This window comes from Amphiura filiformis, chromosome 18 (assembly GCF_039555335.1).
Source record: "Amphiura filiformis chromosome 18, Afil_fr2py, whole genome shotgun sequence".
NCBI lineage: Eukaryota > Metazoa > Echinodermata > Ophiuroidea > Amphilepidida > Amphiuridae > Amphiura > Amphiura filiformis.
Window position 1 is genome coordinate 5,076,112 of NC_092645.1, and position 72,089 is coordinate 5,148,200.

The 72,089-nt window shown below is 37.4% G+C and overlaps 2 protein-coding genes and 1 long non-coding RNA gene across 3 annotated transcripts in view; 1 reads left to right on the plus strand and 2 right to left on the minus strand.

The window, feature by feature from the left end:
* Window positions 1–3,905: 3,905 nt before the first annotated feature.
* LOC140139695 (2-Hydroxyacid oxidase 1-like) lies at window positions 3,906–22,222 on the minus strand. The gene is made up of 12 exons (XM_072161397.1): window positions 21,847–22,222; window positions 19,046–19,168; window positions 18,716–18,867; window positions 15,438–15,496; window positions 15,078–15,207; window positions 12,525–12,783; window positions 10,341–10,356; window positions 10,060–10,273; window positions 9,152–9,243; window positions 7,563–7,724; window positions 5,440–5,509; window positions 3,906–5,056 (listed from the first exon to the last, which is right to left on the minus strand). Exons 1-12 carry the CDS (start codon window positions 21,855–21,857, stop codon window positions 4,986–4,988), a joined length of 1,359 nt encoding a protein of 452 aa, XP_072017498.1. The 5' UTR covers window positions 21,858–22,222; the 3' UTR covers window positions 3,906–4,985.
* Window positions 13,925–14,946, minus strand: LOC140139781 (uncharacterized). The gene is made up of 2 exons (XR_011857180.1): window positions 14,799–14,946; window positions 13,925–14,191 (listed from the first exon to the last, which is right to left on the minus strand). It is a non-coding gene; the product is annotated as an uncharacterized lncRNA (long non-coding RNA).
* Window positions 22,223–71,084: 48,862 nt separating the features above from the next.
* Window positions 71,085–72,089, plus strand: part of LOC140139783 (2-Hydroxyacid oxidase 1-like) — a 7,321-nt gene continuing 6,316 nt past the window's right edge. Inside the window, exon 1 of the mRNA XM_072161495.1 lies at window positions 71,085–71,230. Coding sequence (XP_072017596.1) covers window positions 71,155–71,230 — 76 coding nt within the window. The 5' untranslated portion in view covers window positions 71,085–71,154. The remainder of the gene's footprint in view (window positions 71,231–72,089) is intronic.

A 72,089-nucleotide genomic window follows, 5' to 3' on the forward strand; every position in this document is an offset into this window, starting at 1 on the left:
CAACATTGACCAACATTGGCCGCGATTTACGGCCATATATTCAGTCTCATATAGACCATGGAAGAAAGAGATAAGGAACCACAACGAACACATTCACTTTGTCCACTCCCTTTACCGACATTTAATTGACATTGTTATTCATGAGGATTTACTTTGATCAATACCCCGCGTTAAATAGGTGATTGGTATTGTACTCTATGTATTTGCATGTCTTCTGGAGCGTGTCTGAAGGATGATTTGAACTAATGACCTTCCGTGCAAGCACTCTATAGGATTTTCTCTGGTGACGTGATCATCGGTCATTGATGGCCTACATCTTTTCTTCCATTTCGCCCAATTTTCCCGAACTTTGATGACTTTTTTCTCAGAGTTGGCAGTCTTTGGCACTGAAACGAGTTAGCTAGTTACGATTATACACATATAAACTATTAAATTAAACAGGTTTCATGTACCGGACTCAACCGGAACATTGTGCATTATTTAAGAACATTTTGCATCTATTTTTCATCGAAAAAGTCACCAAAATCTTACCTTATTTGCTAAAGATGAAACTCAGCAAATAAACGGCCGATTTTGATGACCTTTTCGATGTGTTAAAGGACATTTTCTACACAACACGATCAAGAAAACAGTTTGACTGTAGATCCGAAAACAAAGCTACTATACATGTTCAGAGCATCAGTGAAATTCCATAATCTTACTTCTGGGTAGCGTTTGTTTGTTCTTGGATGGGTTTGTTATAGTTTTTTTCCAGTAATGATATCGCCAAGCATCGATCGCGGTAAATGGATCATACATGAAAGTAAGTACCATTGATAGCTTTTCTTTTCATGCGTCAATGGATAAGCGGATTAAAACTTGGCCGATCGAAGTCGTTGTGGTTCCTTCTCATCTCTTTCTTCCATGTATAGACTGATTACCAGTATGTGTTCAGTCGCATAAAGTCTGAATATTAGAGAGACCAGGTTGTTTGATTGGCAGGTGACGTCAGAAGCAAACTAGTATTTGTAATTCAGTCTCCGAAATAACTATCTGTATTGTCCCACCTACAGGGCCGTCGCTAGACCATTTCCCTAGGGGGGGGGTGTCGAGAATTTTTTTTTTTTTCTGGTATATGCCGGATTTACCTTTGCTGGCCCCTTCTCAACATGATTGCCACCCCTAGCTCTTCGGATTTCAATGCTAAAATTTAAAGGGGATGTACCGGAGTCACCGAGCGAGGGGCAAAATTTCCAAATCGTCCCACTGATCTACCACTAAAAGAACATTACCGGGGCAAATCCGCGCAAAGCTCGCGAAAAAAATGCAATTTTGATGGTAAAATGAACACAATTGAGGACAACTGGATCCTAAAATCTTGCCAAAGGAAGATGCGTATATAGGCCTGTTACAATTTTTGGTTAATTTATTCCCGGCATTTTGATCCAAAATTTTGCTATATTGAAGCTAAAATGATGAAATATGGTGCAAAAGTGGTTCGCGCGAAGCACGCAAACCTTGGCACTTTTGGGGCTATAATGGCCAAATATGAGGTTAATTTAGTCAGAAACCCACATACAGGCATCAATATTGGGAGGGGATGATTGTATGGACCATCCCCCTTGGCAAAATATTGGGGGGATTTATCCCCCCATCTCCCGGGATCTACGCCTATGGTTTAGGTTTGTATGGCCAAATATGAATTTAATTTGGTCAGATACAGGTGTCAACATGGAGGTGATTGTATGGACCATCCGAATTTATCCCCCATACCCCTGGGATCTACGCATATGCCCAAGGCTAATCTCGATCCATTGGTGCTGATGAAGGGCGCGGTACGGAGGGGTGATGGGATGCGTACATATTTTGTCGATCTTGTAAAATCATTAGTTCTTTGTCCACATCATCACGCGCTTGACCAACATCATTATAGGCCCCATATACAGGCCCTATATGGCCTATATTACGAATTGGTAAAATTACCGAATAGGGTGCAACATGCTAGACTTGAGTCCAGTGCAACATGCTAGACTTGAGTCCAGTCCTCGTTTACGGGGTTAGGGGTTAGTGGTTAGGGGTGGGGTAGGGCAGTCTTGTAATAAGACTAGTAGAGTTGCACCCATTCGGCAATCGCTCCGAATGTAATTTTTATCCCCTCCCCCTCCCCCTCCCCTCTCTCTCTCTCTCTCTTCCCCTCCCCTCCCCCCTCTCTCTCTCTCCCTCTCTCCCTCCCTCTCTCCTCTCTCTTCCCCTTCTCTCTCCCTTTCTTTCTTCCTTTCTCTCTCTTTTTTCCCTTTTTTAGGGATCGCCAGGAGGGGTCGCACCCCCTACACCCCCCATGGCGACGGCCCTGCCCACCTATTTAACTCAGTATCATTTGAGGTTACATACTGCAGTTACTGTCCGTTTTCCTATACACAATACACAGTGCTCTTTCCCATTGACGCGTGACCTTTACAAATAGCCCTACGTTAACAGTATGGGGATATGACTAGTTAACGTCGCTGTGTGAAAAATAACCGGCCAATATTAAAAGTACTCTTCTAAAGTTCTAGAAAATATAGTTTTTTAACATGTCCTAAATTTTTAGCTAATTTAGATGTTTGGAAATATTCGTACTTTGGTGTTTTAGTTAATGTTATAGGTAATAGTACATTGCCTAGTTAACGTCGCTGTGTGAAAAATAACCGGCCAATATTAAAAGTACTCTTCTAAAATTCTAGACAATATAGTTTTGTAACATGTCCTAAATTTTTAGCTAATTTAGGTGTTTGGAGAGGGTCGTACTTTTGTGTTTTAGGAAGGACATGTAAACGACAGATAACACCAAAAATATGAAGAAATTATTTCCAAACCGTGTTAAGTCAAAAATCATTATGTTGCTCATTTTCAAGAATGCTGGTTTACAAAAAGCACGACATTGTCTGATTTCGTGAACAAAGCCACACATAACATTGTTTCCTTTCGTTTCCTTTATAATCGGTTACTCAACTGAAGCTATGAATACCAGCTTTATTGCGATATCGCACATGAAAACAGTCACTTGTGCACAACCAGAGAAGATCCGATTTAATCAGTTGAGCTGTTTCAATGAGTGTTATCTTGGTTTAATAGCTTTTAATGGGGTTAAGTCCTGCAAAGGTCGAGATGAATTCTACTGCAGACATGACTGCATCATGATAATTTCCAATTTGTATTTTTCTTCCAGATTAGTAGCATAATAGGCTTTACCTGGTTGCTTGGCTACGTAGCAGGATTTACGAATGTTGTGGCGATATGGTGGATATTCATCATTGTTAACGCTATGCAAGGAGTGTTCATTCTCTTGGCATTTGGGATGAATAAACGTATTAGATCTATGCTTCTAAATAGGTTTGGATTCAAATAATAATGTCGCTTGTTACGGCAGTGTAAATCGGTAGAGGATTGTGGTAATCTTGTATAATTTGTATAATGTATAATTTGTGTAGCACATTGTTAAATAGAAAGAACACGTCGACACTGAACGGAAAAGAAAATAATAAAAAAGAAAACAAAACAAATAAATATAAAACAAAGTAAAAGGAGAGAAAGAGAAAGAAGGAAAGAAAAGTGCCGAGAATAATGTACATTATCCTGTGACCGGTTTTGTTGAGTGTCATAAACAGTATATTCATGTCAATTTGTAAATCATTCATTGTTGTTTTTGGTCTTAAAGGTAAATTATCACTGTTGGATATCGGGTTTCTTTAATGAAGTTGTGAACCTGTTCACTGATTCACAACACTCTGGAAACTACACGTGTTTTGGAATGCAAAATGGACGCTAAAAGGTTTTGACATAAATTTCGTTGCATGAGCCAAATCGGCATTCGAAGTTTGCAATGCATTGTGGGACAGACTTTGCAGTTTTGGGACACTTTGCCCTCTGACATATCGTGAAATTTCAGAAAAATTGTGTTTTGTGTATTATTGTAGAGATGTAGCCTAAGATTATCTCCGTTTAGTATCAATAAAATGTCTCAAATAAAAACACATCAACGCAGTTATTATGCTTGTTTTGTTCTTATTGACACCGTGAGTAACTTGGGTCAAAAGGTTAGCTATAAGGCTAACATACCTTCATGGATTTACCAATGTTTACTATAAGGTTGACATACTGAAGAACTGGTATGAAATTTGAGAGAAAAGAGCCCACAGGGTAGAAGCGAGAATCCAAATTATCTCTAAAATGAAACAAAAACAAATATGATTGTTGGTATGGTATGAGAGATCATAGTCATCATAATCATTATGAAAGATTGTTTTACGGCCGGCAAAATTCAGAGCGTCAGAAAAAACCCCCGAATAAACGCATGATCAGATACAGTGCCCCCTCGATGGATTTTGAGCCCCTTTCAAGCAGTAAAAATCTAAATTTTCGAGCGCTTCGCGAGAATTTCAACGAAACTAATTATTTGGCTTTAATCATTAAAACTAAGGGAATATCATTGGTTGAAGTTTGTTACGCATTATATGATTGGTTGTTTGTGATTTCTGATTCTTTGATTCGTCAGTTTAAAAATCTCGCTTCCTTCTTACACGTATAAGATGAAATCTTACGCGTATAAGATGCAACCTTACACGTGTAAGATGCAATCTTACACGTGTAAGATGCAATCTTACACGTGTAACCTTACACGTTTATCTTACGCGTTTTTTGGACCACTTGGCCATTCATATATACATGTACATGCATTGCCAACGTGTAACATTACGAACGAAAATGACGAACGAAACGTTTTGTGTTTGTTGGGATATTACGTCATAATCCACTAAAGACTTGACACACCATGGTGCAATGCAGGTAGACTGAACTCCAGTGGGTATTATTTGACAGTGCACTTCCTTTTTACTCTAAGAAGAAAGCACAAGCATCAAGATCCCAATTCTTTCTTTCAATCGATCACATCACTTCTATGTCATTCACACTCTTAGGTGTTCACTTGGCCTCAATATGACCCTATTCCTGTCTCTTTGTGTGGCACGTCACAGTTTAGAGAGATACTGTGATTCATGAACGACCATGGACGCTTTGATATCATCCAATTTGGAACATCCTGTAAAAATGAAATAAATAAACGATAACATGAAGTTACGTGTCAGTATCATCATGTATACCATATGTCTAAGCTTACATTATGAGAACTACCTGCCGATTGGCCAAAAAGAAGTGTTTATTATCAATTGGACCAATCAGCAACATTGTTAGAATAATTTCACCACACAAAAAATTGGGGTGAATTATTTGCAAAGCTCCATTCTGATTGGTGATTAAAGTGAAGATATCATGTAATTGACCAATCAGTGGCAATGTTAGATCGGCAGGTAGTGCTCAGGGGTTAATAATTGAATTATGGTCATTCTGCTTAACTCATTCCCCTATATAGCCTGTTAACTGCATGCCCCTAGTACTAGTATATGATATGAGGTCTTGACATACCTGCAAGAGCCATTGTTAAACTGAATTCATCCCGGACAAGTTCCAACACCTTCTTTACCCCATTTTCACCCTGATAGGTAAAACGAAAATAATGGAATGATGCATGATTATCAATGGAAAGTTTATCAAATAAATTCATGTGTATGAACATTTCACTTTGATTAGCAATCTTATACCGAATACCTGCATTACATATGGAATCATTAGCAGCTCAGTATAAGCAAAACCCAGGGTGCATGGTGGCTGAGCGGAACGGGACCCGAATCATAATCGGAAGGTTGCGGGTTCGAGCCATAACCATTAAGGTATAGGACATTTCTTGTTTTTACTATAGCCCCCGAATGAAACGTAATTAATTATGTTTGTACTCACTTAAGTAGCATTGTGTGTGAATTTTACATCCGAACTAGGTGCTATTCTATTTTTATGGTCATTTTAGTGTCTAAAATGGCCCAAAATGAGGGTTTTTCAATATTGCCGTCCATTTCTGATCATCACCCTCATAGACTTTACATGTAAAATATAAAGGCCCATAATTGAATAGCACTTAGTTCGGATGTAAAATTCACACAAAATGCTTTTTGAGTGATTACAAAGTTAATTAAATACTTTTCATTCGGGGGCTATGTTGATTTTTTTTATTGTATTGCTTGTATGTACAATGACATGTAGGTCCTTTCAAAATAAAATGTCCATCTGAAACAGAGGTGATCATGGTGTGCCCTTGAGTACGGCACTTTATCTCGATTACTCCTCTCCACCCAGGTGTTTAAATGGGTACCGGCATTCTTAAGACCTGAGCGCAAGAAGACCGTGAGTCCACTTGGCCCCTCAACATGTATACACTATAGTTGCGTATAGTTTCGTAAAGTTTAGTAATCTTTTATACATGTTCAGGGGATAAAACAAATCTTTCACAACCTTTCATTATGTTTTCACCCTGGAACATGTATTAAACATTATAAAACCCTAAGAAACTATGCGTAACTTTAGTGTATACATGTTGAGGGGCCAAGTGGACTTACGGTCTTCTTGCGCTCAGGTCAAGCTAATTAACACACGTATGTTTGACCTTGCAATAAAACCTCATTTGACCCCTTCCTCTTTATATCAATGAGCGTTACCGATACAATAAGCAGTGAAAGCACAAAGGCATAGCAAATCAACAATCAACCTCCCAGTTCTCACCACATGTTCCTAGGTTAAACAAAATGTTACGGTTAAAGGGAGTCTCCGGCAATCATAACATTATGCCTGAAATGTTAGACAAATAATTATCAAGCACGAATCACACGGTTATACTTAAATTAAACTCATATTGACCATAAAAACGAATAAAAACAGTCGGCTCTCAACACGTGATATTCAAAATTCCCGCGCCGAAATGGTTATTTGTGCTCGATTGTCGTCAGCCTTCATTGTATTACTGAGAAGTCATTGCACTCGACAATTTCGGCACACGGGAACTTTGAATATCGCGTGTTGAGAGACGGATGTTTTTATTCGTTTTTATGGTCACTATGAGTTTGTTTTAAATAAAACCACGTGATTCGTGCTTGATAATTATTTTTCTTACATATAAGGCATAATGTTGTGATTGTCGGAGACTCCCTTTAAGGCATATACAGACTTTTTAGTCAATGTAGAATATTTGAAGTAACACGTCTTCGTTATTTAATCGACTCCCATCTAATTTTCAGCAATGTGTACGTTCTAACGAATGTTTGATGCCGTAAAATCGATAATATATTTCCACCAGACATTCTATATAACGTACGGTTTTTCGTTATCAAACATTCGTTAGAAATTGAATACTGAAAACAGAATGGGAAAAGATTAAATAACGCAGATATGTAACCTCGAATATTCTATATACATGTACCTAATTAGTATACCTTTCGTTTTCAATCGATTAAAACCCCAGTTGTAAAATTAACGGACACTCCATGTTCATCTAGACATACACACCAAGCATTAAACACGTGAGTGATATTTTGATAGGCCTAATATTGGTAAATGCAGGTTCGACTCCTTTACCGTTACCTTAGCCAAACCGGAGTCTACTGCTCTGACTCCTAATTTAAGGAACACACAATATCTACATGTGCCTGTACAGTACTTACATCAATAGCCAAACCCCATAGTACCGGTCTCCCTAAGAATACAGCTCTGGCTCCTAATGCGAGAGCTTTAAACACATCTGTTCCTTGCCTGACACCACCATCCATATAAACCTCTACTCCTGAGCCCTTTACTGCTTTAACTACTTCTGGAAGAGCATCAATCTAAAGCAAAATTAACAAGAAAAGCAACTTATGAGCTTAAATATTTAAAATGGAAAGTGGGAATTTGCTTTCGTCTTTGCCCCCAAAATTATTATTTTGCCCCGTACTAAGAAAGCTGGCTACACCCCTGTTTTGCATGGTCAGTAAACCCAAAAAAACAGGTTAAGATGTTCAGACAAACAATAATCCCCAATCGGCATTGGAAGTTTGCAATGCATTGACAGTTTTTGCAGTTTTGGGACACTTTGTCCTTTGACCTTTCAGAAAATTCAGAAATATTGGGTTTTTGTACGTACAAAAAATATAATCTAAAATGTTTTACAATAATTAAAACAAATATAAAAAATATTAGTATTTCATAAATTAATTATTTAGTATTTTTAATGATCAACATTATGACAATAATATTAAAGAAAATTAATAATAATTATGTCAATTTCCCCGAAATGTCAGAGGTCAAAGTGTCCCAAAACTGCTCTCAAAAACCGGAAGTTAGAATGGCGATTGGGCTTATTTGTAGTAGTAGTGACTTTTATTGGTTTTGTAAAGTAAGAAGACGATAAGGATAGTTTATCCTATGCAAGTTTGTGCAAAAAGATCTCATATGCAGTAGCTGCTTTATAGCCATTGGGCTATTCCAGTCGAAATCCACACTACCCTTGTGTCATTAATCATTTTGAAACTCATACTTCCCTTGTATTATAGCTTTATCTATATCTTCCAAGCTGGAGTGAGTATTTCAAATGGAAATTTCTATTCAATTTGAAACTCATACTCCCTCCCTGGAGGACTTAAGCTAAATCTTCCACAGGGGTAGTGTGGATTTTAAATGGAATAGCCCACTTGACTCTTTTTCGCTTAATATATTATATACATCTCAACATATAATAATAATAATTATTATTATTATAAAACGGCATTTATCCACGCTTTCTGAATACTTAAGATTCCTCAAAGCGCGCCACGGGTCGATCATGCTGCCAAGCCCCAAAGGGCAGCGCAAGTTGACCACAATGCTGAGTGTGACAACAACAGGCCCGGGCTGATCCCCTGCTCTTTACGAAAAGGCCTGCAACTTGAACATGTCCAGATATTGCTCTTCTGGTACATGGGCATGCTATGCACTCACTGTGGTGTCTGCACGTTTAGGGCCACAATGAGTGGGATAGAGGATAAATGAGAAAGCTCATGATCTTACAACCTTCCAACCGATAGCCTAGCACACCCAACTACATGACCACCCTCTACCTCTAGGCTAATAATGAGACCTGGCAGCTATTACATATACATAGAGGTAACAAAGCAAGTAGTATCACTGGAGAAAAAAACAGATAGCAGTGATGAAGACGACTCAAGAGACAAAAACACACAGACAGTCACCCACACATACAGACAGACACCCACACATACAGACAGACAGAACTCACAGTAGCAGGGACTCCATCAAGTTGTCTGCCACCATGTGCGGATACAAGAATGGCATCAACCCCAGCTTGAACGGCTTCAATTGAACTGTCACCTACATACAAGCAAAGAAATATTGAAAATAAAAACCATAATATAAACCCTTCATGGTGTGTTCTTCAAAATTGTTATATAAAGTTTCTTCTTGACCCAATGTCAGAACCACTTGTTCACGTGATTTATCTATGTGGTCGTCTTCATTGTACTCTGATATATTCTTTATACGTTTCTGTTCCTCTTAAGTTCATTACAAGGCAACAATATTGTGTTTTAAACTTAAAGAAAGAAAAGAATAAGCAACATCCGGCATTGTTGGACGGGTTTTGACAATTTTGGTATAACTATGTTTTTCTGTTCTTGTTTTTTTTGCTAGTAAAATATGTTTAACTAAATTTTGTACACAAAAAAACAGTTTTCCCTTGAACCAAAACTGGAAACACTGTCCCACAATTCCCACATTCAGTTGTCCCACAATTCACTGCGAGTTTTGATGCGGATTTTGCTTATTCTTACATTACAAATTGTTTTGCAGTTGGTGTACAAATGGTGTATCAAAAAATATTATATTTTTTGTCAATTTTCAAAAATAAGTTCTACACTAATGAGCAACAGTTGCTGCGGCTTAAGAGGTCTTAACTGTTGCCAAGCTTCAATAACGTTAATTTGAATTATTATAAAATGATATTCAGACATGTGTTACTGCTTTAGAAAATGGAAAGTGTTAAGATCCACCAACTTATGAAGTTAAACGATTTTCTTTCGTGACTTTTTTTTGAAAAATAGTCCTAAATACAAAAAAATTGTCTCTAATTAAATTGAATGCGTAATGACACATTTATTTTTCATATTTATTTTGTGTACAAACACTCACCCGTGAGCACACCCTTCACAACAATCGGTAGCTTAGTAATACCTCTCAGCCATTTTATACCTTCCCATGTTTCTGCGGTGACTATCTGCTCTATCGAATAACGCGACAAGGCTACATCACCATTTGCTATGGCACTTCTTACTTCAGGGTTGTTTGGGTCATAAAATTTACCATTCTGAAAAATAAGATGGCGGGAAGCACACAATGAATGTTTCTGCTAATAAGGAGGAGCATTTTCTATAGTATTCAAAACATCTTAGAAGTTGGGGAAAAGCTAATACCAACGGCATAATGAGTCTAGGAATTCAAAATCATGAGTATAGACTAAACGTTAGTCTTCATTTAACTATATCATCTTCTTTTTCACTGATGGTTATTTGGTTACCAAATGGGGAAAAAACACACTTATAATTAAAGACAGAGATAATAAAAATTCCTTTTAAAAGGAATAGGGCGGGCAAATAAAAATTGTCAAGAGAAATTAAAGAATTAGTAAGTCTTCACAATTAAAAACAGGGAAAATATGACACAACATCGATTTCCAATGGGAATAACACAAAACGTATAAACAAAGTTAAAAGAGTTTTTAACTTTATACGTTTATACGTTTATTATTCCCCCATTTGAAAGGTTGTGTCATATTTTCCTGATTCTAATCTTATCTATTGCTTATCCTTTATTCTCTGCTGGTCAGTTGGAACAGATTTTCCCTGTTTTATATTAACCCTTCACATCATAACAGAAGACGTTTTATGTTAACATTTTATATAAAACATTGTTATAAAATAGTTATTTAAAACATTTTCGTAATCATACCTAGAGGTTTTTTTTATCATCAGATAGAAAGACTTCTGCTCATCTTCTCTGGTGAGACAACAGGGCTGGGGTATCTTTCCATATCAAAGTTTAAAAATCTGTCATATCAATTTCCTCAATACGTTGTTTTGATACAACTTACGAGGAGGGGAAAACTTTGATTTTACAATATTTCGATATTATTTTTTAACTTTGTAACTTTATTATGATTAACATAACTGTATTTCAAAGCGTTAAACTATATCATTATTTTGTCCCAACAAAAATAATCCAGGGAATAAAATATTCATTCATATGTTTATTTATTTTATTCAACCTGGGCCATTTCCCTGGTGCACATGCATTCTAATAATTTGTCTATAATACCTTATACAAACATCATCAAGCACAATTTGTCACAAGATTTGAAAAGTAAATAGCCTATGTACACACACTGAACACAATGTACATACAAGCTGTATTTAAGTCCATACATAAGCTGTCAGTATAAAATGATATATATGACCTTCACGATGCTGTTAATTTAGCCCAAAGATTATGAAAACTAGCAAAACTGGTGAACTGGTACTGTTCAAATAAAAACATCTGCAAATCTTGCTGCAATTTCCAAATAGTATTTCTATTACTTAAATAATTATTTTTGTTATTTCTTTTAATGCCAACACATTACTGCCTATGACGACTTTATCGTATAACTTACATATCAAAAGCAAGTAATAATTACAAAACTTGCCGTAAACTATCATCTCTGTGGGTGTTTGGGATATAACCGGCACGAATATTTTCTCAACACTGCGGCATGTGAAAAAGTAGGTCAATAGTCAGAGAATACAGGGCGGGTGCGGCACGCCGCACCCGCCCAAAAAGAATTTATCGCTTCTGATGTCACTGTCAATTACGATCTTTGATTGGTTAACACGTAAATAGCGCGTAAAAGGAAGACCGATCTATCTGGTGCTGACCGGAGAAAAGGAACAGCAGCAAATGGCGAAAAATTACGTACTTTTACAAGGCAAAAAGCAGCTTTTCTAGGCATTGTTGACATCATGGTGCCTTCGCCAAAGAAAGTTTCCTACTATAAAGACCTAACTTTTGAGATGGTTTGCATGTTTGAAAGTGCAAAATTAACAATAAGGCGACCGGTTATACCGCCGCGTTCAGCAAGTCATCATCACGACACTTGTAAACAAACCGTGATCGAGTTTGATTGACAGATGACGTCAGACGCGATAAATTCTTTTTATCTCTGTCTTTAATTATACCAAAAATCGGAATACAAAATCCTCGAATTAGTCAAACACTTTGAACTTGATAATTTCTACCTATGTAGGGAAACGCACATTTTCAACTTCAGAAATTGGATTCTTCATCTGGCCACAACAGAACGCTTTTGATTTTAATCCAAATATTAGTGCTTTATTTTTCTGATTTCATGAATATATTCTTAGACTAAAATTCACTACATGCTCATCTATCGGGCACAGTTCTTTAACCCTAATACATTGGTACATTCATTGAATGACCTTTGAAAATTTAATTTACAAAACCTCATACTCTGCAACTTGAGGTCAAAATTTGTGATGTGATTGTTTTATTGAGGTTATTGAACCGTGCCATTGGGATGAGGCCATTGTGGTTTATAGTGTTACCTATATTGCTCCCTGGGAGCGTTTCTTGTCCTTCGTTTCATACTACGGCTACTTCCAATTACAGGTGTATCGATTGTCACTACAACCGCCGTGAATCCTGCTCTTTCTGCTTGCCTTACACAAAATCTAGTCATTTGCCTGTCTTTAAACAGGTGTATTTGGAACCAAAGCATGGCATTAGGGGCAGCTAATGCGATGTCTTCACATGTGAAAATGGCACCCGTACTGACAATCATAATGGTGTCGAGACTTTTTGCAGCTGTAGGAAGAGAACGCAAAGGTATATATATTCTGTGTATTAAGGGGCTGCACAATAATTATGAGCTCCGGGGGTAAAATTCTGAAACGCGTGCCAATAATTGCTTGCTCATCTCAGGTCTACACGCAAGAGGCTTATGGGAAAAGGTGAATTGATCACCTTTTCCTTTTGAGGGGACCTTGAGCCATCAGTCCCACAACGTTGTCCTTTGGAGGGACCCTGAGCCATCAGTCCCACAATTTTGTCCTTTGGAGGGACCCTGAGCTATCAGTCACACAACTTTGTCCTTTGGAGGGACCCTGAGCTATCATCACACAACTTTGTCTTTGGAGGGACCCTGCGCCATCAGTCCCACAACTTTGTCCTTTGGAGGGACCCTGAGCCATCAGTCCCACAACTTTGTCCTTTGGAGGGACCCTGAGCCATCAGTCCCACACCTTTGTCCTTTGGAGGGACCCTGAGCCATCAGTCCCACAACTTTGTCCCTTGGAGGGACTCTAAGCCATCAGCCCCACAACTTTGTCCTTTGGAAGGACCCTGAGCTATCGTCCCACAACTATGTCCTTTGGAGGGACCCTGAGCCATCAGTCCCACTACTTTGTCCTTTGGAGGGACCCTGAGCCATTAGTCCCACAAATTTGTCCTTTGGAGGGACCCTGATACATCAGATCCATAACTTTGTCCTCTGGAGGGGACCTTGAGCCATCAGTCCCACAACTATGTACACTACTGTAGATTGATGAAGATTTGCTATGGTTAGGTAGTGTCATGACTAGACTGCCATGTCAAAAAAATCTATTTCACATCAGTACCTTAGTACTGGTATCACAATCTGCCCCGGGGTACTCTAGTTATATGATAACATGTTAATAACTTGGTCACCTCAATGAATGTGAAAATGTCAAAACTTGGTTTAAGGCAGGGGTAAAGTAAAGTCAGTCAGAACATAATCCTTTAATCTTTCCTCTGGCAGTAGTATTATTTCCTTCAATGACTCATAAAAAAACATCAGATCAAACTCAAGTTGAGATGTGAAAGTGCAAACTTAGTCTAAGGCAGAAGTAAAATAAATGTCAATGGGAACATAATCCATTAGCCCCGGATATCGACGACAAAGAAGAAAGACACAAGACAACCAAACTTTTGTGCGGAATGACCACGGAATAATTTTATGGCTCAATAATACTGAATAAAAAACACATAAAACACAAAGCCGTATATACACAGGCTAACTGTGCAATGTTAAACACAAGAGCACCTTTAAATTCTGAATTACCAACTGTCACCGTCATACACAGGCGAACGAATAAAAACATATACTTTCAACATGTACTTACACAATGTTTATGCTGTCGCCATACTACACGGACGATTAAATATAACAATTTGTAGCAAATCACAATAGTCCCTAAAAGCTTAAAAGTTTTTCCCAACCCCTATTTGTTCCCGAAGAAGCGCGTCCCCTCAACGTGAATAATCTGAAAAACCCGCTCAGGCTCCAAAAGTAGGCCCTCCACGCCCCACCCTTTTTTTTTTTTTTTTTTTTTGAAACGAAACAAGGGCGGGTAGGGTGGGTTTTCATTTGAAAGAATGGCCATCAAAACTATTCCGGAGTCAAATTGTGATGACAACGGCCAATGCACACGCCCTCAACGTCGATCGATACCGGGGCTAACAGCAATTAACGAAAACAGGTTTCGCTAATTGTACTTAGCCCCGGATATCGACGACAAAGAAGAAAGACACAAGACAACCAAACTTTTGTGCGGAATGACCACGGAATAATTTTATGGCTCAATAATACTGAATAAAAAACACAAAGCCGTATATACACAGGCTAACTGTGCAATGTTAAACACAAGAGCACCTTTAAATTCTGAATTACCAACTGTCACCGTCATACACAGGCGAACGAATAAAAACATATACTTTCAACATGTACTTACACAATGTTTATGCTGTCGCCATACTACACGGACGACTAAATATAACAATTTGTAGCAAATCACAATTACCTAAAAGCTTAAAAGTTTTTTCACAACCCCTATTTGTTCCCGAAGGGGCCAACCGGGGATTCGAGGTGCGCGAATCCGGATTCGTGCAGCTAGAATTCCCGGCCACCAACCCCGCAAGAGCCGAAACCATGAGTCCTAATAAAAGAAGACCTTTGAACTAGCAAACATAACTCGATCGCTCTCCCTATGGTGAGTTTAAACTGCGTATAGACCAATATTGTTCAAATGGTGGCATTCCCATACGTAAAGACAAATGACAACCCCGTTGCATTGACTCACTCTTGGCGCATGCAATGGTTCCTGATATCATGAGTGGGGTACATCCTGATTTCGTGCATGTTTGATAGATGTGTCCAAAACGGGATAGGATGCGCCTCAGCCTTCTGTGGGAGAAGCTGCCTGACCAGCCCTAACCCCAGGCAGTTGCGGGCCGCTTTCAGTCCAAGTACTTCTCCCAGTACTACCACCCCTAGCTCACCAGGCAAGGACGACGCCTGTCCTGTGATTTCTGGTGGATTTGAGTTATAGCATTTAGTGGTTTGTTATTAACTGCGCCGCTAACGCCATGAGAGCGGACGCTTGCTGCTGTCTTTCTTTGCTGAACTTCCTTGTTTGCGTCTTTTTTTTTTTTTGCTGAACTTCTTTGTTTGCGTCTTTCTTTGCTGAACTTCCTTGTTTGCGTTTCGGCATGACATTATCTGTAGAAAAGAAAAAGAAAATTAGCTATTGTCCTAATAAGCATGAATGTGGATTATGAAAAGTGGAAGGTCCGACTGACAGTCTCATCCACCAATTTATCAGACCAAATTTGAAATTAGTGAATCGAGTGCAAGATCGCACATCTCCCACCAACGCACCGAAGTTAGGTGTTCCTAACCGGTACCCCAAGAAGCGACATCCGGAAACCCAAACGAGAAAAATAGGGTTCCCATCCGATAACATTGTCAAACATGAACATGGATATCATTATAAAATAATATAAATAGGGATGTCCACTGTCAAACATGAACATGGATATCATTATAAAATAATATAAATAGTGACGTCCACTGTCAAACATGAACACGGACATCCTTATAAATATAAATAGGGATGTCCACTGTCAAACATGAACATGTATAACATTATAAAATAATATAAATAGGGATATCCCTGTCAAACATGAACATGGATATCATTATAAATATAAATAGGGATGTCCACTGTCAAACATGAACATGGATATCATAATAAAATAATATAAATAAGGATGTCCCCTGTCAAACATGAACATGGATATCATTATAAAATAAAATAAATAGGGATGTCCACTGTCAAACACGAACATGGATATCATTATAAATATAAATAGGGATGTCCACTGTCAAACATGAACATGGATATCATTATGAAATAATATAAATAGGGATGTGCACTGTCAAACACGAACATGGATATCATTGTAAATATAGATAGGGATGTCCACTGTCAAACATGAACATGGATATCGTTATAGAATAATATAAATAGGGATGTCCACTGTCAAACATGAACATGGATATCATTATAAATATAACTAGGGATGTCCACTGTCGCTTGGTATCCCCTGTGTTAAACATACAGGGTGGTTAAGAATTGTCAAATAATTTTTACGATTTTTATGACATTATCAATCGAAACTTTTTAATAATAAGCCGGGTGACTCAGGCAAGAGATAGGGCATTTAGAAATGCTGGAGCATTACGTGCACACTTTTTACAGTAACGTAATGGGAAAACTGTCTTAATTTGCATTTAATTAAGCAATTAATTAGTTCATCGTTTGCTATAATTGATCTAGTATTAGGTAGATCTACAATCCAGGATGATATATGTGCAATTTGTGGTCCATACGAGTTGTACTTTTTAAGATACGAAGGTTTGAAGTGTGCCATATTTTCCCAATTTTGTGTACAACCCTATGGGGGCATCACAAAGTAGTTGTCCGATTGACTTGAGGTTTTTTGTATTGACAAAGGACAAAATTATCTACTCAGTGACACCAAACTTTCTACAATAGGTTTTATACTTTTTAGAATAAAAGTGAGATGTGAGAAAAGCATTTTGATTTAACGGCTCCCCCATTAGTGACCTATTAGTGACATTTTTTTTTGTGTGTGTGTGTTTGGGTTAATAGTTTATTTATTCTTTGTTTATTTATCAATTGATTTATTTATTTATTTGGGGGGATGAGGTGTAGTTGTTATTAAATAGTGATAAAATTGATGTGTAGTGTTGATAGTGAGTTTTAATGTTGTTATTGTTTATTTTATTTATTATTATTATTTTTATTTATTTATTTATTTATTTATTTTTTTGTTTTGTTGTTGTTGTTTGAATTATTGATTTTTTTATTTTTTATTTTTTTTATCTACTTGGAGCTCTACTTGGAGCTGTTCAAAGTGTAATGCCGTTGTTAAATAGTATGTTAGATCTCTGATGGGTTTTTTTCCTTTTCTTTTATTCCCCTTTATTTATTTATTTATTTATTTATTTATTTATTTATTTATTTATCTATTTTTTATTTTTTAAATTTACGTTGTAAATTGTAAACTTGTTAAATATTGTCTTGTAGATTTGGCTGTTGTTTTTATTTATTTGATACTTGTTTCTTTCTTTTGTTTATTTATTATTATTATTAATTTTTATTATTGGTAATAATGATAATAATTATGTGATAATAATAATATAGGAATGGATTGATTCGTAGATTATATTGATTTTCTTTTAATAACATTAATAACTTTATTTTCATTATTTGCTATTTATTTTCTTTATTTTTCTTTATTTTCTTTATTTATTTATTGATCAACTAATCAACCAATCAATCAACAAATCAATTATGGTATGGTAATTAATCAATTAATCATTCAATCAACCTATCATTCAATCAATCAACCAACGAATTAACCAATTAATGACAAATACTTATCTTTTTGCCTTTGAATTTTCCGATGATTCTGGTCTTTTCTCCGTTTTTAGTATGGTGAAACTGGTCCGCTTCAGCCGTACATCTAACGTACGCTGCATGTTGTACAGCCGCCATGGCCGTCGTGAGACCGCAATGTGTATCAGTACGGTACATGTACACAATGTAGCTGCACTCGGTTATCACTATAGCGCAGTAGCGTAGCCAGCGGGGGTGCAGGGGGGGGGCAGAGTGCCCCCCTGACAAAAAAATGAAAGAAAAAGTGCCCCTCTGACACAAAATGAAAGAGAAAATCAGGAGGGCAAAGGAAAAGAAAAGGGCAAGGAGCCCTTTTCTAGCAAAATTCAGGGCCAAAATAGTGTAAAATACAAAATTTTTCCGCGCTACGCGCGCACATTGTAACAATAAAGCCCTTTTTAGCCGGATAATGGGCGAAAATAGTGTAAAATACCATTTTTTCGCGCTACGCGCGCACATCATCCAAATAAGGCCCTTTTCGGGAAGCTCGAAGACATACAGTCTCTATGTATTGTATGATGCAACTGCAATTTTTTTCGTCTGTGCCCCCAAAATTTTATTTTTGCCCCCCCTGACCAAGAAAGCTGGCTACGCCCCTGCTATAGCGTACGTGCTTTCGTATGTCCACTGTATGCAGTATGATCAAATGAGTACTGCACGATTGACAATTTACACCGTTATATAGTTCATTTCGACCACTGTCCAGTCTGTTATTGTACCTGTTTATTCCATGGATACTAAACTTTCTTCTGTTGAACAAAGTTCTTGCTGATACTCCCTAAGAAGTGGTTATTTATGCAAACTATATTTTTCATTTGAAAGAATGGCCATCAAAACTATTCCGGAGTCAAATTGTGATGACAACGGCCAATGCACACGCCCTCAACGTCGATCGATACCGGGGCTAACAGCAATTAACGAAAACAGGTTTCGCTAATTGTACTTAATCTTACCTCTGGCAGTAGCTTTGTCCCCTTCAATATCAGCATTTTGTTGACCTGCTGTTGGTGAAATGCAGATAGGAAAACTTACAGGGTGGCCCAAAATAGTGGTAGAAAACTGACGATTTGAAACATCTCTCAGCACACGTGGACGCAAACGGTATCTTCACAATGATAAAACAAATGTCATGAATGTAGCATACATGGAAAAGTATCGTATGGATTTAATTTGATTTGTTATATATAATTATTTGTACCAAAGTATTGTAATTTCTGTTTCTAATATACTTTGAATGTAAAACATCTTAACTTTAGATTATTTTTCTGATTTCATTGACCTACCTTTTAAAAGCTTCCTTACAGTCATCCATTGTCTGGCCCTCATCTGCATGGTCCACGTAATGATTAAATACCGGGGCAGGCAATACCTCTTTTGCTCTGTCTTCATAATCCTGAATGCAAACACTGATCAAAAGAATCACTGAAATAGTTTAATAAAGTGACGTTGGCAAAGGTTCTTCGTATGGACGAAACATTTACTTACCTTTTAAAATGATTGGTTCTACAAGACTCTTATGATATGCCCTAAGTAATTAAATTTGATTATTTATCTTTGCTTACAATTAAATTTTATTTCATGAGAGAGAGATGACATTTTTGGGAATCACCTCTTATGCATCAAGTTGATCAAAACAAATTGAATCATATTTAACTTTGGAATGTTGGGAATCCCCTGTTCTCTAGAATGTTCATTGTATTGTACCATTGTCAAAATCCTGAGAAAGTGAAATGGATATTTCTATGACTTAATCTTGGAAATACCCACAGGAAGTGTTGTAATGTTACGGTTAATGTTTATAATCTTGGGAATTCCCAAATTAGATCATATGTTGTAAAAGTAGATTTATAAAACAACACATCTGTCAATGTAAGTGGAAACAGGGGGATCGAAGGCAGACCTGTTTTCCTGAACAAATTGTGTGAAAGTTGATAATAGCACCATTTTGGAGATAGTCAACTGTGCGTGGATTTTATGCAAAGGATATAAAAGTCTTCAGTGAACTTCGCTGAACAGTGATCTTCGCAGGACAAGTGAAACAGGATATACATCAGAACTTAGAAACCAAGAAGAAGGCTGATGGTTAAGTCAATTTAAACAGTGTATTTTTGATTCTGACTACTTGTAATGTATTTATGTTGAATCACATAATTATTGTTAAATCATACTTTACTTTTGATTACAGACTTAGATATTGTTAACTTAATAAAACAGTGTGTTTTGTTGTGCATTCTGAAGTGAACTTGGGAAAAAGGTGTTTTGGGCTCTGAGTAACACTCTACATAGGACTCTACATACTAGCCATGGTATCCCATTGACATTATCACCTTTGATTTGGACGATACCAGAATCTGTGAGCAGATATCTCCACCCTGTCTTGCTCAATTGTCACAAAGAGGTATCATATTAAAGACGACATCCAGTGGCGTGCGCAAAGTGGTGGTCGGGGGATCACGCCCCCCCCCCCCCACATGGTCGAATCTGGTGAAAATTGGAGAATTGGGGAACGTTCATAAATACTTTGATGGGGGCTGGGCAAAACGTACAAAGAACAAGAGCATACAAAATGTTTGTGCGCATATTGTACCAATAAGTTTCAGGTTCTCTGGAGGGGGTCAAAAAAGTTTTCACTCCAAAAATTTCAAGTGTCTAGCCGCCCCCCCCCAGTATTTATGAACTTAACTACTTTGGTCAACGAAGCGATCATAACATTTTTAAACAGTCGTGGAAATCGAGGACCGCCCCCCCACACACACACACTCACCTCTATAAAAACCTGTGAACGCCACTGACGACATCTTTGTAATGTATACTATATTTCGGATTGTTTTATTCAGCGATGCGGGTAAGGGAGTGTTCATTAATACTTTGGTAGGGGGCTGGTCTTCCTCAAATTTTTTGCTCGAAAACTTTTTGCCCCCCCCCCCCTCGATGGACCGCTAAACTGTTTTGACCCCCGTCTTTTGACAAAACTTTTTGACCCCCCTTATCGTATATCAAACATACTATTAAAATAGTGTTGTTTCCAGTGGTGTGGTATCTGGGTCACATGTCATTGAGGGGGGGCAAATGTTTGAAACATTCTCGGTGGGACAATTGCGCATGAAATACAAGCACAAGGAAATTTTCATTTTATACTCAATTTAGATTTGTTCCAAATCAGGGTGTTTATCTGATTTTACAGGGATAAATGAAAGAGAGGATTTATTTGGAGGTACATAGGCACATCAGCATAACTTCGATCCGTGGCTATTATGATAGTACAAATATTGCGCGAACCGCGCAAAGAATTAAACCATAGTGAGGCTTGAATGGTCAAATATTGTTTAAATTTGAACAAATTTTATATGCAAAAAGCTAAAATGGTCAAATATGAGATTAATTTGGTCACGCAAATGTACACATGTATCAGTTTTGGCCCCCAAAGACCGTGGTACCTGGGCCTGTGCCCACTCTGCCGTATTGTAAATCTACCTATGGGCATATGTGTACAAAATTATTGTGCAATGAGAAATCGTAAACTGATGTATGCAGTTTACGTGCAAAGAAATCCAATTTACTTGCAATATTTTCTTGATTTAGTTGTATTTTGATCAGATTGGTACATAATCATATTTGTAGCCTACTTTGAAGAGATATAAAATTCTATGATAAAAAGTGCCAGTATTTCTTAGACCAACCCAGATGTTGCATGTTGCTGATCATCATGTTATATTAATCAATAGATATGTGTACACTTAGTGCCATAATTTTTTCAAACAAAAGCACTGAAAACCAAAACTTGCTCATTTTAAAAGTGATATAGAGGGGCCGCTCAATGCGCGCGAAAATTTTGGGTTTTGTAGAGGAAAACATTTTGGCCCCCTTTCCTACCACCTAAAACTTTTTGGTCCCCCTCTTTTAAGATCCAAAACTTTTGGCCCCCCTTCCCTTTTACCAGCCCCCCCACCAATGTGTTTCTGAACACTCCCTAATGCAATGGCGGTATGAGTAGCTCTGATCCTATCGTTGATTCTTTTACATAATTTAGACGACGCTACTGCCGGTGTTTACTTTTTTGCTTATTACTAATTGTTATACTTACAGAGTGCTCATTGTAGCGGAGCAAATTAGGCACTATCATACAACTCGTTAATGAAAGTGACCTTTGCTTTTGCTTGGTCTATACCATCAACTCAAAGTTCGAAGCAATTTCCGCCGTAAAAGTACCGCCGTTGTCCATTGAATTTCAGAACGGCACACATGAACTATCAGCAAAGGCAGGCTAAGGGTCGATTTCATCAAGATACATGCATACATATTATTAACATGTACATGTTACATGTATAGATATTCATAGGCGCCTTTTCCCCGAACAAATCAAAACATTTATAGCTGTGAGCATGGTGATAGACCGTTTACAAATTGCGACTTCTATACGTATTTCCAACACTATATGGATCACAAGGTCAATCCCCGATGTGTGTGTATCACTCTATATATAGGCTCACAGCAGCATACGCCACCGCGCGTCGCTGATAGACCAAGTGTTTTTAAAATGCGTAAAAATCAATTTGATGTTAATGCTATTTAATTTATTGCACATGCTCAGGAAGTCTGATTACCTTTTTGAAATAGCCGAGTGGGCGGGGTTTCAATGAAATATTTTTGGTGTCAAAACTATATAACCATTCGTGATACCTATGCGTGCTGCAGGTTTAGGAGCCAGAGAATTTTAATTTAATTTTTTATTCGCCAAAATATTTTTTGAATTTACGGTGAAAATGAAGACTAGACTGTAAAGAAAACATTTTATGTAACCATTACATTAGACCCCGCCAAAGATATATTGTTTCGTTTTTTATGGTAATCTAATCTTTTATTTTCTGAAATAAACTTTGAGGTCTTATGTGGATTTTTTTCTATAAATGGAAAAAAAACCAGAAACGTATATGTAGGATTCTTATTATCAGATGTAGGGTTTTGAGTGATAAACAAACATATTAGTTAATAACGCGAACGGGCTTACATATCCTTCTTGGGTTCGGTGATAGATTGGAGAACAGGCATTCAAAATCAGGTCGCAGCGTGTTTTTCGCCCAAGACGTATATTACTACAGCTTACTACGACGTGTTTCCAATATTTGTGCTAAATCATATCATAAGTTATTAAACACCTGCGTGTTAATTATCAGCAACTCCGTCTCCAACTACCAAGGCATACAGAGACACTACTCAGGGATTTGAGAGTAGACTCACTTCCCTGACCTGTTAGCCTGTCAAGCCTTCCTATTTATTTTATTATTTATTTATATATGAAGGTCAAACAATCATCAAAATGTGTATTTCCCCTACACTATAATGTATATGGATGTAAGCCCTTTTGCATCTCAGCTCTTCATATAAGTTCTTGGATGAAGGTCCTGCCAGGAGATTTGGTTCTAGGCATGGACAAGCTAGAGCAGGTAGTTCCTTTGACTACAACAGGATTTGGTAGCAGTGCCTTCAGATCTGGTGGGCACAGGCTGGTGTGCATTTTGCAGAGGACTGTTGCTGCAGCCACTTGACGTCTTTGATGGAGAGATTTGATGTTCAGCTCCGTACTTGCTTCCTCTTCGCTCACGCCTATGATTCGAAGGACCTTCCTCTGGATAGAGTCTAGTAGTCCTGTAGTGGCGATGGCGCTCATCCAAGACAGTGAGGCGTATTCCGTCACACTGCGAACTTGAGCCTTGTAAACATTAGCTCTGCCTCTGCCATCAAGCATATTTGCAACTCTCCTCAGAGCGTTCATCTTCTATCCTGCTCTGTATGGGATTTTAGAAATGTGCCAGGTCAGCTTGCTGTCGATTGTGACGCCTATGATCTCCAGCTCTCCGTATAAGCCAGTTTGGTGGTACCAAACAAAATATCTAACATGGTTGGATTCCTCTTTCTAGATATCGTCATTGCCTTACATTTGGATGGCTCGAAGGTCACCTTCCATCTGTATGTCCAGGTCCTCATTTTCACCAGGTCTCTGTTCAGGCTAGCAGTAACGGCTTCAGGGTTATCTCTAGATGTAATCTAAAAAAAAAAAGCAAGGTGGAATCGTCTGCGTAGAGGTAGAGTTGATTTTCACACTCATCACCCAGGTCATCAATAAAGACAGAGAACAAAAGTGGGCCCAATATTGACCCCTGTGGAACTGATGCATTGATGGAGGAAGGAACGATCTGTCAGGTACCTCCTGATCCAGGTGAGCAGCTTGCCGGATACTCCGTTTGCTGTGAGTTTTGAGCAAAGGCCATTATGCCAGACCTTGTCAAATGCTCCTTTCATAAATCTAAACTGTCTATCTGATATAGAAAAGGAGGTACTGCTGAAGTTGAATTTGTACAACGGCCTCCATGACCTTTCTGATGACGCAGAGCAGAGAGATGGGGCGGCACATAAATGGATTAGACTTCGAATCCCTTTTGTGAATACGGATGACAGTTTTCCATTGGCTTGGGAATACTCCATTGGAGAAACAAACTCAAAGCGTAGGCTTAGTGGTCTTGCATGTTCTGCGCTGCACTCCTTCCGGCGTCTTGTAGGGATTTCATCAGGACCACTAGCTTTATCTGGTTGCAGATTCCTGAGAAGCTTCCTAACATCTTTGACCTTAAATGCTATATTTTTCATTGAGCACGTTGTTGAATGCGCTGAACTTCAGGAGCAGATTCTTTTGCCCTGGAAAGCTGGTATTTAGCGGCAAAGGTCTGGCAAAATTAATCAGATTTGTCTTTTGATGTAGTGCTGCTGAGGCTGCCACCTGAGAGTTCTTTTCTCAACTTGTTGTTATAGTTTCTTCGGGCATCCAGATGGCAGACGATACCTCTCGGTCTAGGATGGGGTGGTCACTGCTTTAGGTTACACCCTCACTACCCACATAATGGTGTAAAATTGGAGTAGTGTATTTAACTTTTTAACAGATAATTATGAGACATAATTATGCCTAAATATCTTACAGGATCTAGAAGGTAAGGGAAACTAGGGATGTGTCTCAATTCCGACATCATTAATTATAAACTTACTATATACACGAAAATAATCGGCAATCATACACTATTCTTTTGACTTATCCTTTATTTCACTAATTTGTGATTTGACATGAATGTGAGAACCAATCTCTGAAAATATGGTGGCCATGCTTTTAATGGTTTTAATTTTTTAAGCCAAAATAAGATATTTTTAGATGCATATTTTTTAATTGATTCAGACAATCCTGGAAAACAATAGTTGGCACACTTCTACTAATCAATTGAATTATGTGCCCTATCAAAATTGGAATGAAACATGGATTCGATATGTAAAGCACAGACTCCCTTGTATTTCGCTTCCTTCCCCACCCCCATCTTTCGATGTTGGAGGGTCTCACGGACTTATTAACAACATGGCTTGGTCCAACATTAAATTGGGGAGCAGGGTAGAACATATACCAAAAGACAGGCAAAGTGTGCCAACCCTTTTTGAGGATTGTAGTTAGGGCTCGCTGACAGTCACCCTGGATCTTTGGATCAACATGATCAAAATCAAGGTAAGTCTGTATGTCGTCAGCATACACATGCAACATTGATCAAGCATGATGTCCCCAACAGGGGTTGTATACAGAGTAAAACCCACTGGGCCGATAATAAAACCCTGAAGATGTGAATATTTAAACATGTGACCTCTGGAAACTTCATTTTTGTATTTTTGAAGATAATTATGGTGGTATAATCACATTTAACGATTTACAGTACCCTCTATGCCAAACCTTATATTTCTTAACAAAAGGTATTGACACAGGTGCCAATTTACAAACAAAATCGTGTGCTCTCAAGAATGGGGAGGCGAGTTAGCGCAGCGGTAATTCCCTCGCTTTGCACCACTGAGGTCCCGGGTTCAAGCCCCCGCGCGGCCCAAGGACTCATGTGCACTTGGTTTATCCCGATCCATGCTCGCTCTCGCAGGTTTTCTCCGGGATCTCCGGTTTCCTCCTGCTTTCAAAAAAATCGGTGATTAGTTGTTTCGTTATCAAAAACTTCCTTCACCCAATGGAATTTGTGGAGCTGCAAAAAATGGGTGGATGTTACAATCTAAGTGCGGATAGGTTTGCGCCGGGTTCGGCTGCAACTAACCTAGTTGATTCGATCTGATTGTGATGATTCACCACGCAGCGAAATTACAGCGCTTTGAATCCTCTGGAAAAAGCGCTATATAAATTCCGAAATTTATTTATATTGAAATTTATAATTTATTTATGTTGTGCATCTGATTGATTGATTAATCAATTGAGTGAATGAATAAGTGAGTGCGAGAGTTTAACACTCATTAGTTAATTTTAATTAATTTAGTAACTGGCTCTTTACTAAAATGAAAAGGTATCACCCAAAATAATTTTGTCCCCTTTTGGTGTAGTGCGTAGAAATTTTGATTGCAAGGGCAAAGAATGCGCGAAGCGCGAAAATGTTTATTGCCCGCTTATTAACAATGACATCAGGTCTAAATTTTTTCTGGCAAATCCGCAGAATTTTCTTGAATAATTAGTGTGTTTCTGAAAATATTGGCAGTGCAGCAAGCATAACCTTGGTCAACTGTCAAGTTACCACACGGAATAAAGCAAATAATTCTATCGGAGTCAGTCGTGCTAACTACATAATTGTCCAAGATTCTGCAATCTGAGAGTTCTTTTCTCAACTTGTTGTTATAGTTCCTTCGAGCATCCAGATGGCAGACGATACCTCTCGGTCTACGATGGGGTAGTCAGTGCTTTAGGTTACACCCTCACTACCCACATAATGGTGTAAAATTCGAGTAGTGTATTTAACTTTTTAACAGATAATTATGAGACATAATTATGCCTAAATATCTGACAAATCTAGGAGGTAAGGGAATCTAAGGTTGTGTCATGTGTCACTCTTAAGACCATAGGTGACATATTCCGACATCATTAACTATGAACTTACTATATACATTTATAACGAAAATAATCAGCAATCATACACTATTCTTTTGACTTATCCTTTATTTCACAAATTTGTGATTTGACATGAATGTGAGGCCCAATCTCTGAACATAATGGTGCCCATGCTTTTAATGGTTTTTACTTTATAGGCCAACATAAGAAATTACCGTAAACCCCCGTCTACAAGCATATATAGTGTTTTTTATAAAAGCTTAATTAATTCGAAGCAAGCGTTAATATACGAATACAATAGATCGGTCTTAAAATAATACTTGTTTGTATATGCTTGGATCCGTAATTTATTTGCTCAAAATCCATAATTGCGACTGGATTAATGTAGCTTTCATCAGAAGCACACAATATGCTTGTAGACGGGGTTTTACGGTAGATGCATATTTTTTTAATTGATTCAGACAAGCCTGGAAAGCAATAGTTGGCACACTTCGACTAAACAATTGAATTGCGTGCCCTATCAAAATTGGAAAGGCGAGTGAAACATGGATTCGATATGTAAAGCACAGACTCCCTGTATTTCGCCCTTCCCCACCCCCATCTTTCGATGTTGGAGGGTCTCAGTAGACATATACCAAAAGACAGACAAAGTGTGCCAACCTTTTTTTGAGGATTGTAGTTAGGGCTCGCTGACAGTCACTCTGGATATTTGGATCAAGATCAAGGTAGGTTGTATACAGAGTAAAACCCACTGGGCCGATAATAAAACCTTGAAGAAGTGAATATTTAAACATGTGACCTCTGGAAACTTCATGTTTGTATTTATGAAGATAATTATGGTGGTATAATCACATTTAACGATTTACAGTACCCTCTATGCCAAACCTTATATTTCTTAACAAAAGGTATTGACACAGGTGCCAATTTACAAACAAAATCGTGTGCTTTCAAGAATGTTGTGCATCTTATTGATCAATTGAGTGAATGAATAAGTGAATGCGAGAGTTTAACACTCATTAGTTAATTTTAATTAATTTAGTAACTGGCTCTTTATTAAAATGAAAAGGTATCACCCAAAATAATCCCAAGAAATTTGTCCCTTTTTGGTGTAGTGCGTGGAAATTTTGATTGTAAGGGCAAAGAATGCGCGAAGCGCCGGAAAATGTTGATTGCTCGCTTATTAACAATGACATCATCAAGTCAGGTCTAAATTTTTTTCTGGCAAGAAATCCGCAGAATTTTCTTGAATAATTAGTGTATTTCTGAAAATATTGGCAGTGCAGCAAGCATAACCTTGGTCAACTATCAAGTTATCACACGGAATAAAGCAAATAATTCTATCGGAGTCAGTCGTGGTAACTACATAGGCCTAATTGTCCAAGATTCTGCTTTGTGCATCGGCAGTATCTAATATTATAACATGATGTAATGCTGGCAATTAAAGATACTTACAGCTCTTTTGATGTAAAATCTCGGCACTTCTCTTTTATTCATATTCCATTTCTCTCTTTCTCTCCTTTTCCTGTCTTACTTTTTATTTGTTTTGTTTTCTTTCATTTCGTTTCTTTTCTTTTCTCTTCAATGTCGACGTCTTACTTCTATTTAACAATGTGCTTCACAAATTATACATTATACAAATTATACAAGATTACCACATCCTCTTCTGATTTACCGTTACCATGGTTACGCTGCAGTAACTATAGCGACATTATCATTTGAATCCAAACCTATCTAGAAGCATAGATCTAACACGTTTATTCATCCCAAATGCCAAGAGAATGAAAACTCCTTGCAGAGCGTTAATAATGATGAACATCCACCATATCGCCACAACATTCGTAAATCCTGCTACGTAGCCAAGTAACCAGGTAAAGCCTATTATACTAAAGATCTGAAAGAAAATACCAATTGAAAATTATAAACTCAAATTAAAGTGAGTGAAATAGGTGAGACAGTACAGGTAGCTACTTCCGGTCGTTACTGATAAAAGGTTTTAAAATATAATATTCGAAATAGGTGGGGCAATACAGATCGCTACTTCCGGTTGTTACTGATATACGGTTTAAAAATATATTCTATAATCGGAGACTGAATTAAATATGCTAGCTTCTGACCTGTCAATCAAACTCAGATTTGTCGTGATGATTGAAATGTCTGAACGCAGTGGTAAACAGCGTGCCCTATCATGGTAGCTACTCAGCACTCTCAAACATACAAACCGTCTCAAAAGTTAAGTCTGAGTAATTGGAAAGTAAACTTTATTTGCTGAAGGCACCATGTCAACGATGCCTAGAAAAGTTGTTGCCTTGTAATTGTAGCGGAATTTTCACTATTTTCTCCGATGAAGTCACCAGATGAATGACCCTTCATTTTTGGAGGATGTCATCTTTTCGGAAGGGGGATCAATTGTATGACCACCCCCCCCCGCCTATCGCGCACTAAAACAATTTTATGAACCCTTGTCTCGGGTTGAAAATATTTATAACACACACAAACTCAAAACTCTTTGACGGTAATGTAAAGAAAATGTGAATAGCGTGCGTCAATTTTGATCATGTAAAGATCAGAATGCGATTGAGCGAAGCGTGCAAATATTTTGCATAATATAAATAAAGATTGTGCACATAATTTCCGTAAACAAGTTCATCTCCTGTCGCACATCTATGACCAGCTCCTAAAACCCAAAACAGGGTATGGTACAATGACATCCCAGTAATACCATGAAGGCTGACGACAATTGACACAAATAACCATTACTTCATTGCACTAAACAATTTTGGCGGGAATTTTGAATATCGCGTGTTGAAAGCCGGCTTTTCTTATTCGTTTTAATAGTCACTATGAGTTTATTTAATTTAAATAAAACCATATGATTCGTGCTTCATAATTATTTTTCTACATAAACCAATCAAAAAGTTTGGAAACTTTCTGGCAAAAACGGCTGTATATTAGAAATTTTTGAAATCTATCTCCATATTGTTTCATATCAGTGAATGTTCTTTCCTGTCAACAATGACACCTCATTTGTGACGATAACCTATTCCACAGCTAACTTTATTATTTCATGTATATTTCAGGTATATTTATTAAACACTTAAATATCAGCCAAAATGGCTGAATTGCTTGGTGAATTACAATCAAATTTATAGATAGGCAAATAATAGTAAAATACATAAAAAGAAACTTGAATTATTGCACGATACATACTCAATGAAACTTTTTAAAAGTACAATCAAAGAATTAAAGGACAAAAATAATATAGTTGTAGCTCATACTCAACCGTACTCAACCCAACTCCATATCTCCAACACACACACCCACCCCCTCCCATACCCATACACACCCACCAACATCCACTGATGCACTCCCACACTTATCATTCCACAAAAACTCAACCTAATAAAATATCAATGAGACGGCATAATAGAAATATAATTATGATGACAATATGACCGGAGACGGGATTGCACTTATGGGTTTGAACTACCAAATCACACCAGCCCCCTCCCATGCATCCATTTGCACAAAAAATGATTCAAACCAAATCACTAGATGGACAGGAGAACACTAAGCATGATTCAGGAGTTCAGCCATGTATGGAACTGGGCTTTCCTTGAATCTTTTGGTTTTCCACCTGTAACTCTTGACTTTAGGGGGCTTTCTTAGGGTCATTGAGGATGAATAGTCGGTCATTGAGGAAGAATAGTCAGTGGCAGGGAACCATCTGGAGAATGTTTCATGAGCATGTGCATTGGAGGCAAACTACATGCAAATCTGCCGTCTACGGGAGTGTAGAGGCTCAAGAGTCAGAGTTGCAAAGGAGTCGGAGTAAGATTAATAATCCTTTCCAAGGAGTAGCTTAATTACACGTTTCTGAATTCTATCCAAACGGTCCTTCTGGTTCTGAGCGAGACCTGCATGCCATAAGGAGGCTGCATACTCTAACACTCGTCTCGTATAACATTTGTAGACAGAGAGGATTTCACCTGCGTTGAGACCTGCTTCTTTAAGTTTACGTAACATGAGCATTTTTCCATTAGCTATGGAATGCATATTGTCTACCTGGCCTTGCCATTTCAAATCATTTTGGATGATATGAACTCCCAGCAACTTGACTTTCTGGACTACTGCCAGAGAGTGCTCAGAGATGCGTAGATTAACATCCGGGGGATTGTTTTTAACCAAAGTACACACTCATGGCTTGGCATTTACTTGGATTCAACTTCAGTTTGTTACTGACAGACCACTCATGCAGATATTCCAAACACTGCTGTACCTCAGTGACATCATCAATGGCTCTATGTTCTCTAAGGTCGTCAACATACTTCCAAACCTTCATTCTGTTGTCATCAACCTCAGTGAGCGCATCATGAAAGACAGAGAGCTCTCAAAGAAAATGTGCCATTGCGCTCATCTCATTGCTTTGAATTAATGAATGAGTATAATGCATGAATAAAAAATGAATGAACAGTTGTTTTGCAGTATATCATTTTGAATGAAAAGTGCGACGATGGGATTAAGAGTTCTACAGGTGGGTCGACGCAAGTCAATCTCTCTGGCTGGTCACTTCTTCATAGTAGTCATTTGCAAGAAAGTTCTAATCAACCATGGCGCGATTATCAGATCCGGATAAGCTATTGGTCAGCTTGAGGCTGGCATACCTCAAAATGAAGTTGCGGCAACTTTGGGAGTTTCCCGCTAAAAGCCAAGTTTCGTCAGACCGGAGATGTCAAAGACAGACAAAGAAGTGGCCGCCTAAGAAAAACAACGGCTGGCAGCACTTCGAAACACAAGTGGCGATTGTTTTAATGAAACAGTTTGATATTCCTTACTCGTGCTTATTGATGCTAATGGCGCAGACAATGGCAGCTTTGGCACATTTTGTTTGAGACCTCCCTGCCTTTCAAAGACAGTTACTCAACCATGGAATAAGTTATGGTTACACATTTGGTGTAATTTTTAACAGGAAAGAACAATGTTTGTATTGATGAAACAATACGGAAATAAATTTCAAATATTTCTGATATATAGCCATTTTGGATAGTTTCCTAACTTTTTTGAGGAGTTTATAAGGCATAGTGTTATGATTGCCAGAGACTTCCTTTAATACTTGCTAATAATCAATCATGGCCTGTGGTGATTTGATCGTCAGACGCAAACAAGTTTAAAAATTCAGTCTACGATTATTATAGGCCAAGGGTATCCAATTTGCATTGTAGCCGAAACATCTTATATCGTCGTCTGTATTCCATAGTGGCGTATAGTGGGGCGCCGCGAATAAACAACTTTTCGAGAAAATCGGGTTTGAAGAAATGCCAATTTAAAATCGAGTTATTTTTCAAAAGAAATAAATACATACTATTGCTGGCAAACTGAAAATATAAAGCACAAAACTATACGTCACTATGGAAAACAAACAAAACGCAATACCCTAACCTAACGTTAACCTTACGCCACCTCGGTCGCCGTGTAATCCCTATGGCGTTACTTTTGGTCGTTTGTATTCCATAGTGGCGTATAGGTCCGATACGTGTACGCCACTATGACATACAATGTTTTTCATTATTGCCGATATTTCATGAAAAGTGGCGTTTGGTCGATACGCCACTATGGAAAACACAAAATTTCACTTTGTAGCTATTCGACACATTTAATTAATTAATTACTTATTAATTAGCTAGTTTTGACTGATGAGACTTAGAAAAATGAAAAAGAACATCATTAAAACCATATGTGCCAATTTTCAAAAAAATGACCAAAAATCACTATACGCCACTATGGAATACAGCCGACGATATGTGCATAGTTTGATCTTTGTCATGATAGTTCGATCTCTACTCTTTATGTTCACAATATGTATTAACATACTGCTGCACGGTTATCCCGTTAGTAGGGATAGGGTAGAATATGACCCAATCACAGGCACACTGCTTTCCCGACCAGAGAACCCCTAGCTATACTGGGGGTAACCGTCACTCAGAGATCCGTTACTCAGAAGGCCTACTATTCAGAAAACACGTCAAATTCTGCATAGCGGGCTTGTTTTCATTTAAAATGATCCGATAACCAGAAGACCCGCTGATCAGAAGACCTGTTAATCAGAAGTCTTACTCCTAACAAAGCTAAGCTTATCCAAGGAGTAAGGTGATGATGCTCATAAATGTGCAGATTGCTGCAACAAACGGTGGGAGTAAAACACTTGTAACAGTGCAGAATGTTGATGCGGGAGTCTTACTTTTTTATAAGATATTCTTGTTTGGGAAAGTCACAAATTGCCGACTCATCCCGATCGATTTTTAGTATCAAAGGACTCTATTTGTTTATGAATAGGGAAGACTACTATAAAACCCAGGTGTGGGATAAATCTTTCTCTCTCTCACTCACGCTCTAGACGAATCAACACATGATGGGTTCGCTCTGTACATTCGTATTATTTGTATTTTGATATTATGGAGAAGATAAATAAATCACTACCAAACCAATTCCTGTTGTTGCCAGAACTTTTATTTAAACCAATGTCTACCACGCTTACACACTGACAGATGGTGCTGCAACTGCTTCGGCAGGTAGCCTGTTCCAAGTTGGAATTTTTCTCACAAAGAAAGAGTATTTGTATTAGTGTTGCGAGTCACCAGGACTGGAAGGTAGCGTAGATAGTGTGATCTTCCAGAGGTTGGATGACCATGATGAACTAGACCATGGTGTTACGCTCGTCTTTCGGAGCAATTCTCCACATATGAGCCTAACAGCCTGACACTAGACCATTTCCCAGGGTTTTACATCACGAACTGTGTATGGACTCCAAGCTGTGGCGGTATACTCAAGTTGAGGTCTGACAAAAGTCTGGTATGCCTTTAATTTGACATCCTTGGAGCATGGCACAAATAATTCCAAGTGTGTTGAGAGCTTTGGTACGAATGTTTGAGATATTATGTTTGAACGGTAGGTCGTTAGATATACTTACACCAAGAAATTTATGACTTTCCGTTTTATTAATAATTTGGTTTGAAACATAATAGCTGAAAATTAACGACAGTGACAGTGAGGTGTTGACATTCAGAAAAACAATTCTGAGTAGCGGGACTTTTACATAAAATTCAACAAAAAGGAAAATTCTGACTAGCGCGCCTTCTGAATAATGGGTTTTCTGAATAGCGGGTCGTCCAACTACTGGATCCACATATATTACCTAAAGTTTTTCGACACACACACAAAACAAATAACTTGTTTAATGGGAATAATAGGCCCCTGTCTTGCACACAGTGAATTATTATTATTATTATAATAATTAATCATATCCCATACCTGTGTATCGCATTGCAAGCCGTTTACCACTATACTATTTGTGACCTGATCCCACGAAGTGAGCGTAAAAGCTCGTAAAGTCGCAAGATGGGAGTTTCTAGACGTTCCAACTGAGTTGATGTTCTTTACTCATGAAGACACCTGTATTGGTAGTGGAATGTTCTTTATGAATAGGGACAGAATTGAATACACAGTACAGCATATTATGTCCCATTTACAAAGGACATATCACTGACTATACAGGTGTTTTCAAACAAAAAATCAGCTACTGGAAGGTCTCGAAACCACCAACTTGCGACTTAACGCTCATTTCATGGACATTAAGGATGTGAGGTACGTACCAGGTATCTGAGATCAGGTAGTCAGGGTAGATTACACCAAGGTCGAAATGTTCTACTCTAAGAATTTCTACGCAAGAAATAAATGACCTACCTTCGCATAAACAGTTACCTGCTCCCATACTTCGCATGACTGATTGCTCCGAAGTTCTCGTGATTTCATTTGCTCCCTATACAACGTCACTACGGTAGTCACGAAGAAAACCACGTTTATTATCAGACACACTGAAACAGGCAATCCAAATGCGAAAAAGTTGGCCAGTCCTTGTCCACCAGATATCCAACAGGTATTGCCTCCAGCATATGCTAACGGTACATTTGTGAAATGGCATATGATAGTGGTAGAGACAATAACAAATGGTAAACCCCAACCAAGCAGCGCATGACCGACAACATTAAACAGATTGTCTTCCATTTGTACCAACGAACTGATTACGAAAGTGTGGAACAAATTTCCTGTAATTATGGACATCCAGACGAAAGCAGACAACCAAAAATAATGAGTTATCACTGCCAATGATATGCATATGTAATGTGCAATGTCTAACCTTGTAGAAAACTCGGAAAATAGTTGAGCCAGACACATCGATAGACAGAGTGACATGATACCACGACCATGAACATTTCTCAACTCCGAAAACATACAATGAACACCAATTGTCAGGAGATATGCAAAGGAGGATAAAGCGATTCCAAACGTATTGACAACGTCTATTGGTAAAATAACTTCCTCATTTTTGCTACCTACTGAGCTATTTGATAACACGTTGTCATTCTTGATACAAACTTGAGCTCTACCATCTGTCAATAAAATAAAATGATCTGAATCATAAGATTCATTACGATAAAACAGCAGAGTATCATCACCTACACCATGTACCTCAAAGTCATCTTCCTTTAAAATAAATAGTGGACAATTCAGTATAGGAATAGGTGTGCCACAAAACAATAACATACTGTCTTTAAGATATTGTGTTGAGTTTGTTTGAAATGTATATGTGGAAGAATGGATGACAAAATGAGGGATTATAAGTTCGCCATTGACACGATACGCTGTTTCGTTGATTGGTGTGTTAACAAGAGTTACATGGTCTGGAGTTGTTTGATACCATTCTTTACTTGAACAGGTGTGTCTTGTTACGTTACCTTTGTTTTCAAGTAAAGATATGACTTCCACCTTTGCTACGGCACATATCGAATTGCTGTGAGATGATAGTAACAATTCATCAACAATTTCAGTTACCTTGGACAAGTTCATATTTATCTTACCATCTAGCACCAAAGCTACGCCAGAATCTTCCCCACCACCATCATCGTTTTGAGTTGTTAGCACAAACTTAAACTCAATGTTGAACCCGTGGAAAGCTAACCCGGACGCCTCCTGGTTGTCATTAGAGCGGTTTCCAAGAAGAGTTTTCATAAAACATACACGATTGGCACCTGTCGCTTCATACATAATATTGGTGATAGAATGATCAAAGTCCGCATTGTCTAGTATCCAAGGCATTTCTAAATTCGGAATACATTTATTTTCATTTCTAGTAAAACCTTCTAAACAAGTTAAATAGCGACAAGTTTTACTCACGAAGTCGTATATTTGATCCTTATTAATACAAAACTGATCGAGTTGATTAAATGCATTTTTGTCTACTGGTTGGAAATTCCAGACCGTTGCAAATGATGGTGCGTTTATCTTTTCAACCATAGAATAAGGCAAATAGTAAGGATCATTCTCACAGTATCGAAAACCATCAATTTTCTTATTACAAATTGCACAATGTGGATTTTTGTAGTATATATTATCATATCTTTTGGATACGTCACGAAAGGAACTTGTAACATTTCCACATGCCACAGTTGCTTGATAACTTTCACAAAGATTTTTAATCAACGTGTTGTTATAATTCTGTGGACATTGACTTGGGTTTGAATGACCACAAAACCTCAGTTTATGATTAGCAATTAATTCTTGACTACCCAAGTAATCATTTTCAGCGGTTAAAAGAGCACTCGATGGACTTCTCATGGACTCATTAATACCAAGCAATTCGAGCCCTGATAAGTCAACCCGATTGCATAAAGCGCAATAAATATTCTTAAACAAAAGGTTACTCGGCACGTCTATCACGGGCCAACCTAACGATAAGGACATATTATCATGATCATAGGTTAATTCACATTGTTCTTTGATAATTACATTTTTCCAAGTTGGAGAGCATTTACTTACCATGACATTATTACGTCTAGATATTCTGAACAGACGTGTACACGACGATAGATGGTAATCTCTTACCTCCTGCCGAATGGTGGAGTTACTTGTTGGATCACCATCATGAGAGCAAACACTATCGTAGTCATAGCAACAGTCCCAAAACACTTTACACATAGGATCACAAAAACAACGGTTAAAACCACCAGAAAATTTCGGCCCTTCACTACAAAATCCGAGACAACTATGTGAACGTTCTAGCAAACGAACACTTTCGCCTTTCACCAATGCCTCTGTATAAAACCAATAATAATAACACTTAAAATAATAATAATAATAATAATAATAATAATAATAATAATAATAATAATAATAATAATAATAATAATAATAATAATAATAAGGGGCTGTGCAATAATCATGAGCCCGAAGGTAAAATTTCCGAATAGCCCGCTAAAAATCGCTTGCCCCCCCCTCTCTCGACCCGCAAAAAATATTTTCCCCACCCCTTTACACATGCCGAATTTTTAGGATCCCAATTTGCAAACCTTAAGTGGTCCAGATATATGTTGCGAGCGCAGCGAGCAGGAAAATTGGCATATTAAAGCGTTTCTGTACTGTTTCCCTAAGCCTTTTAGAGCGTTTTATTTAAAAGGCGACCCATGAATGTGTGCCAAAATTCGCTTGCCCCTCTCGGCTGGCCAAAATTGCATGCCCCCTTTCGGCTCACCCACAATTCCCCCCCCCAATTTTACCCTCTACCAGGGCTCATAATTGTTGCACAGCCCCTAATAATAATAACAACACTAATAATACAGAAATACAGCAAGTAACTAGGCAAATGGAAAATTTGTGGCAAATGGTGGTCATAGACCACAAACCTAGCTAGGGCATGTTGGTGTTTGGAGGTATGGGTCAAATGTCATATAGCGGATATTAGGGGTGATTTAGTGAAAATCTTAAAAATGCTGCTACTCCTTTAAGTTGCATGCTATGACCACTATAAACTTGGTCAGAAGAATCACTGGCCCAAGCTTTATATGTATGGTACCATAGCTTAAGGGTCAACCCAAGGTCAAAGGTCAAATGAGGTCACATGTTAAAATTAGCCTAATTTGGCTTTGAACATCTTTGTGTAAAATTTGATAGCACAACGGTGACCTACATTTATAGTAGGCAAGTTACCACTTGAATTTTGTTTCCAAGAAAAGTAAATATTGTGAAATACCCAAGTAAAAGCAGAATCTTTAACCACAGAAGATAAACAGTGGATCTCACATAAGATTTTTTTTGGGGGTGGCCTATCAACTGTATAAGTGGACCAGGTAAGAGGCGTCGAGAACTGTTATAGGAGTGCCATTTCGCTTGTTCATGGGTGGGAGGGCAGTATGGGTAGTGTGGGGGGTGTTCACTCAAATGTTAAACTTTGCCCAGGTCAAAGGTCAGGTCAAATTTGAAGTTGCTCCGATGGGACTGTAACTTTGGGAAAACAATCCCTGGCACTTGGGGAGTATGAAACCGGAAAAGTTCATCTGAGGTCAAAGGTCAGGTCAAATTTGAAGTTGCTCCGATGGGACTGTAACTTTGGGAAAACAATCCCTGGCACTTGGGGAGTATGAAACCGGAAAAGTTCATCTGAGGTCAAAGGTCAGGTCAAATTTAAAGTTGCTCCGATTGGTCTGTAAGTTTGGGAAAATAATCCCTGACACTTGGGGAGTATAAAACTGCACAGGTCATCCGAGGCCAAAGGACCGTTCATGTGAAGTCCATATGATATATTCAATTTGTGTAGAATCCAACCAATTGAGTCGCTTGGTATACAACATTGAATAAAGGGAGCGGGTAGGGTCATTGTACTAGCTGTGTAAGTGTCCATTCAATTTTGCACTTGATTGTACTTCGGTTAATCGTGAGAGTGGTTTTTTTGGGGTATTCTTTCGCACCAGATTAATAAGAGAATGAAAGCAGAATTACTTTTGTTCTATTGTTAATTTTCTGGTTGGATATGAACAAAATCCAACATTACATTTAATACGATACTAACTAATTTAACGTTCTGTTTACAATGTTTACATTAATCACCCTAGTTACTTTGAAACGATTTCATTTTAATACTTGCAATAGTAAGTAAATATATTTAAATTAAACATTTGTCATATCTACCTTCGTGGCAAACAACGTCGGCAGCATACATTTCTACATCTGCATCAATATCACTACAGTCGCTGAAATTTTGGTATAGATAGCTTATTAGCGAGTTAGTATCTCTGTCATATTCAGCGAGAAGAAAAAGTTGCGAATTCTCGTAAGCTGTTTCCTCACTGACGTCAATATTATCTTCATTCGATGTTACTAAAGGAGTGAAAAAGTCGCACAGAAGATCCACATTCTCTCCTACAGATGCTGTTAAACAGGTTTTAATCCACTTTGTACCCTTTAGCATGACCTCTGGCCTGCCCGAAAACAGTCGGGTAGTCCAATCACCTTTCGAGTAAAACCTTACGCGTCGGATTCTGCTTTGGTATATGAACCGAACATCTGAAAGATACATGAAATAAACTTTCTAGTTTATTATCGTAATTCATATTTCATTTGAAGGAAAGCCCTCTTGAATTTCGGGAACGTTCACAAACACTTGTGGGGCGGGGGGGGGGGGTCTGAAAAAATAAAAGTACGTGAGTATTTATTCAAATATTTATTTACCGTTTGCGAGATAATTTTAATATTTTTCATATCCCAAAAAAGAGTTTGAAACAGATATGAAATAACACGGGCAATTTAGCCACATGGTTCTCAAAAGATGGTGTTTTATTGTTTACCATGTTTACATTGAAAGTAGGTCTCAATGAGATTCATTTTCTCTAAACGTCATGAAGCTGCAATAATAGCAACCGGTAGACAGTACTGGGCCACAATACACCTAATCCTTTAGGGTTAGGATTAGCGTATTGCTGCCCATTATTAAAGTTGCACAAAATAAATACGCGGCCCGGCCGCCTAATTTGTTTCTGCAACCATTACGGGACGCAATATATATATATCACTAACCGCAAAGTCCGAGGCAAGGTGCATTATTGTTAGGGCCTTAGGGTTAGGGTTAGGGTTTAGGGTAGGGTTAGAGTTAGGGTTAGGGTTAGGGTTAGGGTTAGGGTTAGGGTTAGGCTTAGGGTTAGGGTTAGGGTTAGGGTTTACTAGGGTTAGTGTTAGGGTAAGTGTTAGGGTTTAGGGTTAGGGTTAGGGTTAGGGTTAGGGTTAGGGTTAGGGTTAGGGTTAGGGTTAGGGTTAGGATTTAGGGTTTAGGGTTAGGGTTTAGGGTTAGGGGTTAGGGTTAGGATAAGAAGATTAAATATGTATTTGTTAGTACTAATATACTAGTAATAGTATATTGTGTGTATGCATTTTATTCCGTAATCAATAAATATGATAAACAAACACCTTTCTGGCACAACGACTCATAGCATAGTTGGTGTAGGCAGTGGACTATGAATCCATAGATTGTGGGTTCGTACCCCAGTTAAACCGTTGTAAAATTTTAATTCTAGTAAGTAATAATGGTTATAAACTCGTGTTCCTCATACTTACATGTATGTATGCCTACTATGTGGTATCGTATCGCGTCCCGTTATGGTTGCAGAAACAAAAATAGGCGGCACGGCCTGGCTATGGAAACATGGATGACAATGACGTTTCTACATGTACATTCAAGTCATACGATATCATTAAGGTTATTAATTATTTTAAACTGTTGTGATTTGGTAGTTTACAGCATCTTACGAATGGTAGTGAGCTTTGTCAAAAACTGTATTGCTCAATTCATAGCGAGTGTGTAGAAGAATAAAAATATTACAGATATACTTTTATAGGTGCTGCGGTTCTTGAGTTACGTTGTAAAGAGGGCTGAAACAACAACACTTTTGTAAAACGTACATAACTCATTAACAACAATAAATTAAGCAAGTTTGCAAAGTATACGATTTGTAGAATGAACTTTTGCAAAACATTAATGTGTTATTTTTCAATAATATATTGATCTAGATAATAAAAATCGATTTTTAGGTTGCTTCGACCAACAATACCTCGTCTACCCTTAATAAGAAAGATCACTTATAATCAAAGCAACATAGGTAATTGATTACAATTGGATGTAATCATAATATCTCCCCGATCCCAGACTCTAGGCTAGGCTATTATATTGTGCATGCGTTTCACGGGCCTCTCTCAATTGACCTTTTTTCTTTGGCTAAGTGAACTTACCTCCATCGCTCATATCACTTGGTGTGAAACATATTACGAGCTCCCAGGAACAGATAATAATTATAAGAACCGATAATAGGTGACGATTCGGAAAAGACATATTTGAAGTATTTTTATACGCTCATATTTAAAACAAATTCCTTTTGTAAAATGAATTTGCTTGCGTTATATCACCGCTGGTGGCGTCTTTATACTAGATAATTTAAATTTAAAATGATCCTTATAATAGAGTGGTTTCATCAATTGTCGTTTTTACAAGCAACGGAGTGGTTTTTCACTTATCTCTTTCCTTATATAAATGCATTTTCTTAAACTATTATCACGCTTGACAAAACCATTTATTTTTAAAGCCATAAATGTTTAACATTAATTTATTAGCAATACCTTGCTGTACATACACTCTTTGATGTCATTTATGCCACAACAAATGAATAAAATTACATTCCGCACCAAAACAAATTAGAGAAATTTTTTATTTATTTATTTTTATTTGCTAAGAAGTACTCTCATTTACAGAAAGTTGCAGAACTGGTTTTTAGGAATTAATCTATCTTAAAGGTGGCATATTTTGGGATGCAAAATTCATGTAAATGAAAAAAAAAACATGTCTTTGTATGGACACACATACTGCGCAATACTAATTTCAACATACATTTAGCAGTGATATAGCATTCAAGTTATTATTTATCTCAAAACATCAATTGGATCTCAAATTTGACCCAAAATTAGCAGACTTTTAATTAATTGTCAATTTTCCAAAGCTTTTCATGCACACCCACATTCCACACATCCCTGGCACACACCAGATTATCCAATTAGCTTAATATAATTATTATCATTAAAGGAGTATTTCGTGATCCTAGCATCCTCTTTTTATGACATTTTTCAGTACATATCCACGAAAAAAGGATATTCCCAAAATTTCAGTTGATTCCGATATTGCGTTTGCGAGTTATGCATGATTATGTGTATTACACTGCTCCATAGACAATACGTTGTAATTTCGTTCTGGTGCACCAGACAGTTAGCAGCCTGGACAACCGATTCTTTAGAAATGCTTAGTCGCGCTGAAAGTCGATCGATACAAGTTAAAATCAGCACAATTCAGAGATACACCTTTTTGCTATGAAATTAATTTTCTCGGTCAAATATAAAGCAATATTTTTTTTTTTCTTCAGTAATGTCGGTTAAAAACTTGGTGCTTGGATAAACATTTTTTTTACAAATCCTGGTGTTAAAATTAAGCATCAAATTGTATCTTTTAGTGTGATATTTTTGATTTTTATAGGCCTTCAGTTCGCACGCGAGCTTTTTACGGAATTCATTTTTAGCGTCTCAAACTAATATAGTTTGCTAAAGAAAGATATTTCCCACCTCTGTAAAGCACATCGTGTGGGTCTATATATTATAGTTTTGTTAGAATTTCCGTTTTTATTTTACCCTTTTTCCCTTCATACTCCGAAAATGTCTAACTCAGTACTTTTATCTCGAGAGCAACCAACAGAAATAGTCGATATTTCCTTTGTTGTTTATCCATGTCAATTTTCCATTGAAAGCAAATTGCCCGACCAGCGATTTGGTAGCCCAAATCCCCAATTGAGTGTTCTGGTTAAACATGATCAGTAGGAGCGCTATAGGTCTGGGAATTTCTTTGCTATATTGAAGTTCTAGCAACACTGTAGCCATGCCGGTATTCCTATTAAACCCAGGGATATCGATCCACAATGCTAGTATTAGCCTTAGATTTCACTCGTTGATTTTGAAAAATGGTCAGCCGGCAGTTAAAATAGTGAAATGAAAACGCAAATTCTGACAAAACTATGATATATCGCTCACGGTGATGTGCGTTAGAAAGTTGGGAAAAATCCTTCATTAGCGAACTATCTTACTTTGAAAAGCTAAAAGGTTGATCAAAAAAGGCTCGCGGACAGAGTTTAAGCCTATCAAAATCGAAAATCTTACACTAAATGACTAAATTTCACGCCTAAGTTTAACACTAGAATTTGAAAAAAAAATACAGTATCAAGCACTACAATTTTTCCTGACATTTACTGAAAAAATGAAAATGATTGCTTTTCATTTGGCCGAGAAAATTAATTTTACATCGAAAAGGTGTAACTAAAAATTTAGCTCATTTCAACACCAAATTCGATCGTTTGTATTGCCTCATTAAATGACTGAGTGAGCCTTGCCAAACAAAAGAATCGGTTGTGCAGGCTGCTAACTGCAGAACGAAATTCAAATTTCACGATATGCTAAACTAATTAATCTGCAAGAAATATTTTGTACATAAACATTATGTAGCCAGAGGTTTCCAGTGATATAAAAATCTCAACTTTTTTGAGAAAAGTGGGGGATGAGGCTGTGGATCACGAAATGCCCCTTTAATTATGTACATCATGATAATTATATCCAAGATTTATTAATACTTTGCCTATACATTTCTCAATGTTTACAGGTAAAGGAACTCTCTATTCATGTGACCATGGATGTGCCTCAGATGCAATATTCCAACACAGAATCTGTGATCCCAAGTACATGGCGGAAAGTGTTCACTGCTCACACCAGTCACATTATCATGTAGTTTTTCATGTGTGCACTTGTCAGACTTGTGCATGTAGGGGAGTGTATTCGGATGGGGAATATTAAAATGATGAATAAAAGTTATGAACACGCTAACTTGAAATTCACCACAAAAACGATTTCTTGACATGTTTTTCCACTCGATTTCTAGTGAGCGATTTTCCACTCGCCATTGACACTAAATATCACTCGCTGCGAATCTCCCAAAATCAGCCATTGAATCAGCCCGTCAGCATTAAATCGATTCGGTGCCCTCTCCAAGCGGAGAAAGTCAAATGATTTTAGCGCGCTTCGCATGCATTTCAAAATAAATACATAAATAAGTACCGTCTTAAGACCGAAGCTCTACTTGATTATATCCAAATAAGTGATATTTGTGAAAATTCGACCGCTCGCCTAGCATCATGCTAGCGAGTGATTAACTACTCGCCTTTAAAATCTAGACGACAAGGCCTGCTGTATCAGTCAGAGTGTGAATGCGACATGTAACCTTTATGTATATGGGTTGCATAAAGCGTGCACATCAGGCTGGAGGCTGTCACAATGTAAGTATCTACACTGTATGTAGCAAACACATTTTGTGCAGTCAGGGCCATATTTACCTTTTCATGGCCCTGGACCAGGCTAAAATTTAGGGCACAGGCTATCTGGCTTGCTCCCCACCCAACCCCATCCCATGTAACCTAGATTTGTTTTGATTTTACATGTAGGACTCACAGTGCAGTGGGATTCATGAGTGGGAAGTGAGAGTATATCTAGCTCTAACTCTCACTTTTCTGCATGCATTTAGCCATGTATTGTATGGTACCCGTACCCATGGAGCTCCATGGGTATGGGTACGTGTCCCGGGCCATGAGTACGGGTACGGGTCCCAGTCCATGAGTACGGGTACGGGTCCGAAACCACAGGTACGGGTACGGGTCCGAAGCCAAAAGAAGGTGTGAGTACGGGTACGGGTACGGAGCCATGGGTACGGGTGCGGGTACGGAAATTGGGACTCGAGTACGGGTACGGGTACGAGTACGGGTACGGGTACTACAAGTCTGGCACAGCGTCATCATCCCTATCTCTTCGTGTCAAAAATTGCCGTGATAGTACGGCGAATCCTCTCGTTTTTCAAAAGCTACGCATGGCGATTTTGTTCGAGATAGACCGAGCGACTCAGGCTAAGCATACCGTTTACACGATATGAGATACCACAGAGCCTGCCGCAGAGCTTCTATTCTACGATTTGCGCATGATTAGTACCACATATGGTGTTGCCATTATAGAAAATTCGATTTGTTGTCAGGTAAAACGCAGGTTTTGTTTACAATACACTAAATCGAAAAGCAATACACTAATTAGCGGGGCCTTGCTGTTTGCTGTGGATATATTTTACTGCATTTTATAGGTAAAGACTTTGAAATCAAAAGTCAAAATTACTACACTATACCACTTTCTTTATCTGCGTCAATAATAGAATATTGATTTCAATCGAATTGAATACATAGAGTTTGTACTCAACCACTGAGCGATCTAGCGATCGATTTCTAGCCAATCAGATAGGCCTCCTTTTCTTGCGTTTGGTGAAATACCAATCGCCCGTCGCTCACCAACGGAGTATTAAGTTAATATTTATAATACTGGGTGTCGACACTGGGCAGCGTGTAGCTTTCAGGTGGTGTCTATTAAACAATGCTTTTAATCGATTGAAACTGCTTGATATTGTGTATAAAAATAAATGTATGCGCGGCTTACAAGTGGTGTCAATGACCAAAGAGGTTTTAAATAGAAATAGCGTCGCAATAGATTATATAATCTTTCCCTTACGAAAATGCAAGCAATGAAAAATGTGTGCGGAAGCATGCAGCACGCGTGCGGCAGTGTGCAGCACACGTGCAGATGTGTGCAGCATGCAAGCAAGGCCTACTGGTAGCGTGTTCATGTGTGCGAACCAGCTGAGTGCATGCAGGCACCGCACACAAATATCCACCTCGCACACAATTTGCTTGCAGAACCTGCGTGCAGACTACCAATCTGTACGCAAATTACGTGCAGACTACACTTGTGTGCGGACTGTAGGACTGCATGCAAATTGCACGCATCTTGCTGCATGCATGCAGGATTTCCAGATCACAAAGTTAGAATGCTGCATGCATACAGGGTTTCCAGAAGCAGTAAAGGTAAAATGCTGCATGCATGCAGGATTTTCAATGACTAATTCACCTTTACACAACTGACATCAAGTCACAATTTGGCAATGATCTAGAAGTGAAAATATTTAAATGTTTACAATGAATAAATAAGTTAGCCTTCGGACCAAAATTTTCTAAGTATTTAACCTTCAGACCAAGATTTTTGGCAGACCAAGAGGGAGGGGGGGCAAGCAATTTTGGCAGGCCAACAGGGGAGGGGCAAGCATTTTTGGCAGGTCTAGAGGGAGGGCAAGCAAATTCTTGTTTCGATAGTTGGCATTTCAACTTTGGGCCAATGTTGGAATGCCATTCCTGTTTTGATAGTTGGCATTGAAACACTGGCCCAATGTTGGAATGCCATTCCTGTTTCGATAGTTGATATTGCAACATTGGGCCAATGTTGGAATTCCATTCCTGTTTCAATAGTAGGCATTGCATCATTGGCCCAATGTTGGAATGCCATTTCTTTTTCGATAGTTGGCATTGCAACATTGGGCCGATGTTGGTATGCCATTCATGAATCAACAGTTAATTGGCACTGCAAAAAATCAAAACAAAATTCAACATTGTTATAGTGAATGTTATCAATATTCACAGTAAATTTGATCAATATTCATAAAATGATGCACTTTGGCCGGTTTTTTTATAGTCATCAAAATATTGCATATATTAACTTAAAACACTTAATCATATGTGTATACCCCAATAGCTCAAATGGTAAAGCATCAGACTCCCATGCAGAATGTCCCAGGTTCAAAATCAGGTAGGTTAAGTTAGATAAGTGACTTGTATAAAATTAAGCTAGGCAATTTTGGTTCATTGTGAAATGGATAGCCAGGTTATGTAAGACTAATTGTAAGGACAGTATACACTGTTAACCATTATTTTTGATTTTTTTTTCATGATTTTGTCTCGCATATATATGGCCAGTACGTGCTGCACGCATGCAGTGCACGCTAATGGATTTGCATGCTGCATGCAAACTGCACACGCTCATGACCTGCACGCATGCAGCAAGCATCTGCACGCTTTCCTGCATGCGTGCCTCGTTCCAAATATACGCATCCGCACGCTACCAACTGCACGCGTGCTGCATGCGGTGCGGTACGCGTGCTGCTTGCATGCTGCATGCGTTCCAAAACTGCGTGCCATTTTCGTAAGGGTTTGTTCGTTTGATGCCGATTAGAAGTTGCGACAGGCTATTCATAAAAGTGGTACCATTGTTTCGAATAAAGGGTTCCGCCATTAAATTGGTCACTGATCCGGCATCATATTAACGCTCTACACAACAGGCGAGTATCAATAAGTGACCACACTACAGTCATGTGTAAGGGCAGTCATGTGTAAAGTGGTACCATTGTACTCACGTATCCCAAATGTGTGCTTGTGTGGGTCTGAAGTATATAAGGAGGCTTTAGCTGTCGATGCAATCATCTTTACCACCCACCTGACGTTAGGCGTTTCATTTAAATAAATTGAATGCTCTCGCTGATCGATTACACATTAGAATGTATGAAGGCTGCCATTATCTATATTACACAATAATGGTAATAGCTATACGTATACGTGTAAGTATAAGTTTAGGCCTATAAAGGTTGTTTTTAAGAATTTCCATTTAATTTTATTTTAAGAAGGATATTGGTATAGAAATAGTGGCGTACCCAAAGATGGAAGGGGGTTGGAGAGGGGCAGATTCACCTCTGTGAGAAGTCTTTGGAGGGGAGGAGGGAGGAAGAGGGGAGGAGGGGATATATAGAATGAGAGAGGGCTGGAGGAAGGGAGAAATAAAAAGATATAATAAAGACCAGTAGATAAATAGAAATATAAGGAAAATGATGGGAATGAGAGGGAGCGCGAGCGGGACAATGAGAGCGAGGGAGTGATAAAGTGTAGGCCTAGGAAAGAATAAGTACAGAGAAGGGAAAAGAAAGGAATGATGAATACATTTAATAATAATTATTAGGCCTATAAAATAACTAAACACATAACAGCACTGGGCTGCCATTCGATGTCAATGCCTTTATTCGTTACGTAATTAAAACGCCCAGTCAGATGTATTTCACACCTACCAAACACAACTCACCCAATTTCGCAAACTGGACGTTGAATGTACACTCTCATGAATATTGATTTTTCCAATATGTCAGCGCTCTAATCGGAACAATAGAACAATAGACCCTGCTACACCACATTTCGCCATAATTCATTCTAGAAACGCTTGCTGTTAGAATAAGAAAAATTTTAATGCTAAATTATTGCACATTCTAGGGAAGCGTGGTTACTGTTTTGAAATAACCGAGTGAGAGGGTTTTCAAGAAAATATTTTTCCTGTCAAAACTGAAGCATCCTCTGTATAAAAGAAAATATAAATATTAACTGCACATCATATATAACTATTCATGATACCCAATTGTGGCATATTTGAGGTCGTTTATGAAGCAGAGAATTTTATTTAAATTTTATATACGCCAAAATATTTTTTTTTTTTTTTAAGAATAAGGATAGAAAAAACGTTAAAAAATCTATGTATAAATAACATTAGACCCGGCAAAAGATTACTGTTTCGTTTTTATGGTATTCTAATCTTTTATTTCCCGAAGAAACATTTGGGGTCTAAAATGGATTTTTATGTAATTGATAAAAACATCGAACGTGTATACAAGAAAAATGGTAGGTTTTTCTCTATAGTATTTTACTGACCATGGAAATGTACTGAGACACAAGCACGTGTCAAAATCGATATAATGTATTGTCCATATAGACGCCCAGTTATCATGCTTATCGTTGATTTTTTGTATAAAACACGCAGTTAACCACAATTGAGCGCTAATAATACACATAAATGTTTTTATTTGAAATATAATTCCAAAATATGGTACGTTTTCTGCCTTTGCTTGTCACGTGGTAGGCCTATGTTGAAGTTGCGATTATATCTTCGAATAAGTTCCAAATGAATTCCAACAAGACAAGTAGCCGAGTGGTCTAAGGCGCTGATGGGTTTATAGTGTGTCCAAAGCAGTCCGCCGCCGTGAGTTCGAACCCCGCCTCCGTCAAACTTTAATGAAGTAAAATTAAAATTGAAATTTTACTTTTAAAAAATTTCATATTGGGGAAATGTGACTGGCAGAATTTATGTATGGCGTGGAGTGGTGTGAGACCCTGCAGAGCGTTGTCAATGACAGGCTCTAGTGTGTCAATTAAGCATTGGTTACGAGTATCAAGTAGCTTGCTTTTGGTATAAGATTTCTTTATCATATAAGATGAAGAAAGATTTTACAGCGGGTAGCTTTCAAGTGGTGTCTATTAAAAATGCTTTCAACCGATTGAAACTGCTTGCATTGTGTAAAATTATATTATATTGTGTAGTTGAAAAATATATCAAGTTCATTGGATTTAATTATAATCCAAAACTAGTATCTACATGACGATACCATCTGGACGGTGCTATACTGGGGAAAGTTTGCAATGCAACCGCTAGGACTGCGTCCTTAGGAGGAATGCTCGTACAGAGGGCGGTAACATCGAACGATATTATAGTCTCGATACATTAAGGTTTTACACAAGGTTTTAACAATTAATGTGTCAATTCCTATCCCCTGAAGGTTACGCATTGCTTTCGACCTTTCCTTATGACTCGGCTTATCTATATCAAAAATGGCTGAAACCTTATGACCAAATGAATATTTTGGAAACAATGTTTGAACAACTTTGAATTTATGGGATGGCACAAAGGGCTAACTTATTATTCCTAATGAGTTGTTGCACAAGGTCCTAATGAGTTGCTGCACAAGGTCAGCCAAATATGTTGCTTGTATCACCGAATGCTCAAACATTGATTATTCTGCAGTACTACTCGTTTTAACAGTTTTGAATATCGTTCAACAAATACTGTCAAAACGTTCATACCAGAGCCCTTAAACGAAGATGTTAACGAAATTGGCGATGGAATTCTGGCCTGGAAATCGATAGGATTACTTTTCGTGATCTGTGCAATCCCGAGTGCAAGTCTCATACAGATGATCTTGAGAGAGCAAAAACAAACTAGTCACAGTCACAATATGTGACCCCTCGGCACAACTGAGCCCGGATGTCGCCAGTGCCACTATTGAGATATGCTCCATCGAACTTAACAATAAACAATAGGAAACAGAGGTTTTATTGATTTTTCACTACTTAAATGTCAAGTACTATAGACATGATATACATCATTTTAAAGCTAATTTCAAGCAGAATATTTTGGTTGAATATCTCAAAATGATGATTGGCGACTTCAGGGCTCAGTTGTGCCGAGGGGTCACATATAAGCTCCATGTCACCTGATCGATAACGCAAAGTAACATTTACCAGTTATTATATAATATTTCCTAAAAACAGTGTTATCTTAGAATATCTACTGATATTTTTGCGTCATTTTAGAGAATGCTGTGAATTTTTGTGTTATTTAACATTGTGTTTTATAAAGTTTTTTTAGGGTGTTTCGTTATTTTACGTTATCGATCAGATGACATTAGACTAAACATTTCGAAGCTTAATACAGACTTGACATTTAATATGGAATATTTTTTTGAAAAAATCCAAGACTGGTCTGCAAGGGATCTGCATAAACCGCACGGGCTAAATATTAATTGGGGTGTGTCGAGAGATGGTGTAAAATGATTGTTTAACATAAAATGTGCTTTCCATTAGTTTACATTATGGCGCTCACATTGTAGTGAATTGGAATAAAATGGCGGATTTAAGGAGACTGAATTTGATTTTTGTGGGGTAACATTCTGAATTTGAACTTTTTTCTGATATTATCAAATTCATTGAGGTTTGAGGCGATATTTACTGAACCTAAATACCAATTAAGTGTTCGTCAGAACTGAAATGCACTTGTAATCTACCAGTTTTGACAAATATGGCCCTTAAAAGTGGTACGCACTCAGAAAGTTTGAATGGTCCCCTGGGGTCAAATGTTATAAACTTACTGTACGCAAAGAAACAGCGTGAGTTCATTGGACAACCAAGATTCCGCACAGCTTATTTTTTACCGTAAGTTTATAACATTTGACCCCAGGGGGCCTTTCAAACCTTCTGAATACGTACCACTTTTAAGAGCTCCTCCCTTGTTCAAAAAATTGGTACATTACAAGTGTATTTCAGTTGTGATGAATGCCAAATGCTGGCGAAGTTTACGAAATATCACCTCAAACAACTCTGAATTTGATAATATAACAGCACAATGTTGCAAAAGGTCCAAAATTGTATCCCCAACAAAGCTAAAATTCAGCCTTCCTAAATCCGCCATTTTAGACAAATTCGCTATATTAAGAGCACTATAATGTAAACTTATGGAAAGCACAATTTCTATCAAACAACTATTTTACACCATCTCCCGACACACCCCAATTAATATTTAGCCCGTGCGGTTTATACAGACTCCGTCCAGGAATTCTTGGAATTTTGCGAAAAAATATTCTATATTAAATGTCGAGTCTGTAATATACGCTAGTTAAAGGTTCACAATTTAGGCAAACAAGACATAAATTGACCACTGAAACTAATATATGAAGAATTGTCAGCTTGAGTGAATACATTGTTTACATTTGTTGGGGTCATTTGTCCAAATTATCTTGTTCAGTAGTATAAAAATATATTGTGTGCAATGGTTGAAGGTAAAGGTCAAGTGTCCACTTTTGTTGCTAACGTGCAACGGGTCAGAAAAAACAGCAACTCCAGGTTACATTTTGCCAAATTATTATATTCTCATATCCACAATGAGTACTTGGAAGGAATTTGATGGTACTAGTCTGTAAGAAAAACCATTTGTTTTTGTCTTTGAAGTATAACTTGTCAGGTTGTGAGTAATGACAGTAATGACATGCACCACTGTACAAGAGACAGTACCATATTAAATAATCGCTATATTTTAATAGACTTTTAATCCTACATGTATGCACTGTTGTACCATTAGGTAGTACATTCGTAAGTGAGTAAAAAAGTGCAACAGAGCAAAGAATCTATATTTACGTATTAAAAGAACCAAGTTGAACTTCAACCTTGTTGAAAGTTTCTATAAATGTCACACTCAATAGTTAAAAAATGAAGTGAATCGCAAATACCGTTTAATTTTTATGAGTCCTTTTATTTTACCATCCGCTTCGACCAACAAGACCCAGTCTACACTTAAATGGTTTAGATATATATTGAGAGCAGCGACCAAGGAAACTTTGCTTATTTGAGCGTTTCGGTGCTGTTTTTCTAGGCCTTTTAGAGCGTTTTATTTAAAAGGCACCCCCATGAATATGTGCCAAAAATCGCCCCCCCCCCCTTGCTTGCCCGCCCTTTCGGCTGGCCAAAATTTTCTTTTCCCCCCAATTTTACCCTCCACAATTACTCATATTATTGCACATTGTTGAACCATTGTCACGATAGAAGTTATCGAAATTCCATTAATTCTTTTTATCAGTGTGTGCATCCAAGACTATGAAGACAGAGCAAAAGATGTATTGCCTGCCAGGGTATTTAACTATTACATGGACCATGCAGATGAGGGACAGACAATGGAAGACTGTAAAACAGCTTTTAAAAGGTATATGTAATCAGGAATGGGATAATTTTCATCTATATTTGATATTCAAAGTATCTAAGGAACAAAAAAATTATTCATGCATATTATATTTAAATGTTATGCATACTATACATATATTTGTTTTATCATTATGAAGATATCGTTTGCGTCCACGTTTACTGAGAGATGTTTCAAGTCGTCAGTTTTCTACCACTGTCTTGGGTCACCCTGTAAGTTTTCCTATCTGCATTTCACCAACAGCAGGTCAGGGATGGGCTGATATTGAAGGAGATAAGGCTATTGCCAGAGGTAAGATTAAAGGATTATGTTCTGATTGACATTACGTTACCTGTGCCTTAAACTAAGTTTGCGTTTTCACATCTCAACCTGACACTATGGAACACAATGCCCTTATCCCAATGGCATAGTTCAATAACCTCAATTAAACAATCATAGTGCAAAATTTGGCCTCAAGTTTCAGAGTATGAGTTTTTGTACCCAAATTGTCGAAGGGCATTCAATGAATGTGCAAATGTATTGGGGTTAAAGAATTGTGTCTTGATAGATGAGCATATTGAGGATCCTAGCGTGACTTCGCTCTGAGATTTGAGGTGACATTGAGTCATTGAGGTGACCACTTAAACAGGTTATCGTATTACCAGGTTCAGTACATAGACTGGCGATTGTGGTACTGGTGTTAAAGGTAATAAACTACAAGCTGTATCAAAATGATTGGTACCCATCAAGTTTCATTCATAATGGATGAGTCTGACACATCAAAATTCAACATAAAATGCAAATTATTTGTATATTAATTGTATAACAAGTCATAAACTATACATTCTGAACATTTTAAAAGTATCCAATGTTGCATTTGGAAGAGGCAGGCTTTTAAAAAACATCAAAATTGATGGGTACCAATCATTTTGATACACCCTGTATGATGTCCAATTTTTTTTCCACAGCTGCAGAAAGTCTCAACACAATTATGATTGTTAGTTACTGCTCATTTTTCACATTTCAAGACATTTCGATAGCAGCCCCTAATGCCATACTTTGGTTGCAAATACATCCTTATAAAGATCGGAAGGTGACTAGATTTTTTATAAAACAAGCAGAAAGAGCAGGATTTAAGGCTGTAGTAGTGACAGTTGATTCATCTGTATTGGGCAATAGGAGTGGTAGAAAGCGAGGTGAAACCATGGCTCCAAGAGAGGAATATAGGTGAGAATGGTGATCCCGATGTAAAAAAAATTCTGGAATTAAAAGGGCATTTCGTGATACACAGCTTCATCCCCACACTTTTCTCAAAAAAGAGTTGAGATTTTTGTACCACTGGATACCTCTGGCTACTTAATGTTTATGTACCAAATATTTCTTGCAAATTAATTCGTTTAGCAAAAATATCACCAAATTTGAATTTCGTGGCCTATGGTGCAGTGTAATACGCATAATCATGCATAACTAACGCAAAATCGGAATCAACTGAAATTTTGGGAATAAGCTTTTTTTTTTGTGGATATCCACTGAAAAAATGTCATAAAAAGAGGATGCTAGGATCACGAAATCCTCCTTTAAACCAATATTATGCCTATTTTTGTTTGGCATTTGGGATAAAAAAAAAACATATCTTCAATACGAAAGGTCTAAATTTTCAATTGATCGTCGGTTTTTCACCTCAGCAATATAGACTTTAAGTAATTATCATTGGATTTAATTAATTGGACTTGATACAGCTACATTGCTGTATCAAGTAATGGGCTATTCCAGAAAATAGGTGCACACCCCCTATAGAGGAGTAAATTTTCAAACAAAGAAATGTCCGGATTTCCAAGTCTGCTTTCTGAAAACGACTGGATTTCCAGTTGCCAATGTTACTGGAAAAAGCTTGGAAATCCAATCAAACGAAGGAAAAATCACGGAAATGTTGAAAATGAGCTCTCAAATTTGGGGATTTCAGATTTTAAACTATTTTTCTGCCGGATTTTTTTGCCTTTGAACACTTTGAAAGTCTGGATTTCCAACCGTCACGACTGGACAAAAAGTCCGGATATCCGAACTCCTCTATAGGGAGTGTGCATCTATTTTCTGGAATAGCCCAATGTAGCTGTATCAAGTCCAATTAAGGGACCGTTCATAAGCACTTGTTGGGGGCCTGATGCAAAAAATGGGGGCATGAACATTTTTGACCCTTCTAAGGGAGGGGGGCCTGAAAAAAATGACCACAAATTTTCCTGGGAAAATTGAGTTCATGTGCTTTTCTATGTGGTTGACCCATAATTTTTATGTCAAAAAGGGGGGCCCTGACATTTTTGAGGTCTGTAAAGGGTGGGCCCCAATGAATTGTTTAACTTCCATTTTGGATTTGATATCAGAAGGACATTCTTCGTATTCAGAATGCAATTCGATATGTCTGGTGTGCTGGTGTCTCATGTCCCACAAAAAAATACTGTCCAAAGGTGCAATAGCTAATGGTGATATAGCCCTGTGGGGTTATATTAGAGAGCAGTTAATCACCCCTGAGACATGGGAAGGTATAAAATGGCTGAGAAGTATTACTAAGCTACCAATTGTTGTGAAGGGTGTGCTTACGAGTAAGTAATTTGTACAAAAAAGCACGTTAACATGTTTTATTATGCATGCACCAGGGTTTAATTGATTTAATGAATACTGTGTTGTTCGTTAAAACTGGAATGAAAGAAAAACATAACACAAACACAAAGACAGTCGTTATGACATTTAGCTCTAAAGGTAAATAAGCAAATTTGTGAACCGCTCATATCATATGTATTTGCGAATATCAGTGCATGTATCAACAGCTTCATCCCCCCCCCCCCCCAATTTTCTCAAGAAAGTCAAGATTTATACCACTGGAAACAACTCAATCAACTACCCTCTAATGACCTCTGACCCCAAATCTGTGAACACTGGCTAATGTCAATGCATGTGTGCACGTGGTGTCACCCTCCTATGTTGTTGTTGTTGTAGGAGCAGTTTTTTTAAAGTATTATCTCGGACCAGAAGTGACCCTTAATGACCTTTATGCCCCCTCCCCCTTGTGGGATTCTGGCTGCACTGATATGTAAGATTTGTAGCCTTTTTTGTAATTTTTTAGCCATTTTTGTCACAGTTTTCCCCCATTAAAGTTACTAGGTGTTATATAGAAACTGTGCCATTGCTTGCCCTCCTTTCGACCTGCCAAAAATCGCGTGCATTCCCTACCCTATTTACCTGCCAAAAATGCTTCCCCCCCCCCGTTTGGCCTGCCAAAAATCTTTACCCCCCACCATAATTAACCGCCCGTTGGTACACATATTTTTTGCTCTACCCCTTATGTAAAGACAGTTGTTGTTAATTATGTAAAGACAGTTACTTCTCTTCGCTTATCATGCTTATATGCAGGTGAGAGTGCAAGAGAAGCCGTTCAAGCTGGGGTTGACGCAATTCTTGTATCCGCACACGGTGGCAGACAACTTGATGGAGTCCCTGCTCCGGTAAGTTTGATCTCTCTAAGCTCTATGTTGGTGTGTGGGTGTATGTGGGTGATATCTCTTCTTCACTGATACAGTTCAGGGATCCAGTATGCTGGGTTACATACATGATGTTTGTGGTTTGTCAAGTGCAACAACATCAGTCTATAAAAGCTTGTATTGGATTTAAGATCCTAACTGCAATAGCTGCCTTAGAAACGTTTGACAATGCACCTGGCAGCTATTGCAGATGGGGCCTTCTTACTGTAGCAGACAACCCAAAAAACTCATCTAAGAACGTTTCGTCGTCCGTATTCCATAGTGGCGTATATTAGTGGGGCGCCGCGAATAAACAACTTTTCGAGAAAATCGGGTTTGAAGAAATGCCAATTTCAAATCGAGTTGTGTAAATCAGACATTCATTATATTTTGTAAATGATGTGAAATTTCTGTAGTAAACTAAATAGATTTTATTGTTACATATTTTTCAAAAGAAATAAATACATACTATTGCTGGCAAACTGAAAATAAAACTATACGTCACTATGGAAAACGAACAAAACGCAATACCCTAACCTAACGTTAACCGTACGCCACCTCGGTCGCCGTGTAATCCATATGGCGTTACTTTTCGTGGTTCGTATTCCATAGTGGCGTATAGTTCCGATACGTGTACGCCACTATGACATACGATGTTTTTCATTTTTGCCGATATTTCATCATTACCAAATGCGTCTAACAAATGTCGTATGGTCGATACGCCACTATGGAATACAAAAATGTCACTTTGTAACTATACGCCACATTTAATTAATTAATTACTAATTAATTAGCTAATTATGACTGATGAGACTTAGAAAAATGAAAGAGAACATTATTAAAAACATATGTGCCAATTTTCAAAAAAATGACCAAAAATCACTATACGCCACTATGGAATACAGCCGACGGTTTGTCTGAAGATCCTAATCTGTTTTGTGGGGGTGGGTCGGGGGGGGGGGGTAGGGGTGTCTGTTTCCTGATTATAAATAATGAAATATGATGAGATTAACAATATAGGTTAGGTTTCTGATTAGTTATATTTTATTCCGCAGTTGCTAAATATTTTACATTACCTCTGCCAGTGTATTTTACCCATACGAAAAAAGCATTCCGTACCATGCATTCACAGATCACTGACAGTGACGCAACCAACGACTCACCATTTAAAAAATCATTGACTAATGACGTCATCGCTGCATTTTCATTGATAAAATTCAGAATCTCTTACTCGTGGTGAGCGTACACATCGTAAACACGGAAGTGGGGTTCTGATTGGCTGATTCAATCGGATGGCATAATCATAACACGAATCATAACAACAGACCGGTTCGGCTGCGTTCGGCGCTCATGAAGTGTCACAAATGTCGCTCATTAACAAGACGCGCGCGTCGATCAGAGCAAGAGAGCGCCGATTTTCTCTGGAAGCTAGTGTAATGTAAGATGCCGAAACTCAACTGGGGAAACTCACTCCCATTATGTTTGCCATTATTATTCAAAAATAATATTAAATCTTTTTGTTTGTTTCAGATTGATGCTCTTCCAGAAGTAGTCAAGGCAATAAAAGGCTCAGGAGTAGAGATTTATATGGATGGTGGTGTCAGGCAAGGAACAGATGTGTTTAAAGCTCTCGCATTAGGAGCCAGAGCTGTATTCTTAGGGCGGCCTATACTATGGGGTTTGGCTAACGGTGTAAGTACTGTTTACATATTATCTAGTAGATAGCGATGTAAAACAAGGAAAATGTGTGTTTAAAGCTCTTGCATTGAGAGCTGTATTCTTTGGAAGAACTGGGATTTTAATGATGAATACGATACATAAGTAATGCAGGTATTTGGTATAAAAAATAACTTATCAAAATGAGTTTACCGTGTCACCAAAGTTTGACTTCAGTTTTAAGAAAATCCCAATAAATACACATTATGAAGACACGTCTTTTTGACATGTCCTTCCATTGAAAATCATGCAAATTAGCATGTTAAATTATGAATATCTTTGAGAAACTTTTCATCAACATTAGAAACACAAGATATATAAACCTATACATGATTTATTATTTTTGTTTTTCATTGTCAGGGTGAAAATGGGGTGAAGAAGGTGTTAGAAATTGTCCGTGATGAATTCAGTTTAACAATGGCTCTTACAGGTATGTCACGGTTTCTTCTTACTTAAGGGGCTATTTGAGTTTCATATTATGTCACATAGCCAGGGGCAGTTAACTCGCGTTAACTTCTACTTCCAACGGCTTTAATGGCAGAGTGGTTTTGAATACATAATCCTCTATAATCCTCTAGACGTTAAAGTTTGTGGTTTGAAACGTCATTTCGCAAACTCTCTATTGTCTTTGCTTTACCTCACTTGTTCGGCTCAAAATTAAAAGAGGACATATTTGACAGTAAAAGCTAACATTTTATGGAAAAGAAATACTAACCTATTTTCATAGACCCTGTATCTACTGCATTGGTTACAAGAAGTAAGCAGATAGCATAAGATTTTCTTTATTATAATATAAAGAAAATCTTACAACGTGTAGTTTTCAAGTGGTGTCTATTAAACAATGCTTTCAACCAATTAAAACTGCTTGATATAAAAATAAATTGATGCATGGCTTACAAGTGGTGTCAATGAGAAACTCTGGTGTGTCAATTAAGCATGGTTACGAGTATCAGGCAGCTTGCATTTAGTATAAAATTTCTTTATTATATAATATAAAGAAAATCTTACAACGTGTAGTTTTCAAGTGGTGTCTATTAAACAATGCTTTCAGCCAATTAAAACTGCTTGATATTGTGTATAAAAATAAATTGATGCATGGCTTACAAGTGGTGTCAATGAGAAACTCTGGTGTGTCAATTAAGCATTGGTTACGAGTATCAGGCAGCTTGCATTTAGTATAAGATTTCTTTATTATATAATATGAAGACAATCTTACAGTGTGTAGCTTTCAGGTGGTGTCTATTAAACAATGCTTTCAACCAATTGAAACTGCTTGCATTGTGTATAAAAATAAATTGATGCGCGGCTTTCAAGTGGTGTCAATGAGAAACTCTGGTGTGTCAATTAAGCATTGGTTACGAGTATCAGGCAGCTTGCTTTTGGTATAATATTTTCTTTATTATGATATAAAGAAAATCTTATAGCGTGTAGCTTTCAAGTGGTGTCTATTAACTCTCTTCACACGGGTGTCGACTGCAGACGACATGTTTCAATTTTTTTTTAATTCAAAAATTCAGAAATGTAAATTTTCATGACCATATTTGGAATCAGCATGAAAAATGCAATAAAATGAGTACAAACAAGCCTAGTATTGATTCAGTAGTTCTTAAGATAGCTCTTGATATTTTGAGAAAATGTTTCAAAACTTTAACTTTCTCCATTGAAGCGCATGGCTAGCACGCAAATGCTTTCAACCAATTGAAATTGCTTGAATTGTGTATGAAGTACATTTATATTTCCACACTCATCACCCAGGTCATCAATGAAGACAGAGAACCAAAGTGTGCCCAATATTGACCCCTGGGGAACCGATGTATTGATGAAGATAGTACTTGATGACTGGCCAGATAAGTCAACTTTGATGGAACGATCTGTCAGGTAGCTCCTGATCCAGGTGAGTAGCTTGCCGGATACTCCTTTTGCTGTGAGTTTTGAGCAAATGCCATTATGCCAGATCTCCTTTGATATCCAGGGCAATTAGGTGCACTGCGTTGTGGTGAGGATGTCAGCTGAAGATATTGAAGATATGGATTTTTTTTTCCAAAATACAAAAAAAAATTAGGTCTTTTGGGAAAAAATCCATATCTTCAATATGAAAGGTCAAAATTTTCAATTGATCGTCGGCATCTCCTCCCAGCTACATACACTTTAAGACTATATCATTAGATTTATAAAAATTTACTCGGGGACTGTTATATATCAAAAATTAATAATTTGTCATAAAATTTGTATTATATCGTGAATTTCAAAAAATTTAAATTATTTGATATCAGAAAGACATTCTTCGTATTCAGAATGCAATTCGATTATGTCTGATGTGCTCTCATGTCCCACAAAAAATACTGTCGAAACGCTCAAAACGCTCATTCCAGATGCCTTAACGGAAGTCATAATCAGGAAAATATATGGTATTAAAATTTGTATTGAACCTCAACTGCCTTATGGCGAATATTACAGGGGCCCATCAAGATCTGGTACTATGAAAAACCGCCCAACTACTCTCATGTTTAGTATCGATATTTAGTAGTCAATATAATTGACAATACATTACACCTAATGCCCCACCTTAATAGAATATGAGGTCTTCTTGTTTTCTATCGTTCTTTCTCCTCTTATTCCTCCTCTTATTTCATTCTCGCTCAGTTTGCTCAGGGCACCTGAACCCTCAGGGCCCATGGACTTCGTCCACTCTGTCCACCCCTTGCTACGCCCCTGCCTAATAGCACATTTCATGGGTTTTGTTGGCCGGTTTTTGCTTTCTGGGCTCCACATGGGTCAAAACCGTTGTGCAAGGCGAACAATTTGAGACCACTTTGGTTAAACTCGGAATTTTTTTTAGGTTTTGATCCATATGGAGCCCTAAATGCAACCTTTCACCTTTTTGCCTATCGAATCGTTTTGACCATATGAATACGTTGATGTGGTTTTGAACAAAATCTGACTTGACTCCTGTATGACCTTGAGAGGCCCAGAGCTCTTTTTTTGAGCAAGGTGTGTTTTCCCCACCAAAGTGTTAATGGTATGTCAAGGTCTTCAGCAGAGTTTTAACTTGGTTCCAAGCCTTAATCCTAGATAATGACAATTAAAGTAGAAGTCCGGTGAGTTCAATGACATATGCTGTGAAGGCGATGGAGTTAAATTGTAAAGGTCATATATATTGCTCGGACAACATCATATCATTGGCAAGCTATTATTATGAGGACAATGAAAATGATTCCTTTTTTGAGAAAATAAGACGTTTAAAATTGATATTCCGCGAAAACCAACTCAAGCGGTGAGTTCCTTCAAACGAGACAGATTTGACCTAGAAAAAAGTTGACGTCATGAAATAAGATGTGCCTGCTTTGAGAGAAGGGACTGTAAACGATCTTAATGCACAGAACGTATAATGTTGTTGTTCTCAGTCTAATCAAGTGTTATAAAATTAATGGTTTTTAAACATATGGATAAATCAGCCACTTTTCTTTTATATATTAGTAAATTGTGATATTACAGTTCATATGTATCAAGTTGTTGAGAAATATTTGGACTAAACAATAAAAAATATTTTAGACCAACTTTACCGTGCAGCTTAGAATTTGAGCGTGATGCATATCCATACTGTAACTATTATGCAAATAAACAATTTCAATGGCCTTCTTGTGGTACAAGGTTGCATATTATACACATGACTGATTGTCAAAAAAGCTCATATCCAGGGCTCATGTATATGTAACATGACTCTTCATTTTGCTATGACGTAACCAGTCTCCTGCCATGTAAATCAATTTTGCTTCAAACGGGGGAAGGACCCTACATTTGTGTACGAAGCAGCATTTTACAAACACAATTTCTCTTCTTTTTTTTCGTGTTCAGAATTCAATTTGATATGTCTGATGCGCTCTCATGTCCACAACAAACAACAATGTCCACTGTCAAAACGTTCATACCAGAGCCCTAAAACGAAGATGTTAACGAAAATGGCGGTGGAAGTCTGGCCTGAAATCGATAGGATTGCTTTTCGTGATCAGTGCAAGTCTCATACAGATGGGAGAGCAAAGACAAACTAGTCACGGTCACAAATATAAGCCCCATGTCACCTGTTCGATAACGCAAAGTAACATTTACAAGTTGTTTTAGAATCTTTCCTAAAATTTGCCAAATCTGTCAATACTTGTATTTTTAAATAATTGGTAATACACTTGACCTGGGAATTATACAAATACAAAGTAAACCAAGCTGGACCAAATTAAAGTAAAGCCCCAAGACAATTTTGGCTATTTAGATCAATTACAAGTTTTATTTGACTCTATACCACCAAAACATTTGGTATAAGAGAGTTATAATAAGATATAATATTATCATAAACCTACAATATAATAATGATAATGAGAGACTTAATATAGCGCCCAACAGTCACTCGAGGTCAAAGGTCATATGGGATCAAACGTTAGAGTATGCCCAATCGGTGTATTTATGAATATGTGACTCCTCGCCACAACTGAGCCCGGATGTCGCCAGTGCCACTATTGAGATATGCTCCATCGAACTTAACAATAAACAATAGGAAAGAAAGGATTTATTGACTGTTTTATTGATTTTTCACTACTTAAATGTCAAGTACTATAGACATGATATACATCATTTTAAAGCTAATTTCAAGCAGAATATTTTGGTTGAATATCTCAAAATGATGATTGGCGACATCCGGGCTCAGTTGTGGCGAGGAGTCACATATTATCAATCATCCAGGTAGATCAAATAGTTGACTAAATTATAATTCTATTCAACTGGGCTTACTATTTATGATGGCTACGGTATCACGTCATATCCATGACGCATCATCAGGCCGAGTGATCAAGAATTGGCTCTGTATTCTTGACCTGTGACGTCACGATGGTAGAAGTGACGTCACACGAGAGTCGTCGAAGGATCTTCCTGATGGTCGGTTCGTAACTCTTGGACAGGTTGTGGCGTAGTCCCCCTCCACGATTCAAGGTTGGCTCCTCCCTGCGAACATATATAGCTTCTTTCACCCCTCTTTCATACCACCTATGTTCTTTATCAAGCACAATAACGTCCTTGTCCTCAAAGTTGTGTTTGGCTGCTTTGAGGTGCGTGTATACCGCCGAGTCGTTGAGCCCTGTTGAACTAGGGCGACGATGTTGGTACATGCGCTTGTGGAGAGGTTGTTTTGTTTCCCCTATGTAGAAGTTCTCACAGTCCGAATCCTGGCAGTTAATCGCATAAACAATGTTGCTTTGTTTACGTTGCGGGATCTTATCCTTCGGATGGACTAACTTTTGTCTCAGAGTGTTACAAGGTTTTAATGAGACCGGGATCTGGTGCTGTCCGAAGATCCTCTTTAACTGTCTGAGACATAAGGGATAGTAATCCCGAACTTGCGGGTGCTCGAAGCGGTGGTAGAAGATTGTTTGGACGATGTTTGGTCCTTTTGCGGTTTCAAAGCGTTTTGGAACGTCCAGTCCTTGTACCCACAGGTACCTAAGGCCGACTTCAGATGTTCGCGTTCACCAGCTTTAGCTTCGTCAGTTGACGGGATGGTCTCCGCGCGGTGAAAGAGCGTTTTGGTCACGCCTCGACGACTCTCGTGTGACGTCACTTCTACCATCGTGACGTCACAGGTCAAGAATACAGAGCCAATTCAAGATCACTCGGCCTGATGATGCGTCATGGATATGACGTGATACCGTAGCCATCATAAATAGTAAGTCCAGTTGAATAGAATTATAATTTAGTCAACTATGCCCAATCGGGCTTAAAAGTGGTAAAAAGAATCCTCAATATGACGGGAACATGCCAAAGGGTTATCAGGGTCAAACAGCAATTGCCATCATTTACTCTCACAGCTACGGGTGAACTAGTTTAAAATATCATAGTTACAAATAGAGCGTGACCAGCACCATGAAAACGCACACAAGATTTGAGTTGATTCAATTAACAAATAAAATACCTTAAGGGTATACGATGTATTGTTGGCAGCAAAAAAAAGTAGTTCACACTACTCGAATGGTAGAGAGCTTTTAAGTTGAAGCCCAATGCAGAGGTCACTCACATTTAGTACAGCAATCAAACATCTAAATTTAACCCACAACTCAGCCCACATTTATATTTTTATCATTTAACAAGAATAACAGCTGCCTCAAGACTTCTTTCCTCAAAATTTCTTTACCCACAAATTAATAGCCATTGCATTTCAACATGAAAGGGAGGGTAACAGTTGAAGCTCTGCGAAACTATACCTATGAATGTAGCTTAGTGCGGAGGCATGCATCATCTTAGTGATGCTATTTTAGAAGAACAGTTTCTAATTTAAACATGTGAGCACATGAACAATTACAATTAAACACTGCATGTGTTCACATCAAAATGCAGTATTACTAGAAACAGAAATAATCAGTCATCAAATATATAATTTCAAACATTTCCTGAACAGTTCACCAGCAAAAGAATGTCATGAATAGACTTAGTATACGCTTACAGACATATGATTTGAATATTACTATGTCACCTGAATTCGCATTATTATTTACCCTGTTCATTCTTCTAGATAATTCATACATATTATTTTAACCGTATTCGAATTCACTATTTTCTCATGATACATTGTTATTTGCTTTGCTCTAAAGACTATGCCACCTTATATATTAAACATTTTACTGGCTTAGTAGATAGCAAAACAATGTCTCCAACTGTTGATTCAATCTATATCCATCCCAGCTCAAGTAAGAATGCGATGTCAGCACATTCATTAAAGTAGCCACAAGGGTATATAAATTCCACACTATTCCACTGACTCCTACCTACAAACATGAATTACCACCGACCTACATTGCACAACCATGTTTTCCAATCATGCCTGAGCACTCCCTTTTAAAGGGTTTTTATTTAGGATATTTCGTTATTTTGCGTTATCGATCAGGTCATGACGTGTTTTATGTTGGGCACCAATTGCGTTGCATGTGTATTTTTCAAGCGAATCACATGCTTTTACAGGTTTGGTGCTATAACTTCAAAGGTTTACATTATATATTCTGTGATATACTCAGATAATATCAGAAACGATACAATGGGAGTCATTATACAGGGTGACCCATAAAATATACAGGCGAAATAAGGATGAAAATATTAATTCAGTTAGGGGTGTCACCCCCCGACGTACATTGATAATGTAAAAATTTGACAAATGTTTAATATAGCTAACTTAATTGCCCACCCAGTCATATGAAACTTATGGTGGTCAAGTACTTCAATTATGTAGATACAGGGTTGTCAAAAATCTAGATATTTATATAAATTTCTTCAAAACACCCCTTATTTGGCACTGGAGATGCAAATTTTCATGATTGAGGTATGTAACTAGATGTAAAATAAGCACAACAATCCAGTTTTGAAAGTTAAAGAGAATTCGACAAAGCATTTTCGCAAAATTGACTTTTGGATCAAAATTAAGTGCGCGCTCTTTCAGATTTGTCGCAAACCTATGTTTTACGACTTTTTAGTTTACTTTACGTAAGGATTACAACCAAGGTCTGCTTAAGAAATTTGAGCCTTTTATCATGTTTTGTTTGCCCGTAGCAGCCTTTTGAATGTTCCCTACATTAAATCCCTATTCAAATGCATAGAGGTCGATGAACTTTTTTTAGTGTAGCAACAAGTAATTAGTCATTTTTAATTGTCTAATTAACAAACTGAGGCAAACATTATATCATTTAGCCGAGATCAAGTACAGAAACAAGTAGAAATTCATCAATAATGTTTATTGAAGATCATGTGGCGGAGGATCACCATTGTACAGCATTGTGATCCTCCGCCACATGATCCTCCCACATGAGCCACCCCTGATTAATTAGACTTAACGAGTTACAGTAATTAGTACAAATGAAAATCATAATTTTTTGTTCAGAAATTGATAGGCCAATGTGTAAGGAACAAAATAGTACTAGACAAGCCAATAATAAACATCAAATAAATACATTACATGCATGTAAACACGTCTTGATGAGTAAGAATGCAACAGAGCCACCCCTTTTTACATTAAGGTGCGGGATTGTAACTATCTAAATTATCCTGACAATATCCAATTAGCTTCAGCTATTAAGCTATTTAGATATTTACCCGGATAGTTAAGATATTTGGATATTATTAAAGGATATTATGGATAATTTGGATAATAGTTGCACCTACTGATATTTTGGATATTTGGATATTATTACGGCTATTTAGGATAATTTTGATATTTTTGATATTATTATGGCTAATTAGGATAATTTAGATATTTCTGATTTTTTTCATATTATTATGGGTCTTTAGGATTTTGGATATTTCAGATATTTTAGATAATTTGGATATTATTACGGCTATTTAGGATAATTTGGATATTATTATGGCTAATTAGGATAATTTGGATATTTCTGATATTTTCCCTATTATTATGGGTCATCTTACTATAAATAGGGGAATGTTGTGGGGGTTCGTGCGGGTATGAAAGTTAAAGGCTCTGTCAGTTTCGATCCAAATGTCGCCAAATTCATACGGGACATTGCGGCATATACCGAGACGGTAATGCGAAAACCAATTTGGTTGAAAACGGTCAAGAATTGGCTGCAAAAACAGTGAAAATAGGGGTAAAACGGGGTTTTGTTATGAAAATCGGCTGCCAGCTTACGCGTCCGTGCAGCTGGCCGGCAACGCGTCGGCGCCGCGTGCGTAATGCGCACTACGCCAATGCGCGAGTAAATGGCGCAGAAACCACGCGACTTGCGAGCCAGAGACTAGCGGACATGATAATACGGAAAGAAGGAAAATAAAGGACAAAAAGGTACATGGACGGGTGACGGGATTATGATAACGCTTGGACACGTCCACAGACACGTTATGAGAGGACGTAATAAATACGGGAAAAAGATATATAAACAACATGAAGCGGAACTATAAGAAAAAGACAATTAAAAAGAGGAAAAAAAAGGTACGAGTAATAGGCCAACGGACTAAATGAAACGGGAACGAAACAAAGAAGGAAAGAAACTAATCAGGAAATATAAGAAAAAAAGAAGCTAAAATAATGAGAACAGATGGGAACGGGGTTAAATAAATAAAGAACATGGAAACGGAAAATCACAAGCATGACAAGCTAAGCAGAAGAAGCTAAAAAAGAAAACGTAAGAAGAGACATATTTATATAAATAAAATGTACCTTTTCAATGATTCTACCTGTTCAGTAAATCTTCCTGTTATAGTGAACGCTCCCATTTACTCATCTAGCGGGACCCGCATGAAGCGCGGTATCCCACTAGTATACAATAATTTGGATATTTCAGATATTTTGATATTTTAGATTATTTGGCTATTTTAGATATTTTTGATATTATTGGATAATTTGGATATTTTAGATATTTTTGATATTATTATGGCTAATTAGGATAATTAGGATATTTCTGATATTTTCATATTATTATGGGTCTTTAGGATAATTTGGATATTTTAGATAATTTGGATATTATTAGGGCTATTTTGGATAATTTGGATATTATTATGGCTAATTAGGATAATTTGGATATTTCTGATATTTTCCCTATTATTATGGGTCATTAGGATAATTTGGATATTTCAGATATTTGGATATTTTAGATAATTTGGATATTATTAGGGCTATTTTTGATAATTTGGATATTTTAGATATTTTGGATATTATGATGGCTGATTAGGATAATTTGGATATTTCGGATATTTTTCATATTATTATGGGTAATAAAAATTGTATAAGTCCCTAATATCCAAATATCTGATATTGCGGATATTTTAGATAATATCTAATTTAGCAGATATTTTGGTTAATTTAGATAATAGCTAAATATCTGATAATATCTTAATATCCATCACGTACTAAGTAAAAAAATTCAATACAAATTTTATAAGTCCCTAATATCCAAATATCTGATATAACGGATATTTTAGATAATATCTAAATTAGCAGATATTTTGGCTAATTTAGATAATAGCTAAATATCTGATAATATCTTAATATCCATCACTTACTAAGTAAAAAAATCAATAAAAATTTTATAAGTCCCTAATATCCCAATATCCAAATATCTGATATATCGGATATTTGAGCTAATATCAAATTAGCAGATATTTTGGCTAATTAAGATATATAGCTAAATATCTGATAATATCTTAATATCCACCACTTACTAAGTAAAAAAAATCAATAAAAATTTTATAAGTCCCTAATATCCAAATATCTGATATTTTAGATAATGAGATATTATGATCCACAAAATAGCCAAATAGCTAAAAAAACAACCTTGTAACTATCTAAAATAGCAGATTTTTCACCCTATACTACAACACACAAATTATCCAAATTATCTAAAAATTTAAAAAAAGTTACAATCCCGCACCTAACTCGTCATTGACCTGATCAGGTGAAATGGGCCTGGACATGTCCTGGACATGTCGATGCTTAATAATATACGCTGGTTAAAGTTCGCACAATTTAGGCAAACAAGACATGAATTAACCACTGAAATTGATATGAAGAATTGTCAGTTTGAGCAAATACATTGTTTACATAAATAGTTGGGGTCATTTGTCCAAATTACCTTGTTCAGAAAACCAGTAATATAAGTGGTTGAAGGTAAAGGTCAAGCCTCCTCTTTTGTTACTATAACACTATGGGCCATAATGACCTCATCCAAATGGCATAGTTCAATAATCCCATCTCATGTATTGGGGTTAGAGAACTATGCCCTTGATAGATGAGCATGTTGTGGATCCTAGTGTAACGTAAAACGGGTCAGAAAAACCAGCAGCTCCAAGTTACATTTTGCCAAATTATTATATGCTCATATCTACAATGAGTACTTGGAAGGAATTTGACGGTACTAGTCTGTAAGAAAAACAATTTGTTTTTGTCTTTGAAGTAAATTTGTCAGGTTGTGAGTAATGATATGTACCACTGTACAAGTGACAGTAGCATATTACTAGTATATAGGCCTATATACCTACATGTACTATTGTACCATTAGGTAGTATTAAATGCGTATGGGTGAGTAGACAAAGTGCAACAGAGCAAAGAATGATTAAGAATCTATATTTACGTAAGAACCAAGTTGAACTTGAACCTTGTTGAAAGTTAAGTGAATCGCAAATACCGTTTAATTTTTATGAGTCCTTTTACCATCCGCTTCGACCAACAAGACCTAGTCTACACTTTTAAAATTGGTCTAGATATATATTGAGAGCATCGACCAGGAAACTTTGTTTATTTAAGCGTTTCGGTACTATTTTCCTAGACCTTTTAGAGCGTTTTATTTAAAAGGCACCCCATGAATATGTGCCCCCTCCTTGCTTTCCCGCCCCTCTCGGCTGGCCAAAATTTTCTGCCCCCCCCAATTTTACCCTCCACAAGGCAAAGACTCATATTATTGCACATTATTGAACCTTTTGTCAAGATAGAAGTTATCAGAAACTATTCCATTGAATCTTTTTATAAGTGTGTGCATTCAAGACTATGAAGACAGAGCAAAGGATGTATTACCTGCCAGGGTATTTAAATATTACATGGACCATGCAGATGAAGGGCAGACAATAGAAGACTGTATGAAAGCTTTTAAAAGGTAGGTAATAAGAAATATGTAATGGGATAAATTCCACCTATATATATTTGACATTCATAGTATCTAAGAAACATAAAATTAAATAATTTGGGACAAATATACAAAACATTGCAAAATATATTATTCATCCATACTATATTTAAATGTTATGCATACTATACATATATTTGTTTTATCATTATGAAGATATCGTTTGCGTCCACGTTTACTGAGAGATGTTTCAAGTCGTCAGTTTTCTACCACTGTTTTGGGCCACCCTGTAAGTTTTCCTATCTGCATTTCACCAACAGCAGGTCAGGGATGGGCTGATATTGAAGGAGATAAGGCTACTGCCAGAGGTAAGATTAAAGGATTATGTTCTGATTGACATTACGTTACCTGTGCCTTAAACTGCGTTTTCACTTCTCAACCTGACACTATGGACCACAATGGCTTTATCCCAATGGCATAATAATAACCTCAATTAAACAATCATAGTGCAAAATTTGACCTCAAGTTTCAGAGTATGAGTTTTTGTACCCAAATGAATGTGCAAATGTATTGGGGTTAAAGAACCGTACCTTGATAGATGAGCATAGTGTGGATCTTTGTGTGAGTTCGCTCTGAGATTTTTATGAGTCATTGAGGTGGCCACATAAACAGGTTATCGTATTACCAGAGGCAGTATATAACCTGGCGATTGTGGTACTGATACTATGATGTCCAAATTTTGTTTGTGTTTTGTCCACAGCTGCAGAAAGCCTAAATACAATTATGATTGTTAGTTACTGCTCATTTTTCACATTTAAAGACATTTCGATAGCAGCCCCTAATGCCATACTTTGGTTGCAAATACACCCTTATAAAGATCGGAAGTTGACTAGATTTTTTATAAAACAAGCAGAAAGAGCAGGATTCAAGGCTGTAGTAGTAACAGTTGATTCACCTGTAATGGGAAATAGGAGTAGTAGAAAGCGAGGTGAAACCATGGCTCCAAGAGAAGAATATAGGTAAGAATGGTGCTCCCGATAAACAAATAAAGCACTAAATTTGGCGGGAATTAAATCAATATTATACTGTGCACAAAAGTATCCGTGTACTTAAAACAAAAAACAATATCTGAAAGATACTGAATCTATTAAGTCACGAAATGAAGTAGTCAATAGAAGGAGAAGTTTGTTTTGCGTGTTTTAATATTTATTTACCTAAATTATACCATTTTAATGACAAAAAGAGAGCATTTTAAAAATGACAAAATTATAGTCTTTTCGATAATTCATGAGAACGGCGAGTGAATGTTGATCTTTCACGCTGTAATGAGCAGTAGCGTAGCCAGCGGGAGAGGGGGTGAAAGAAAAAAGTGCCCCTCTGACAAAAAACGAAAGAGAAAATTAGGAGGGCAAATGAAAAGAAATGGGGGCAATGATCCCCTTTTCGGCCAAAATTAAGCCCGATTATGGGCCAAAAAAAGTGTAAAATACAATTTTTTGGCGAGCTACAATTTCTCGTGGTGAAGGCCGCGCATTATATACATCAATGAACATCAAAAGAGCTCTCCGAGAGCTCGTGTGTTATCATACTGCTCGTGAACATAGTGTCCTACACAGCCAGTTTGGTTACGCGTAACCATACTGGCTAGAAAGAGACTACTCTTCATATAATGTACGTCATCAGTCTGCTGCATAAATCAATTTCGCTTCGAACGCTGAAAAGGGTCGTACGAGTCAGCATTTACCGACACATTTTTTTTCATGAGAAATACAAATAAAAAATATTGCAACGAGTGTCAACTTGTAATGTAATAATTATTCTCTTCGAATGTAATTAAACTTGTTTTTGCAATAGATATGCCCTTTACGATATTGCTCTTGTTTTACAGTTTTTGAGTGTATGGATACTTTGATACTGGAGGTTATGACAGAATTTAATCATTATCATTGGGGCACACTGTACTAAAGGTCCAAAGCGTTTTATACTAACCTTGTGACTAACCTTCGAGATAATTTCAAATCTATTATAAAATGCTCCGTCATATCATGTCTACTACTTCCATGGTCATATTAGCCAACAAAACAGTATTATCTAAAATAACATTAAATTCTTAAGCAAATATTGATTTTGTGTTTCCCTATCTTATCTTCAGATTTTCAAATTGTTATGACCCCAGTAACCCTGAAATAAGAAGGGCAATAGCAAATGGTGATATAGCCCTGTGGGGTTACATTAAAAAGCAGTTGATCACCATGGAAACATGGGAAGGTATAAAATGGCTGAGAAGTATCACTAAGCTACCAATTGTTGCGAAGGGTGTGCTTACGGGTGAGTAATTTGTACAAAAAACGTTTAAAGTTTTTCATTATGCATGCAATAGGTCAATGCTGATTAAGTGCGAGCAGGCGAGCATCCGGCTAGTTTATTATTCGATAATTGAAATATTATTAAGACATTAAAAAATGTATAAAAGACGTATAAACTTGTTCCCTGAAATGAAGTTTTCTCAGCAAGTAAATATCGCAATGAGAGAAATGTTGGTGCGTTGGCTGTAGCTCTACATTATTTTGTATGATATACAGATTTTCAGAATCCGTTTGAAAATCCTTCGTTTTCATCCTTATTACGCACCTAGTTCAAAAACGCGTCCCATGTTATTTTTTCAAACGTGTGCCCCGTATAAAACCATGCCAGTGATTGCTTTCTCCTTATTTGTCAGTGTGCTACAAACGGTTCAAAGAAATAATATCACCATTTATCGGAACCAAGTGCAGTACTGATTAAATTTTAGAATTTTTGGGAGACATTTTGAAGAATATTGCATGACAAAACACCACCTATTTTGAAGCTAAACTGATAAAATATGGTGCAAAAGTGGAATAAATGCACGGGAATCGCGCGAAAATTTGCACTTTGGGGGCTAAAATGGGCAAATATGAGGTTAATTTGATCAGAAACCCATATTCAAGCGTCAACATTGGGGGATGATTGTATGGATCATCCCCCCTGGCAAAATATTGGTGGGGATTTATCCCCCCCATCCCCGGGATCTACGCCTACATTATTTCTCAATTTTCAGGCACTCGCTATTCCATTTCATTTTCATTCCGAATTGGTAGTATTGCAGAAAACGAGGTTTTGCACCATCGATGCGTCCGAAATTTCAGAGCCGCAATGCTTGTTTATT

Coding starts and splice junctions, on each gene's coding strand:
- LOC140139695 (XM_072161397.1), bottom strand. Junction 7,725..9,151: donor TTGATGGAGTCCCTGCTACT/GTGAGTTCTGTC, acceptor ATTTTGCTTTAG/ATTGATGCTCTTCCAGAAGT. Junction 5,057..5,439: donor TTTAACAATGGCTCTTGCAG/GTATGTCAAGAC, acceptor TCATTTTTACAG/GATGTTCCAAATTGGATGAT.